The 72,089-nt window shown below is 41.6% G+C and overlaps 4 protein-coding genes across 5 annotated transcripts in view; all 4 read left to right on the top strand.

Annotated features, from left to right (window-relative positions):
• Window positions 1-15,700: 15,700 nt before the first annotated feature.
• On the top strand, window positions 15,701-19,703 carry LOC138950413 (uncharacterized). Its single transcript, XM_070322155.1, has 4 exons — window positions 15,701-15,941; window positions 16,802-16,954; window positions 18,084-18,358; window positions 18,768-19,703. The coding sequence occupies exons 1-4, from the start codon at window positions 15,701-15,703 to the stop codon at window positions 19,002-19,004; spliced, it is 906 nt and encodes a 301-aa protein (XP_070178256.1). The 3' UTR covers window positions 19,005-19,703.
• Window positions 19,704-21,493: 1,790 nt separating this feature from the next.
• LOC138967297 (uncharacterized) lies at window positions 21,494-32,132 on the top strand. The gene is made up of 5 exons (XM_070339831.1): window positions 21,494-21,929; window positions 25,900-26,145; window positions 26,815-26,946; window positions 27,704-27,927; window positions 30,418-32,132. Exons 1-5 carry the CDS (start codon window positions 21,851-21,853, stop codon window positions 31,249-31,251), a joined length of 1,515 nt encoding a protein of 504 aa, XP_070195932.1. The 5' UTR covers window positions 21,494-21,850; the 3' UTR covers window positions 31,252-32,132.
• Window positions 32,133-34,813: 2,681 nt separating this feature from the next.
• LOC138967306 (neuropilin and tolloid-like protein 1) lies at window positions 34,814-48,927 on the top strand. Its single transcript, XM_070339844.1, has 5 exons — window positions 34,814-35,126; window positions 42,542-42,793; window positions 43,702-43,839; window positions 45,303-45,523; window positions 48,794-48,927. The coding sequence occupies exons 1-5, from the start codon at window positions 35,036-35,038 to the stop codon at window positions 48,890-48,892; spliced, it is 801 nt and encodes a 266-aa protein (XP_070195945.1). The 5' UTR covers window positions 34,814-35,035; the 3' UTR covers window positions 48,893-48,927.
• An 8,113-nt stretch (window positions 48,928-57,040) lies between these two features.
• Window positions 57,041-72,089, top strand: part of LOC138967316 (uncharacterized) — a 17,630-nt gene continuing 2,581 nt past the window's right edge. The window contains exons 1-2 of one of the 2 annotated variants that reach the window (XM_070339852.1): window positions 57,043-57,310; window positions 69,491-72,089. The exon at window positions 69,491-72,089 is cut by the window's right edge and continues 378 nt beyond it. In XM_070339852.1, coding sequence (XP_070195953.1) covers window positions 57,177-57,310; window positions 69,491-70,304 — 948 coding nt within the window. In that variant the 5' untranslated portion in view covers window positions 57,043-57,176 and the 3' untranslated portion in view covers window positions 70,305-72,089. Of the gene's footprint in view, window positions 57,311-69,490 lie in introns of both variants that reach the window. The other variant, XM_070339858.1, reaches the window with a different exon arrangement.

The raw sequence follows: 72,089 nt of genomic DNA on the forward strand, positions 1-72,089 counted from the left end.
TTGTAATTGATTTTAAAAACAACTTTTAACAAACAAAAATGCTGATGTCTGTCTATTTACACACGCAATGATGACCCTAAACATCAGAAAAATCTATTACCTCTGTGTATTTGAACAAGTCTCAATGTGGTTCTCTTCCTGTCATGGTACAGTGGAACCCCTTTTTAAGACAACAACAAATGAAGATAATCAGGTCTTGAAAGGAGAGTCTTAAACTGGCTGTAAATAAACTGACTCTATGTACATAAGGTCTGAGAAAACAGGGTGGAATGAAAGTGGAGGAAGTCTTAAATCAAGGGTTTTCTTACAAACAAAAAAGGGGGTTCCACTGTCGCTCAGATTACGTTCATCTGAACCCAACCTAGTTTTCACTTTCCCCGACATAATTATGTGGCTGTGTTTGTATGTCAGAAATGTCAATTAGGCCACAAAAAAAAATATAGTCTGTTTACGGTAACCCGACCGATCCTATTTTTTTCGCGCGACCCTAGACTTTTTTTTGGCATTTGGGGGAAAAAATTTTGTTTTTTTGGGCAAAATAACGTACAAATGTGATTTGGGGGAAAAAAAAAAAGAAAAAAATATCACGACCTACCGACCCTATTTTTTTGGTCTATGTTACCGTAAACAGACTTTTTTTTTGTGGGCCTTATGACAATGCTATGCAGACTGATGTTGTAATCGAGGTCGCATTAATAATGCAGTGTCCTTCGCATGTTTCATGTTTTATGTAACCTCTCTTGTGTATCTTCTTCCGTCTGCTCGTGAAACTCCCAGTCCATGTATTCTTTCCACATGTCTGTGTGTTCATTCTTTGGTAATCACAGATTTGATTCACGTATTGCACGCAACATGTAGTCTCTCTCCAGACGAACCTCATTTTTACCTTTTTTCTGTTTTCAGTAGCAAGAAGGATAAGAAGAGATTATTCTAGACACCTGGAGAGAGGAAAGCGCCTGTCACCGCAGCGGACGATGTATTCCATCCTACACCACAGCACAATGCTACACTACCAGCACCTTGGATACGCACATAGGAGGCTAGCGACATCGACATCGCAGCTCACTCCATTGCTTGACCCGCCAGTCTTGACAAACTCTGTTGTGGTATTACAGTGCCTCTTGAGCAGTGAAGAGAGATTTTATTGTGCATGCGTGGTCGCTCTTGTGTACCTTCACCAAGTTATACTTGCCACCAATTGGGATCAAAGTTTTTTAAAGTCATCGTCACTTTTATGGTCATTCGCACATTTCAGAGATTGTAGGTTTAGCAAGGATTTTACTTTGAAAGGGTCATCTTCATGTCTTAATTTTCCCTCACACATATGAATTTTGTCTGATGATTTGGAGAGAATGTGCCCTTCAGTGCATCCTTTCATTTCTCTTTTAGTTATATTTTTTTCCTTTCTCTTTTAGACTTATTTGTGTGTGTGACTTTTGAGCTTGTTCATTTCATCTGTGGAAAGGGTGGAATCTACGCACAGACCTGGGAACCCATACGATTTCGCCGTATTTTGTACGCATGATTGTCGAGAATACGATCAGTACGGTCAGTGGACAAAAAATACGACGAAAAAAATTCCTAGACAACTTTTCTTCACACGCCCATCCCGAAGCCGATCCAGTATTTTGTCACATGATAACAGTTTTTGTCAGTAAACATTGAAAAAAACATTTGTTTTAAATGTATAGGTGAACTTAATCAACGGTGTGACGGACGCGCGTGAGGCATGTTTTAATCATGGATGTTCAAACGCTGTGTGGAGTACGCTAATTTTTCTGAAAATACACCAAGTTTGTTTGAGAATACTCGAAGTGCAAAACAGGGGTTCTCTGGTCTGTACGCAATAATGATGAGATGACAAGCAGCAAAGTTGTGCTGGTGAACATAGTATTATATTATTTAGCTTTGCATATGTTCCTGTTCTGTGTCACTCCAGGACATTGAAATGCAGCACTTTCATTTTAACAGTTGCCTTGTCAAATATCATGGTCACTTTTCTTCTTTGGCTTTTGTGTGTATAAAAACAATGACTGTCAACTTTGAAGGAGTTAAAACACTATTTATGCACCGAAGGATAGATACTGTACACTGTCAAAACACCAAAAAGCTGTGGATTTAAAAATAAATGGATGTTGCATTGTCAAACTGTCAAACTTTGAAGCAAATCACTGCCTCTGTTCTAACTATTCATGGTTACCTCCCTTCCCTCTAGGGACTCCAAACCAAAATAATGTTAACATTTTCCGGTGCAAGGAAAAGATCAAATCTGAACTGTCAGTTTCAGTCTTCCCACCTTTATTTTTTTATTTTTTTTAATTTACACTTTGGTGTGTCATTGTTTGTTCATTGTACGAGAAAGAAATATGATAACATGTCGTCTTTGAAATGTAGTAGGGAGACGCCTTTGTATTGTTGTTAATGTGATTTTATGTTTGGTAAGATGTTTTTGTATAATCTGTTTTATATTATTATTTCCTCTTGCATTTCATATGCCCGCACTCTAGAAAGTGACTAAGAGGCCGGGATACTGTGCCTTGGAAACTGCGCGGCTATTCCTGCTAAACGCATGAAACCTTATTGTGTACAATGATGCATATATTATTGCTGCAACCTGTAATCTATATTCCAGTGAAAGTTTCACTTTGTCATGTATTTGTGTTTTAGGGATTTTGTTTTCAATGTGGTGGAAAGAGCTAACAGTCACATGCTCACTTGAGAGAAATTCAAGTTTTACGCCCTGACGGTAAAGCCATTAGGGGCATGTTCTCAGGTTTTAATCCGACTTCAGATGAGATACACAAGTGTATGCGTGTTTAGGTGGTATCAGCCATCTGCACTTATGACAGAATGACCGAAGTTTTTTACGTGCCATTGTGGTGACACGGGGGTGGGAGATGAATACCGTCTGTGGGTCTGCACATAAGGTTGACCCGTGTCCGTCCCAGCCCGGATTCGAACCAGCGACCTTTCGATCACAAGTCCAGTGCTCTACCACCTGAGCTACCTGGGCCCCACATGCTCACTTTCATGAGAACAACAAGTTGTGCAAAGAGTGTGTTTGTTCTGTAGCTGGTGTAGTTTATTTCATAACCTCCAGGTCATATGTTTGTGTTCTAATGAGAAAAATAAACACTAATGAATATTGATTCAAACCATCAGTAAATCTTTTCATGACTTTGACAAAAGTCAACTCCTCACACCCAGTATGTAAGGTCGGTGTCCTAAAATGATACCTAGGTAATAACTGAAAATAGTGTTTTGCATTGTTTTTGTTGTTGTTGGTTTTTAAATATTTAAAACATGGAGGACTCTGATTTCCAATCATTTTGATGTAGGATATGAAATTACTGCGATAACTAAGATAACTTTAAATTTTGCTGGTGTCTAAATGACAAGTCGTTTGCAAACAAGCATGTAACAAACCACAAAAGGCATACATGCGTATGAATTGCTTTACTCAATATTATAAAGGGTTAAAGTTCCTCCAAGCATGCGCTGGCCCAGTATCGCTTGCCATGTTGCATTGCAGTGTAACATATCTCAGCTACCCCCTGCGGGTTAGGGGGAAGAATTTACCCGACGCTCCCCAGCATGTCGTAAGAGGCGACTAACGGATTCTGTTTCTCCATTTTCCCTTGTTAAGTGTTTCTTGTCTAGAATATAGTCAATGTTTGTAAAGATTTTAGTCAAGCAGTCTGTAAGAAATGTTAAGTCCTTTGTACTGGAAACTTGCATTCTCCCAGTAAGGTCATATATTGTACTACGTTGCAAGCCCCTGGAGCAATTTTTTGATAAGTGCTTTTGTGAACAAGAAACAATTAACAAGTGGCTCTATCCCATCTCCCCCCCCCCCCCCCCCCCCCCCCTTTCCCCGTCACGATATAACCTTCGTGGTTGAAAACGACGTTAAACACCAAGTAAAGAAAGAAAGATATCTCAGCTATTGTTTCTGCCCCCACCTGGTGGATTTGACTCCTTTCGACAAAGTGCAATGTGAGCTTTTGTTGTACAGTTTTGTAGATATTGTGCATCAGGTAGGAACATGTAGTGTGTGTAATATTGTGCACTATTTCTGGTGACTGCTGTATGCTGCGTAGCATTGCTGTGAGTGTCTGCTGCTGTAGTGTTGTCTACTCCTGCTGCTAGCTTTGACTGATTTGTAGACATTATAGGAGGCCTAGTGAATGTCTAGGCTTGTATATCTGTATGTCTTACTTGATTTTGAGCAGTCTTCTTTAAATTTGCTTACTTAGAAGAAACTTTTCTTGCTAGTGAGTTTTGTTTCCTGTTTGAAAAGGAAGTACATGTACTTAATTTGAAGAAGCTAATATCAAAAATGAACTCCAACTCGGTGCATTTCTTGCCCTCCCCTTTTATCTCCCTGTACACTACTGCCCTTGCCTTCGCCACCCAAGCAAAGAACTCACTCAGGAAAAAAACTAAACAATACATTTGTGCTGTGTAAGCAAGATGTGCTATGGAGACTTAGAAGAAAGGACGAAGCATACCCCACGTTCGTTTGCGCAATTGTCAGCAGTTTGTGCTCGTGGGTATTAGTTTATAGTAGGTTCTTTAGAAAATGCATCGATTCCAAGAATACAGTCTTCCTTGCTAAGCAACTTTTTATTCTTGTCTGTTTTGTGTCAAATTCTACCCACAGATGAAGTATGTTTTTGTAGATAATGTCTTTTTTACTGTCTGGAAACAGCGCTCCTCATGTGTTTTAGATCTAGTCAACCAATGGGAAAGGAAGATGACGTGTGGAACACATTTATCTTTTAACGTTCTCATTATTTGTTTTTATTTTGTGAGGAAGGTTAAAGGTGGTAATACAAATGAAAATGTCAAGAATTACACTAACTTTAGGAGGGTTCTTGAAGTGAGTTTACATTTGAATTCTCAAAGATGATTTGTAGAAGAATAATTTCACCATGATCATTGACTGTTTGGTAAAGAATTCTTTGTAAAATCTTGCCGTAAAGCTGACTGAGCTCTAAGAGGTTAAAATCTCAATGTGTTTTTGTTTCACAAGTTGCAATGTATATCTTGTGTATTTTCAGAGACATTGTTTATTTTCTCATAACTCCTAAGTATGTATAGTTTATGCGGTCAGCTTTTTTTTTATGTACATTGTAGGAAGGTCTAGAATTTTCATTGTTCGTTTTAAGACAGAACTTTCTAGAGCTCCATGACTAGCTTACCACCTGAAGATAAAACTAAGTCTCTGCTGCAGAGCTCTTTTTCTGATGAAATATGATTTCAACTTTGTGTTCTCTTTCTTAGCATTTGAGTAAGAAGGTCTGTTATGTATCTTTCTGTTGAAGATCAAGCTTACATTGAAAGAAAGACGTTCGTATGTGTGTGTTTGTATGCAAGTTGTGCTTATGTTGCATAGTTACTTTATTTTTAATTTTAAAGTATGCCTTTCTGAAATGAACACAGAATTAAAACGTAGTTGGGTATATTTTACGCTTAGCTGCACAAATGCTCTTCATATTTAATGTGATGTGGTCCACATTTTTTTCCTTGTGACTGGTCATTTGAAAAAGAAAAGTGTTCAAGATTGCTTATTTAAACTTTCCACAATATTTTGTTTTCCTATTAATTTAAAGTCACTGAAAGGACTTCAGATCTATTTGAAAAACATTCAGTCGATTTTCTAAGTATTTTAATTTATTTTTCATTTTCATTTTATCCAGCAATTGTTTGTCTTTTATATACTGTACACGATTCCATGTGACCATATTCCATGTATTTTTCCGTCATATCTTGTGTTGGTATGGTCCATACAATTTTTTTTAACAATTGGAATTTGATCATCATTCATCCTTGATACTGATAGCTGGATCTTGTCATCTGTGTATTCTATGTAAATGATTATGATTATTTGTCACATAATGTCATTCATGTACTATGTTGTGTGTGTATGTTTTGTAGTCAACATGTGATGTGCAGCTATATCTTTTGTAAAATTCATCCATTAAACTTTTTTTTTTAACGAGAGTTGAGGTTGTATTTTGTTGTGGATGCATGGTGATGGTGCAGAAGATGCTTGGTGTGTATGTGTCTGCATGGTTTGTCTGTGTCTGTGTCTGTGTGTCTGCATGGTTTGTCTGTGTCTGTGTGTATGTGTCTGCATGGTTTGTCTGTGTCTGTGTGTATGTGTCTGCATGGTTTGTCTGTGTGTATGTGTCTGCATGGTTTGTCTGTGTCTGTGTGTATGTGTCTGCATGGTTTGTCTGTGTGTATGTGTCTGCATGGTTTGTCTGTGTGTATGTGTCTGCATGGTTTGTCTGTGTCTGTGTGTATGTGTCTGCATGGTTTGTCTGTGTGTATGTGTCTGCATGGTTTGTCTGTGTCTGTGTGTCTGCATGGTGTGTCTGTGTCTGTGTGTATGTGTCTGCATGCTGTGTCTGTGTCTGTGTGTATGTGTCTGCATGGTTTGTCTGTGTCTGTGTGTATGTGTCTGCATGGTTTGTCTGTGTGTATGTGTCTGCATGGTTTGTCTGTGTGTATGTGTCTGCATGGTTTGTCTGTGTGTATGTGTCTGCATGGTTTGTCTGTGTCTGTGTGTATGTGTCTGCATGGTTTGTCTGTGTCTGTGTGTCTGCATGGTGTGTCTGTGTCTGTGTGTATGTGTCTGCATGGTTTGTCTGTGTCTGTGTGTATGTGTCTGCATGGTTTGTCTGTGTGTATGTGTCTGTATGGTTTGTGTGTATGTGTCTGCATGGTTTGTCTGTGTGTATGTGTCTGCATGGTTTGTCTGTGTCTGTGTGTCTGCATGGTTTGTCTGTGTCTGTGTGTATGTGTCTGCATGGTTTGTCTGTGTGTATGTGTCTGCATGGTTTGTCTGTGTCTGTGTGTCTGCATGGTGTGTCTGTGTGTATTACAGTGGAACCTCCCCTCTAAGACCACCACAAATATGTGAAAAGCAGGTCTTTAAAAGGAGGGAGTCTTCAAATTGGGGTCAATTATGAAGTTATGAACAGAAAGTTGAAGAAAACAGGGGGTTAAAATGGAGGAAGCTCTGAACACGGGGTCTTTAAAGGGGGGTTCCACTGAAGTGTGTTTGTTTGTGTGTGTGTGTTTGTTAGTGTGTGTGTGTGTTTGTTAGTGTGTGTGTGTTTGTAAGTGTGTGAGTGTGTTTGTTAGTGTGTGTGTGTGTTTGTTAGTGTGTGTGTGTTTGTTAGTGTGTCTGTGTGTGTTTGCTTGAGAGTGTGTGTGTATTCGTATTTACAATTGAGAGGGTGATAAACAGATGATAGATTTTCCCTACTTGGCTCTGCTTTGCCAGACCCTGTTCCATACTACGCACACACACACACACACAGCTATATCTGTGCCAAACTCCTTGTTCCTTAGTTAATAAAACCAAATGGCTGTCAGGCCGTACACACCAGTGGGTGAGCAATGCTGTGTTAGCAGGAAACTTGCTCGGGTTCCACGGAGGCCTGGCTAGGGCACGAGACAGAAACTGCCAAACTGCAAAAAGTGGACCATTTTTACGCTGGCGCGTGGGCAAGCCTGGGCGGGAAAGATGAAAAATTCGTTATGCACGTGCAGGGAGGATGTGTTGAGAGTGAACTGTTGTCACCAGTTAGGCTTTATAGCCCCGCGATTTTCCGCTAGCCACCATCTTGTCACTTTGCCTCCCAGACGAAAGGTGACCACCTTCAACAAAGCCCGGGCCATCGCATGGCTGCAAGACGGCGTAAGCAAGCGAGAAGTGGGCAGACGACTTGGAGTGTCCCATTCTGTCGTGGTCAGGCTGCGTCGAACGCTGAAGAAGAAGTGGTCAGGCTGCATCAGAAGTTCCAGGCCACCAACAGCGTTCTGGAGAGGCTCAGGTCAGGACGGCCTAAGAAGACAACACAGCGTGAAGATCGCTTCATCAGAAGACAAGCTCTGCAGCAGCGAGGCACCACTGCAAACATCATCAGGGGCCAGCTGAGGGTGGCAAAAAACACCAACGTTAGCACGAAAACCATCCGCTAACGCCTGCACGAAGTTGGCCTGCGATCACGTCGTCCAGCTGTACGGCCACGACTGACAGCAGCTCATCGCCAGGCTCGTTTGGCGTTCTGTCACAACCATGCCAGGTGGACACGCCAGCAATGGGCCGATGTGCTGTTCAGCAATGAGTCCCGCTTTAATCTGCTCCATCATGACGGTCGGGCTTGTGTTTGGAGGCGTCAGGGTGAGCGGTACAACAACGGTCTGGTGCAGGAGAGAGTGGCCTTCGGCGGGGGCTCCATCATGGTGTGGGGGGCCTTCAATTTTCGACACAGAACCCCCCCTCTACCACATTGTTGGCAACCTGACGGGCCAGCGCTACAGAGATGAGATTGTCGCCCCTTTGGTTCTTCCCGCTCTACACCAGATTGGTGTGCAGGCTGTGTTCCAGGACAATTATAACGCGACACCTCACAGAGCGAGGCTGGTCAACAACTTCATCCAGCAGGCTGGTGTCACCAGGATGAACTGGCCGGCCTGCAGCCCTGATTTCAACCCCATCGAGCACCTGTGGGATGAGCTGGACAGGCGAGTGAGGAACAACCACCCACCCCCAATGAACCTGCAGCAACTGCTTCAGTTCATGCAAATCGAATGGAAGGCCATTCCTCAGGTCTTCTGCAGGAAGCTGGTAAACTCGATGCGGAACATGACTGCAGAAGGCATCGCAGAACGCGGCGGACACACCCATTACTGAAGGCTGTTCGGAACTTGCAAATTTTATTTTCGACCCCCATGTGTTGTTTCAGAGCTTGTTGACACGTAATGCGTGAATGAAATGTCACCATATTTTGGAAAAGGATCGCAGAAATAATGAATTAAACATGTTACAAATTTGATTCAATTTTGTTTGGTGGTTTGGAAGCTGTGTTTGTTTGCGTAAGTGGTCCCTAACTTTTTCCTATGAGTATATATCTACACACAAACACACAGAGAAACTATATTTACCTGAACATTTGGTTAAAGTAAGAGATTGGGGTGCAGCAATCAGACATGAAAAAAAATATGGTGAAAAAACAATGTACAACGAAACGAGAAAGGGGGAGGGGGAATGCGAGAAGGGTTCATGCCGAGAGAAGATATAACGTCACGCTCATAAGAAAAATACACATCTCAATGTTAGGCATTTCTGTAGTGAAACTACAGGGGAAGCTAGTGGAAGGGTATTTATCGTGTGTTAGAGAGTACAAACTCTCAGACCATCGGAAACCATTGCCACGGTAACGTAAGCAAAACTGCCGATCTCGTTTCTTGAGTTAGGCACTTTTTCTTTATGATACAGAAAGACTTGTTTTGAGAATGTGAAAGTATGCACAAGCTCTTTGTGGGTTGTTATGCAATTTTGCTGATTGAAAATGTTGCTGTCAGCTCTTTCTGTCACGTTTATCCAGCTGTCACAGCTAGAGATAGGCAGTTTGCAACTTATAACTGAAAGGAGATAGGCAGATTGTTCAGAAACCAAAGAATTTTTTTGGTGTTTTTCTCATGACGATATTATAGTGTGAACGACCTGCAAGCAAGACGACTGATAAGTAAATAAACTCAGCAATAGTTACCTTTGATTCAATGACCCGTAGTCGGCGGTAAAATAGTTAAACCTCCCCCGGAGTATACGAGTCCTATCTCTCAATCGACTTTGTTTCTCCTCTCCTCTCTTTCTCTGTACCTATACCCCAAACACCCCGAAGCCACCACATTACGGGGGAGTGCGCCTGTACAGTAGAACCTCCCTGTTACGACACGCCACATAGGGCAGGGCGTAGTGTGTGAGAGGGAGGGGCTCCCCAACTATGGCAGGGGCACAGGCTTTGCCCCCCTCCCCCCCCCCCTCCCTAGGTGCTGTTGAACATTTTAGCATTTGAAACGGGTAGTTTGGGTCTTTCCTTCTGAAAAAAGGTACATATTTGCCGGGTTGGGGGGGGGGATTCCGGAACCCAGAGACCCCCCCCCCCCCTCTAGATCCAGAATGTTTTGAGAATGTGAAAGTCCTGCCACCCCGCCCACCCGATGTAACACTTTCCCCATTTTTTCAGTAAAACCGAGCTTTTTCAGATTTTGTGTGTGCTTGAATTTACCTGAATTTTAAGACTCCGTCTATGTTGGGATATGATTTTCTCACATGTTTGGGTTTTTTTTTAAAGGGAGGTACCACTGTATACTTTTACGTTTAAGGCGTAAGGGTCACCCAGATTGTCGGACCAAAACTGTAGTCCACCCGTCTACCCCTTTCACCGAGCATTGACACCCTTAAGCACTTTACTGTCAGCAACCTAGCTTGACCCAGTTTGGAAGAAACATGGCCTAGTTACGACTGGAGGTACACTGAAAGACTGCTAAAACGGGGGTAGTTCTAATTCACCAAATATGTAGGTTGCCCTATTTAGAGTTGGGTTTTGGGGTGTACTGACCACACAGTAAGTACATCCCTGTGGCGGGGATATAGCTCAGTTGGTAGCGCGCTGGATTTGTATTCAGTTGGCCGCTGTCAGCGTGAGTTTGATCCCAGGTTCGGCGGAAATTTATTTCAGAGTCAACTTTGTGTGCAGACTCTCTTCGGTGTCCGAACCCTCCCCCCGTGTACACTACATTGGGTGTGCACGTTAAAGATCCCACGATTGACAAAAGGGTCTTTCCTGGCAAAATTGCTTGGGCACAGTTAATAATTGTCTACCTATACCCGTGTGACTTGGAATAATAGGCCGTGAAAGGTAAATATGCGCCGAAATGGCTGCAATCTACTGGCCGTATAAAATTTCATCTCACACGGCATCACTGCAGAGCGCCTAGAACTGTACCCACGGAATATGCGCGATATAAGCGTCATTGATTGATTGATTGATTGAGTAAGTCGACATTTTTGACAGTGCCGAGCAAGGAATCTGACGTTTTTTTGGGTGCTCCCGCATCTAGAGTCCTTGAAAAGGTAAGAAGAATTATGTGTCTTTTTTATATTTAGTCAAGTTTTGACTAAATATTTTAACATCGAGGGGGAATCGAAACGAGGGTCGTGGTGTATGTGTGTGTGTATGTGTGTGTGTGTGTGTGCGTGCGTGCGTGCGTGCGTGTAGAGCGATTCAGACCAAACTACTGGACCGATCTTTATGAAATTTGACATGAGAGTTCCTGGGATTGATATCCCCATACGTTTTTTTCATTTTTTTGATAAATGTCTTTGATGACGTCATATCCGGCTTTTCGTGAAAGTTGAGGCGGCACTGTCACGCTCTCATTTTTCAACCAAATTGGTTGAAATTTTGGTCAAGTAATCTTCGACGAAGCCCGGGGTTCGGTATTGCATTTCAGCTTGGTGGCTTAAAAATTAATTAATGACTTTGGTCATTAAAAATCTGAAAATTGTAAAAAAAAATAAAAATTTATAAAACGATCCAAATTTACGTTTATCTTATTCTCCATCATTTGCTGATTCCAAAAACATATAAATATGTTATATTTGGATTAAAAACAAGCTCTGAAAATTAAATCTATAAAAATTATTATCAAAATTAAATTGTCGAAATCAATTTAAAAACACTTTCATCTTATTCCTTGTCGGTTCCTGATTCCAAAAACATATAGATATGATATGTTTGGATTAAAAACACGCTCAGAAAGTTAAAACAAAGAGAGGTACAGAAAAGCGTGCTATCCTTCTTAGCGCAACTACTACCCCGCTCTTCTTGTCAATTTCACTGCCTTTGCCATGAGCGGTGGCCTGACGATGCTACGAGTAAAATGGCATTGCGTTTCATTCTGTGAGTTCGACAGCTACTTGACTAAATATTGTATTTTCGCCTTACGCGACTTGTTTAGTTTTGTGTATATTTTTTGTATTATTGTATATTCGGATCATTACTTGAAAAAAAATCGGATTTAACATTCGTAATCATTTGTCGAAGTACGTCATTATATTTAGTCAAGTTTTGACTAAATATTTTAACATCGAGGGGGAATCGAAACGAGGGTCGTGGTGTATGTGCGTGTGTGTGTGCGTGTGTGCGTGTGTGCGTGTGTGTGTGTGTGTCTGTGTGTGTGTGTAGAGCGATTCAGACTAAACTACTGGACCGATCTTTATGAAATTTGACATGAGAGTTCCTGGGTATGAAATCCCCGAACGTTTTTTTCATTTTTTTGATAAATGTCTTTGATGACGTCATATCCGGCTTTTCGTGAAAGTTGAGGCGGCACTGTCACGCCCTCATTTTTCAACCAAATTGGTTGAAATTTTGGTCAAGTAATCTTCGACGAAGCCCGGGGTTCGGTATTGCATTTCAGCTTGGTGGCTTAAAAATTAATTAATGACTTTGGTCATTAAAAATCTGAAAATTGTAAAAAAAAAAGAAAAATTTATAAAACGATCCAAATTTACGTTTATCTTATTCTCCATCATTTGCTGATTCCAAAAACATATAAATATGTTATATTTGGATTAAAAACAAGCTTTGAAAATTAAATATATAAAAATTATTATCAAAATTAAATTGTCGAAATCAATTTAAAAACACTTTCATCTTATTCCTTGTCGGTTCCTGATTCCAAAAATATATAGATATGATATGTTTGGATTAAAAACACGCTCAGAAAGTTAAAACAAAGAGAGGTACAGAAAAGCGTGCTATCCTTCTTAGCGCAACTACTACCCCGCTCTTCTTGTCAATTTCACTGCCTATGCCGTGAGCGGTGGACTACGAGTATACGGTCTTGCTGCGTTGCATTGCGTTCAGTTTCATTCTGTGAGTTCGACAGCTACTTGACTAAATATTGTATTTTCGCCTTACGCGACTTGTTTTGTTTCTTATTGTAGGCGTTCACTCATCAAATTGGCTCTGCACTTTCCCTTCATGCGCGGGCATACTCTTTCTTCTTCTTCTTCTTCTTCTTCTACTTCTGCGTTCGTGGGCTGAAACTCCCACGTACACTACGTGTTTTTTGCACGAGTGGAATTTTACGTGTATGACCGTTTTTACCCCGCCATTTAGGCAGCCATACGCCGCTTTCGGGGGAAGCATGCTGGGTATTTTTGTGTTTCTATAACCCACCGAACTCTGACATGGATTACAGGATCTTTTTCGTGCGCACTTGGTCTTGTGCTTGCGTGTACACACGGGGGTGTTCGGACACCGAGGAGAGTCTGCACACAAAGTTGACTCTGAGAAATAAATCTCTCGCCGAACGTGGGGACGAACTCACGCTGACAGCGGCCAACTGGATACAAATCCAGCGCACTACCGACTGAGCTATATCCCCGCCCGCATACTCTTTCAACAGTCTTTCCCCCAACCGTGTTCAGTGGCGAAAAGTTCAAATTAAATCCCCCCCCCCCCCCCGAATAACCCCCCCCCCCCCAAAAAAAAAACCCTCAAAACTCACGACCAAGACACCCACAAGTAGTTAAACCTTGACGTATCAGAGAACCATCAAGGTTTAATTGACAATCTATCAAAGACTTAGATCACATTAATTTGCTAGCACTGTGTACCCGACTTAAATTCACACCAGAGAGAGAGAGAGACTGGAGAGAGAGAGAGCAAGCACTGGCACACAGACAGGAACACTGATACACGGACCCTCCCCCCTTCCCCCTCCCCCCCGCCCTCCATCCAAACCCACCGTCAACCTCACCCCACCTCAGTCACAAAACGTTCAAACCCATTTTTAACCACAAGCCAGCTTCTGTTCTCTTCTTTCCCAGGTCGATACATTAAAGAAAGTGACATGACCGCAAGTTCAAAGTCATTTAAGTTTTGGTAACTTTCTTCATTCAAGACAGGCGCGATGCAGAGTGCATGCGGTGTGACAGACCGGGCCGAGGCTGTTTTCAGTGTGGTCCAGGAATCTCACAATGTTTGTTAGTGTTCTACACGTCCTCGCTCTCTGCTATCCTGCTGTGACAGCGCTTCAGTCTACTAGTTGTGAGTAGATTTATTTGTTGTGTGTGAGTGTGTGTGTGTGTGTGTTTGTGTTTGTGTGTGTGTGTGTGTGTTTGTTTGTTTTAGGGCGTGTGTGTGTGTGTGTGTGTGTGTGTGTGTGTGTGTGTGTGTGTGTGTGTGTTTAATTTAGGACGACATAGTTTTGATGCACTAATAAAGGCAGGTTATTTTCCCTCAACTGTGTTTTTTTAAATTTTTGTTAATTTCCTTTTTTTTCCAACTAGTAATTTTTCTTTTCTTCTTTTCTTTACTGGTGCATTGACGCAGGCAGGCATTTTACCTTGAACTTTCATTATGCACAGACGTCCCTACAGGAAGAGACTCCTGTCGGTCGCGGGAAATATACATGTATACATCAGACGCACTCAGCTCACAGACGCAAAAAGCCAACAGTCATGTCGTGTAGACTCACATTTGCAGAAAACGGGGACGGGGGTAAGGAGTTAAAGGCACAGTAAGCCTCCCATAAACCATCACAGAGCTCCCCGAGCGTCTACATACAGTACAAGCATACTTCCATTTGAACGCTCACCGAACGGGAACATCCTGGCTGCTTTCTGTCGAGCGTGAGAAATTTTCAAAGAATTTATTTTCGTGGACTTGGTCTTCTACAACAATGGCGCCTCGTTTTGGTGCTGGACGGCTGTCATGATACCGGAAATCACGCCCGGACAGTAAGCCTCCCGTAAACCATCACAGATACTGTCAGGCTTTTACACACAGTACAAACACCCTTCCATTTGAACGCTCACCAAACGGGAACATCCTTGGTGCCCTACGTAAAGAGCGAGCAATTTTTAAAGAATTAATTTTGCAGATTGTCTCGGCGAACACTTTTTTGGACCCATCCTGAACTCAGGTCAAACATGAGTTACTTCCCTTCGGGTCTCATTCTATCGATGTAAACTGGCGTTAGCAGTGAATCGATGATTATCAACTTGAAATGTTTTTGGACCGTGGTGCGTTTTTGCGCTAGACCTAACTTTTAAAATCTAAATAATAAATTGACAGCTTGTTACACAAACATTTTTTAATCATAAAAGAATTCTTTTTTCATCAAGACAAGATCAGTACAATTCGAAGTTGTGAAAGTTTGAAAAAAGAAAAGCCCGGAAGCAGGGTCACGCAAGGGTCGTAGCAGACGACGGTTTATCAGTGCATATCGCCGTTCCTCTCAACAGTCAAAAGCCATCGCTAGAGTTCTTGTGAACCACAGCCGTTTGTTTCGTGCATAAAAACGTGCTATTGTAAATAAGCTCACATTGAGTCGCATTCAAATGACTAACTGACGACTACATTGTGAAAAAGGGAAACTGGATCACACGGGTTCACGATGGCTCATTGGTAAGATAAACCACGCAAAAATAAATTCTTTGAAAATTGTTCGCTCTTTACGGAGGGCTCCTAGGATGTTCTCAATCGGTGAGTGTTTAAATGAAAGGGTGTTTGTACTGTGTGTAAAAAAAGGCTGTTCGTATCTGTGATGGTTTACGGGAGGCTTACTGTGCCTTTAAGTCTAGACGTTGACACTGAGATAATGCTGTCCAAGAGGTGTCTTTATACAAGATCGTCCTTGATTTTGCGGAGCCTTTTTTTCCGAAAATTCAGTGCCAAACTGCCAGTGAGCTTCGTGGAGCTATAGTTAGCGTCTGGAAGTGGACTTTGCCCAATTAATGAGAGGCTTTACAATATAATATTTTTGGTTTTTGCTTGTGAAACAATATCACAAACCAGACTTCATATGTATTTCAGACTACATGGATAAACACTGTGGAGAGCATCTGTCCCTCAGTGCTGAACCCGGCAAGTCCCTTTCGCTCAAACTGACGTCGGCGGAGGAGTATGGAGCAAACATGAACTGTTACGTTACGGTCACCGGTGACGTAGGCAGTCGGATGATGACGTCATTTGTGTGGATCAACATCAACAGCTTTCTCCATTGTCCTGGAGACTTTGTGCAAATTATGAACACCGAGGATGTGAACAACCACACGCACGGTAGGTGTGACTTTGGTTTCTGTCTTGTATTGGCGTGATGCTAGTAGCTTATTATTTGAATCGACAATGTAAGCCGTTGTGTAATTTGTGTTGTTGATACTTTCCTGTGTTTTTAATGTCTTTCTAATACCAGTTTATAATTGATGCCGCGTTATGTAACACCTTCGTTTCATGTTTTGGGTTCCTCTGCCTTCTACTTTTTCTTGTGCGATGATGCCTTTTCCCTTGTTTACCTTCCATACGAAAAAGCGAGTGACGTCTTTTTCGAAAAAGTACAGAAAGCAATGATATAAGCTTTCAATATAAAACAAAAACCAAAAAGCAACAAAAGCAAAACACAAAAACACGAAGGCAACCCACCAACCAGTGGATCCCCACCCTTTTTATGTCCAAGACCCACCAACCAGTGGATCCCCACCCTTTTTATGTCCAAGACCCACCAACCAGTGGATCCCCACCCTTTTTATGTCCAAGACCCACCAATCAGTGGATCCCCACCCTTTTTATGTCCAAGACCCACCAACCAGTGGATCCCCACCCTTTTTATGTCCAAGACCCACCAATCAGTGGATCCCCACCCTTTTTATGTCCAAGACCCACCAACCAGTGGATCCCCACCCTTTTTATGTCCAAGACCCACCAATTCAATTCAATTCTCTTTTAAAACCCTATTTTTTTCTCCTCAAAATTTCTGTTTCTAACCTCAAAATGTACCCCCAATTTAAGACTCCCTCCTTTTTCAGACCTGATTTTCTCACATTTGTGGATGTCTTTAATTCAACAGGGGGTTCCACTGTACCACCATCTACGCCGCCACCAAGTGCGACAGTAAAGCTGTATTTCTTTACTTTTACCCCCAGGTACAACTCCGCGGTCAAGGTGTGGCAGCCGTGACACGCCTGACGCAGCTATGTCTATGACGTCACGCGGAAACAGCGTCACAATCAGATTTGTCAGTGACGGGGAATTCTTCGGTGAAGGATTCCACATCATGCTGACACAGTTTCATACAGGTAAGCAGCTGTCCGGTTTTGTTTTTTCTCAGTTAGTGGTTATTTATCTGATGATCACTGATGGAATTGTCGTTTAGTTTTATTAGTTTCTCATCTATTTTGTTTTGTGGTATGGGGAATAACTGTGTGTGTGTGTGTGTGTGTGTGTGTGTGTGTGTGTGTGTGTGTGTGTGTGTGTGTGTGTGTGTGTGTGTGTGCGTGTGCGTGAATAAACTCAGCGTTCACCTAAATCACTCTCAAAAGTGCTTTTGTGTTTTGTTTTTGTGGTATTGGTAGCCTAGTCTGTGGTTTGTGCATTTTTGAGATCGGAGGCCGATATTTTAGTCAACTTTTGTGTGCGCGAAGTGATGATTCAACCTGCCCGGCACTCAGTTTAGTTAGTTTCTGTATCGATCATTGTTAGTTCACAGTCTCACTTTAATGTCCACTTTTTTATTCAGCATATATTTCTGCCAGGAGGTCTTCCAGTTTGCTGCTTCGGTTCAATCCGGCCAGCAGTTTTGCTTAATAATATACGATACCGATAAATGCATTGCCTGGCTGTGACCGCATACGTAATTTTTTACTGCTGATGCGACGAAGTCACCGAAACAAAATTTGATCTCGAAAATTCTGTTTAGGTCCTCCGGAGACATGCAGAAGTGACAGAATTTTAACGTGACACCATAATTTGCATCATGACCTTTTCCCGCAGCTTCTTTTTTTTATTGTGACGTCAGATAATTCTCTTTGGAAGAAAGGGTCAAGAAGAGACGTCTTGGCTTGTTTAGTCGATGTATATTCTCATTAAAGAGACACGATACCTTTACATGCACAGCCTGGCGTTGACCTTACGAGTATTTTTCCACTGCTCATGATATGACGAAGTCACCTGCACAAACTTTATTCTCGACATTGTCATTTCCTCGGAAGACTTAGATAAGAAGTAAGGAATTCTGGCGTGACGCCATTATTCGCATTTATGCCGACTTCAATTTGTTTTCAATTGGTTTTTTTTTCTCGCTTTGGACGTCATAGATTTCCTTGTAGATGGGAGGGTCAAAAAGAAACGTCTTGGTTTATTTGGTCGGTATCGTATCTCATTAACAGAGGCAGAGCAGACTGACTTATTGTGGCTATGTGTTTTCAGGTCCAAGCACAGACAGCGAGTTCAGCTGTGACAACGGTCACTGCATCCACCCAGACCTTTCCTATGACGACGACGTGTTTGACCACTGCGGCGACTTCTCTGACCAGTGCCGTCTGTCCGTGCAAGTCGTGGTGTGCGTGGCTATCGCTGTGGTTGTGCTGGTGGTGGTGATGATGTGGGTGTCGGTGTCGGTGTTGGTGTGGCACAGAGTGAGGAGGGGCAACTCCAGGGACGAGGGAGACGATGAACTGTGCAGTGATGACAGCTGGAGAACGGTGAGTTTTTTTGTGCTGGATAATTTATACAAATACAAAAAAATACTGTACTCGCGTGTTTAACGAAGACGATATGTATCATAGATAGAGAATAATACATGGCTTGCTGTGTCGTACAAGATTTACACGAGTTGTTTTTTTAAATACATGTATTGAACTGCGAGCTGGAAACAAACAGTTTTTCTCCAGCATTTCTGTTTTTCTGCAGAATAACTGAATAAAGAGAACCCGCTAAGGATAGTTAGGTTAGGAGGGAGGATAACGCTGAGGTAGCAGTTCCCTTTCTCAGTCTTATACCAAGAGAATAAGCTTTCAAAACATTATAATTTCACTACTTCCCGACATTTTCTGCTGTTGTTTCATGTTTGTTCTTTCTCCCCGAATGCCTTTCTCTTTGTGCTGGGTACAGGACACCACGGGATACGTAACCATACAACCCAACCCAGCGTCCATCTATATTCTGCCTAGTGTCGCTGACCTGTTGACGTCAATCAACATTACTTACACCATTCCTTCAACTGACAGGCAAACGTCACGCAACACCCCGGCCACTATGACGTCAGGTCGCCGGCAACTGCCAGCTCCACCAAAAAGGAACGCAGCTGCTGTAGACGTTCAAGAGAATGATAGGGAACACACGCGATAGAGAGGCCTTGTTTGTTGGGTTTTAATGGTTCTTAGACCAGCTTGACCAGTTGAAAAATGCACATAAGCGAAGGGAGCGGGGGGAGAGAGAGAGAGAGACTCGAGAGAGAGAGAGAGAGAGAGAGAGAGAGAGTGTGTATTTGTGTGTGTGTGTGTGTGTGTGTGTGTGTGTGTGTGTGTGTGTGTGTGTGTGTGTGTGTGTGTGTTATTTCTTTAAGTGGTCGTCTGCAATTAGATCGTCTGCAACGCGGTGCAGTTTCAGGTGTAGTGAATCTGGACCAAGTTTTTAGTACATGTATACGGGTGACCTCACAGTACACGTACAGGTACTCATCTTTGGTACTGGTCAGTCTAGACGTTTGTATTATCAGTGTATGACGAGTAGCGTGAGCTTGTTTTAATGTATAGAATGTACTTTGACGTTTTGATTAATGTATATTATATTGTTAATTAATATTGTTAAAATTTTAGTTGTGTTAACATTGCTTTCAATACACGATAGAAAGCGTTAGCTTTTGGTTTCTGTGACAGTCCTCTATCTGTGTTAAAATCATTCGAGTTAACGTTTCGATTATTATGTGCCATTTTGTGCAACATTCAAACGGCTTTAACACGCCTCATACTTGCACACTACACCAAATTTCACGTTGTTTATGTCCTCACTCATTTACTATTTATTTCACAGAATATTCCTATCACTGAGATGTCTGAGATGCAGATTGTCCTTCTTGAAATATCTGAGTTTGCTCAAAGTCCAAACTTCAGGACTACAGAAAACTTCAACTGATTCCGAAGGTGCTAAAATTGTATATAGACATAAAACGTGTATTGTAATGGTTGGGTAATTCTTTTTTTCGCTTTCATTATGTTAACTTTCTTTTGTAATATAAGGAAGATGCTGACCAAATATACCTTTACCCCTGAGGTTAATGTTGCAGATACGATTCAGACAGTCGTTTCTATGTCACTCTTTGAGCCGGCCTAGTATAAGGTATCTAAATACTGTACATTAAAACAACAACACACGTTTCATTCAACAATCACTGGTCTTTATTTCTTTACGAATTAAACTTTGTGATAAACTTTGTTCGTGGTTCTTTACATCCCTCCAGCGTGTACCTCCCAAGGAATAGTCATTCCTGTTATTGTGATGGGTTTATTAAACCAACATGGAAGGCAACTATCCAATCTTCGCGGCGATCGTCAGTGACGTCACGAGTTGCTTAGCGCCCCCTGTCGGTCGATCAGTCACAAGGCGCGGCAGGGGACAGAACTCCTGTCCCTCCCATCATGAGAGTGATGAGATCCGTGTCACGTCTCTATCAATTACTGTTCAACACAACCCACAAGGCTCACAAGATACTATAATAATAATAATAATAAATGAGCATTTATATAGCGCAACATCATAACTTTACAATTATGCTCTTTGCGCTTGACACATTTAAAATTAAAACACAGTTATACAAGCATTTACATCTACATTCATAGTCAGCAACGCTTAATTAAAAGCATACACCATCAAACATACATTACAAAAGATGATGCAACGATAGGAACGCAATTGCATTGAAATATGATTGTGTACGCTCAAATATTTTCAAGGAAAGCCACGCCTACTAGCGTGGACATGCATTTTGATAGCTGAAGTTTAAAATTTTAATTTTTGCCGATAATGGTGAAGCTACTGCGTCAAGTCATTCTCATCAACGACCACGAAGAAGAAGAAGAAGAAGAAGAAGAAGATGATGATAATGATGATGAAGATGATGATGATGATGATGATGATGGTGGTGGAGATGATGATGATAATGATGATGATGATGATGATGACGCCGCCGACTACGACTTCATCAACTATAATGACGACGATGACACTGACAACAGGGGAAATAATGGCCGTGTTGACCGAAGCTGACGGAACCTCATTTTAGACAATGGTCAATGTGATAAGAAGACACTATGATAAGAAGAATGACTATGGTTAGATAGAAAGGAAAAATCGTGTTTGCAATGTTTGAAGTGTGTCTATCATCTTGTTCGTTTGCGTTTTTTTGGGTATGATTTTGATTATTTTTGTTTTTCTCTGTTCTCATGTTTATGAATGTCTTAACTATCAGCTTAACGTGAACAGGTTCGGTTTATGCTTGGAGGATAGGCTATCATTAGGTCCCCTATCTTCCCACGAGTGCATTGAACACAACAACAAACCAGTAAACTGCGACACGGAGACCTGACGAACAAGTCTGTCTAGGTCGCCCAACCGACCATGATGCATTTTTGTCCCCTCGCACCGTCATTGCCTAGATGCAGTCATGCAGCAAGCGACTGCTAAGAGGCGTGACCGCCGATCATTAAAACCTCAACTCATCATCAATTCCTCCCCCCCCCCCCCCCCCCACCCCTCCTTCTCCTGTCGCACCATCCGTCAAATGCTGGTCGCTGGATTGAAACTGATTTGAAAGTCTCAGTTTCGGTCTGCTTGCTGATAGAGAAAGTTATGTTCTACGACGTCCAGTAGACAAACGTTAGTTTTCGTGCGTTAAATTCAATAAAAAAAAAGTATTGTGACTTAGAGATAGGAGGAAAAAGTGCAAAACATTAACAGGCCTAAGCAAGTACTACATTGTTTTTTGAACTTGAATCTTCTCAGCAACGGTCTTTTACCCGATGATCTGTGCTCGAGTGATGCAGATGTTCTCCGAAAGCGAACATTTGTGTTTCAGCAGGGAAGAAGTCATGAGAGCGACTTAGAAAAAGCAACTGCATCTTTTCTATAGTGTTATTGAGAAAGAAAGTGTACTTGCTGTCCACAGTTCGTGTTTCTTGAAGAAGCTAAGCATAGAAATGGAGATCTCTCGGCTACAGTTTCTGGTCACTATTTTGTTTACTCTGATGACAACGGTCAGTGCATACCTGCCAACGTGTGAGTATATTGTTTTTGTGTGTGTGTGTTTGTATAAGTGTGTATACACATCAAATTATCACGTTAGATTCAAACAAACAAACAAACAAACAAACTACACATAACTGACTAACTAACTAACTCACTCACTCACTCACTCACTCACTCACTCACTGACTAGCTAACAAACACAATCACATACGAACGGACATGAGATGAACCAACACACAAATCAACGAAACAATAAGGACTAAAAAATTCGAGTGATATCCACCGCGAAAGTTAGTTTTATCTTGCAGGCAATTATTGGATATGTCCCAAATGCTCCACAGCAAAAAGATAGCGCACAGAGTGTTTCTTTCGCTTCCATTGTTTAATTCACGAATTAATCATAACACAAAGATAATCAGCAGATACCTTGTTTATTTTGTTCAAGCGATTACAAAACTAAAAACAAGCTTTTTTGCGTAAGAACTTCAACATCTTTTTCATGGTTCAATTCTGAAATGAGTTTTTATGATTCATGAGATCTGGAAGCAGGTAGGCTACATTGGATGTAGGTCGCTGGAATTAAGTGAAACTGAGTTTGACACCCCTCCCCGCTTTCAAAAAAGATAAACCCAACAATAACAACAAATAAAACAAAAACAAACACACACACAAACAAAAAAGACCCAACTCTCTTATGTATGCAACTACAAAGATTGCCTTTTGAAGGTTTTACTCCACAAGGGCATATCGTCAACTTGATGTGCATGCAAAGTGGGATAAAAACAAAGCAAGCACCCAAGCAATTAACCAACCAAGGTACAGCGAAAGGGGTCGTCCTAGTCTGAATTACGGTAGAATGCGGTCAGAAGATTAAGGGGGATTATGGTAATTAGTCTGCCCTCTGAGTGGTCATCAGTAATGAGTAATTCTAAGCAGACGACCTTAAATCCGTCGTAACTTCTCAGACGACAGACAGTATGGTTAATCGTAGATGAATATAACCAACGCCAGAGAATTATTTATGTTAAAGTAAAGTGCTCCGTGAAAGAGGAGTAGACTGAGATTATGTAGCCGGCAATACTGACAAAACCAGAGCAGGAGTAACAATTATTGAGGATAACAATCCGCACGGAATTAACTGAGCAGTTGCAGTGAACATCTCTGGAATTCACTTATAATTAATCCAACAAATAGATATCAAGGATACAGAAACGAGAGGTGTTTTCTCACGCAAAAGCTCTTTATGGAAATAGGCGGCTACGTGAGATATATCATTATATTTGTGTCATGCTTGATATGTGAAATTGCTTAATGAAAAATAAAATTAATCAAATTCGCAAAGTGCCGCCAAAGTTCTTGAATAAGCAGCATTTTTCTAACAAGTTACATAACCTTTCAAGTCAAGTTTTGACTAAATGTTTTAACATGGGAATCGAGACGAGGGTCGTGGTGTATGTGTGTGTGTGTGTGTGTGTGTGTGTGTGTGGTAGATCGTGCCCCTTATGTATATGTACGTATTAATTACTCATTAACGCCTATTTTAACACGTAATCCTAAAGAAATGTGAAAGTAGAGTAGAGTCCAGTTGAACTGAGACCCTCTGCGAACCCACGCCTCGCCAAGCACGTCGCTCATTATCTAAACATTAATGGATGTGATGGGCAAGAAGAAGGGACAGGCTGATGAAGGGGTCCAAGCCACGCCTGTCATCCGTAATATTTCACGATACTTTGCACTCGCATACTGAAACTAAAGAGTGATCAGATCGTCCCACACACAAAGGGTCATTGTAACTTACTCAAAGTCCACACGGACTTATTATTATTTTTATTTTTTTTTAACTTGTTTTTACCTTCGACATAATTATGTCAAGCAAAATGAAACATAGGCTACACACACACACACACACACACACACACACACACACACACACACACACACACACACACACACACACACACACACACACACACACACACGCACAAACACCACAAAAAAACCCTACCCTTTCAATGAGCATCTTTTGCTGAATTGTTTACATGGCTTTGAGCAGGTAAACATGCTTGATTGTGTAAGTTTAAAACCTTTAATTACTTTTATTGGTGTTTTCTTTAGTCTGTTTGGAACTGTTACCTAAACGTTCTCATAAAGTGGTTTAAGGATCTGTTCCAAGCAAGAAGACGATTCAAGCACACAGTTGAATTCGAAAATATGCAAATTTTCTGCTTCATCCCATTATTTAATTTAGGTGAGAACATTCAAAGATAAGTCACAGAATCATTAAATCACTGTTTGACTGTTAAAAATCCGAGAAAATTAAACCTTTAAAAGGAGGGAGTCTTATAAAGGAAAAAATGTACAGACATTGTGAAGAGAAAATCTGAAACAATAAGATTTTTTATTATCTCTTATTAATAATAATAATAATAATAATAATAATGGACATTTACTAATCGCCCCTTCTCACAAGAGCTCACGGCGATTTACATATTAATTTCTGCCGTGTGAGATGGAATTTTTTACACAATACATCACGCATTCACATCGGCCAGTAAATCTCAAGCCATTACGGCGAATATTTACTTTTTACGGCCTGTTATTCCAAGTCACACGGGTATTTTGGTGGACAATTTTTATTTATGCCTATACAATTTTGCCAGGAAAGACCCTTTTGTCAATCGTGGGATCTTTAACGTGCACACCCCAATGTAGCTCTGCCTCATTCTGTTTAAGATTCTGAAACATGAAGGCCTGAAAAGGGTCCGGGAGGAGGTCTTAAACGGAGGGGTCTTAAATCAGAGTCTTAAATCAGAGGGGTCTTAAGACTGAGGGATTTTCAAATGGCGTTTTCATCCTATAATATGCACAGCTGCTACTGTCACAGGCCCTCAAAGCCCAAAAGACAGGAATGATCCGTGCTTTTTACAAGTATGTTTCATCTGAACCATACCTCCAGACAAGTGAGTAAAAATAGAATCCTCACAGCTTCAGCAAGACGCCATTCCAAAGCTCACCCTTTGATGTCTTCATCGTCATCTGTCAAAGATGACGTCGATGAAATAAAATGACGTAACACAAACAGGTGTTGCCCAGGTGCAGACGGTGTGACCTCTAATGACTGTTTAATATTACGTTAGCAGACTGACTGCAGCCATAACTAATTAATCAATGTGGGCGGAGGTAATTATGAAGGGGAAGTTGAATTATTATGAAGCAAAGAATAAGACATGTTGTAAAGTCTCCCTTGCGATTAAATCCGAAGAAGTTCATCCATGAACACATTTGTGGATGATAACAAACAAACATAGAACAACATAAAAAATACACGGAATAAAAACAGAATACATATAGGCCATTTCAATACATTGACAATTACAGACCAACGATCTTAACCCGCTAACAAACGAAACCCAGAAATGTTGGCGGTAGCAGTGATCTTCCTTTAAACTTAAACTAATAACTAATAATGACACAAACACTCAAATGACTAGTTATAAGTGACCGTGCAATAAGCGGTTGAACGGTCCTGTTATTTCTATGTATTCAGTTTTTCTATAATAACCTGATATTCAGCCAATCAACTAATGATCGAACAAGCTTAAAACCAGAAGAATTAAACAAACATGCTGTCTCTTATGGTAATAAGTCTTTGGTTTTCGAAATGTAAACTGAAATTGTAGGTCTATGCATGCTCTATCGCCACAACCTTACCCCTTTAAACCGCTATGCACAGCCCTTTCTCGAGTTGTTGGGGACGCGCTATACAAATGTTCCATTATCAGTACAGTCGAACTAGGTCCGGCGACCGCCTCTCGGTGACGACCACCTTCGCACAACGACCGCCCAAATGATCGCCGATGAAGTTGTTCTGTATAATTAACCTTCCGATAGCGAGCACCTGTCAATAAAGACGACTTCTGGACAGCCCCTTAGATGGTCGTTATACACAGGTTCGACTGTGTTACCATTGTAACCGTTCTTTTCTTTCAAACCGACACAGTTTTCATGGATGAGTGGTGCTCCACGACACTGGACCTGAGTATCCAGAGCATTGAAGGGGGACGTCTGTTGCTGAGGCCGCCACAGAGAGGCATGAGGTACCTGACCTGCTTCGTCTCCCTCAAGGCTCCCCAGGGCAAGAGGCTCAGCCTTCGCTTCAGGGAGTTCGACATCCAGAGTCCCTTCGACTGCAACCAGGACCACCTGCAGATCTTTGATGACAAAATGATGAGGAGTGAACTTACGGGTAAGATGCTGTAGACATTTTTCCTGCTTACTCATAAGACATTGTTCTATGGCGTAAGGTTCATAATAGGGTGATTTCTGTGACTGGGAGTTCGATATCCAAAGTCCCTTTGACTGTAACCAGGACCACCTGCAGATCTTTGATGACAAGACGATGAGGAGTGAACTTACCGGTAAAATCTTCTTGTAGGTTGTCATTGCTTCAGGGCTGGATCTGACAGGTGTTCCTGGGTTCTGGAGCACCCCTCCCCCCACCCCCGCTCCCTCTTACCTGACAAATGTTGCTTTTTTTCTCACGGAGAGACTCAAACTATCCCTTCAAATGCTAACTTTCAACAGCTAGCCCTTGTACCACTGCCTCATTTAGATAGTCCATCACTCTCATACCCTTGGTCCAGCCATGAGTTTGACTGATTAGAATAGAGCTCACTGGTTTTGGAGTAAAAATTTTTAAAGTACGATGCTCTCTATTGCTGTAACCAAACCACATGCATCATAATCTTATGATGAGGCGGCGAACTTACGTTAAGACGCTGTCGAAGTTTATCTTGAAAGATAGTGTTGTATATTGTTTTGAAAGGGGCTGTGTAACCCACAAAAATGCTATCTACTGGCAAGACAGTGTTGCTTGCTGTACAAGCACATTAACCCAGTATTTGTACTGTTTCAGGACGCATGTGTAACACCGGTCAGACGCCGTCCGGAGTGTACACCACCACGGGCCAAGACGGCACCGTCAGACTCTTCAAGAAGAACTACCTGAGTGACCAGATAGAAATCATCTTCACCTCCTTCCACCTGGGTAGGTATTCATTTCCTTGCTATTTTTCTGTGAGGATCAAATTCGCTTGTTCATTTCAATGCTTCTTATTCTCTCAGGTGCCAGGAGACTGGTTCCGCGTAACTCTCATCTTGTGTTTCACACGTCGTATGCATTTAGAGTGATTACATCCCTTTGTTCCTCAGATCATTATCACCATCCGTCAAGTTCTCAAACAGCCTTACATTGCTACTTTCCTGCATGACTTGCTGTTTTTTTGTTTTTTTAACATATGAAAAGGTTATGCGTCATTTTGCTTAGGATATTTTTGAGGAAGAAAGAGGGAAAGTGCACTCGATTAACCCACTGTGGGATGGGGAGCGGTGGGTGTCTTTTCTAATGAAACCGTACATCATTTCCGTTCTCTTGATAAAGAACAATTGATTTCCTGGTTGAAAAAAATTGGACACGTACATACATTTTGCAAATAGTTACGAACACTAATATACTTCATAAGACATTCTTCTAGCATATCTTTGGACAAATGACAGGGGCAACATGGACTTAATTATATCAAAACGATTTTTGATAGAAGGTGCAATTTAAAATGAAGTTGATCAAAGATACTATTTGAAATGATTTATATTTAAAATTAAAGCAGTTTGAAATGATTTTGATAGAAGGTGCAATTTGAAATGATTTTAATAGACGATGCAAATTGAAAAAACGAATGGCAGTACCTAGCAGTTGCACATCTGCTGATTTATCAACGTCTAATCAAGATGTTTGGCCTTTACAGCACCGTGTCAGGGCGGGGAATTCCAGTGCAAAAACTCTCACTGCATCGCCGACGATCTTTACTGCAACGGTTACGACAACTGTGGCGACGAGTCGGACCTCTGTTTCCTCAACGCTGCTGGCATCGCTGGGGTCGTCATCGCCGCCATCGTCATCATCATTATCATCGCTGCCATCGTCGCCTTCATCTGGTATCGTCGGCAGCAGCGGCGTCGCATGGAGAAGGTATCCGGCTGATGACGTACTTCCGCTTCCGGGTTATAGTACCGGAAGTTGCATTTACTCTGCATGACTTTCTTGAAAGATTTCCACGATACGTTATTCGAAGAAGCTACATAAGCAAGCCTCAGTAATTCAGCAACGTAATGGTGTAACCTTAATCAACAATTACTTATTAAATACCATTTTGAGTAGTGCGAGCTGATGTAGTCCCGAACAAAAGACGGTGCTTCAGATTGGTTCTTTTAAACGGGTTCTTAGCATTCGTAAATTATAAATATATTTCATTCCTGGCAGAAACATTATGTGTATTCTGTTAACGACTCGTTAAAGAGCTATGCCTATCAAGTTTAGATTTGAAATATAAAAGTTAACGACTGTCAAAAATAATTCTGGCTGGGTTTAGATAATAACTGGGGCCTGTTTTACGTTACTAACTATCTGTCTTCTTGAAGAAAAAGTGCCATTTCTCAGAAGCAACTTTTCTTCTATCCGAGAATTAGAGGCGCAATCTGATTCACTGCTTTTAACCAAGAATGTCTATAGTGGTTCCTGATGCATGAGCAAATCTTGTACAAATAGCTGCACGTACTTGTATCGTGTGTGTGTGTGTGTGTTGTCCATGTACGCTTTCGGTGTATGCTTTCTGTGTTCGCTTTTTGTGTGTGGCTGATGCAGCTGTTTAATGACGTGTGTGTCCGTTGTTTCTTTTGTAGGTGGACGGACGCAAAATGGGCATTTTGAGGACGTTTATAAACATTTAAGCTGCGTGCCAAGAACTGTTGCTGTTCGCTCTTTTAGTGTACATACATTCATCCATGCGTTTGTCAAAGTGTTGCGCTGTCTTGTTGTGTCAGTTTTGAAATGTTGAACGTATCCGCTTGTACATAGACATCGTGGCTTTTATTTGGTCTTAATTCATACATTTATTTTGTATCCTTTGGTCTATCTGGCTGTGTTCAAATATGCACCTATGTTGTTTGCTGTGTGTCTTGCTTGCTGTAATAGTTACGTCCAGATGATCTCTCGACTATAAAGTTTGTTTACCCAAAAGCTAAATGTCGGCTACGATCTAGACAACAAAGTAATCCTGTTAAAATGGTTTCTACTTCCCCACCGCCACGCCTTCAACACGCTGTTACTAAAAGTGTAAAGCGTAGAGGACAATCGATATGTGTTTTTAACAGATTCATCGAAGATTTAGGATTAAGAACTTTTCCAGATTGATTGTACTTCCATAAAGAGAAGACATAACACTGTCTGCTGATCTTCACCTAGTGTTTTCAACAGATTCATCGAAGACTTAGGATTCAGAACTTTTCCCGATTGATTGTACTTCCATAAAAAGAAGACCTAACAATTTCTTCTGATCTTCACCTAGTGTTTTCAACAGATTCATCGAAAACTTAGTATTCAGAACTTTCCCGATTGAACTTCTACAAAGAGAAGACCTAACAATTTCTGCTGATCTTCACCCAGTCTTTATACCCACAGAAAAGCCAGTAGACGTTCAGGTCTGTCGTATCCTTGGTAGGTTGTGGTTCTTTCTCCAAAGTAAGCTACGCAAAACCAGCCATGGGCAAGGCAGAAAGAATATTTTTCCTTTAATTTTGTCCTTGTTTGAGCTCTCTGTGGCAGAAACAGGTTCACTATGCTCCTTGAAAATGTTGTGACTGTGACAGAAATGATTAACACATGGTACACTGCAATATATTAAGGAAGAATACCTGCATAGTTATTCTGCCCGTCGCGATATAACCCTTCGTGGTTGAAAACGACGTTAAACACCAAATAAATAAAGAAAGAAAGAATTATTCTGCATGCAGAGACAGCGGTTTTGTACGAAGGACGGATGTCTACGTTATAGTTTTAATTCTTTTTCTGTGTCTTTAGTTTAAAATACAAAAACCTCTATGTGTTGTTTGAAAGTAGTTTGGCTTGCTTGCATGCTGTTAATGTATGTTTTGTTTGCATGAACATTATTACTCAAGAAAGGAATGCTGCATACGTCTTGTGTATTCTTGTGCATGATTGCCTGCCTGCCTGCCTGCTTGTCTGTCTGTTCCGACGCCTGTCTGTCTATCTGTCGACATGTTTCTGTCTGCTCATTTGCTGTCTGTAGTCTGGGTCATCTCTATGGTTTAAGATTCATGTTGCACAACGGTGCACGCTCTGGAACTCTCTCTCTCTCTCTCTCTTAGTGATTTGGAAAATGGAAAGGGCGCGCGCTTCTGGGATCTATCGTCTGTACCGCAATGGAAATGCACGAAAATAATAATCTCTGAGCTTGTGGGAAAACGAGTACCAGCTCATTGTCCTCACATCTGATCTGCTTACAGAACTGCTTGTGAAAAAAAAACCTGCACGTAAAAGAAATACGCATGAATAGACTGCATGAAAAGAGAATGCCTGCATGAATGTAACCTGACTCGCAGCACAAGCTGTCCTTGAACTTGCCCGGGAAGTCTGACCCAGCCTCGTTGTGTGTGTGGGCAGTTGCGCGAGCGCCAGGGAGTGGTCGTGCACGACGCCAACGGGACACCCTTCGTCCTGCAAGACGAACACCTGCACTACGTGGACGCCTGGGAAAAGAAGTCCGGTCTCTCAGACTCCCGCTCCACCGTGTCCTCGCGACTCTCCCACGAGAAGAACGTCAATCACTCCACCGCGGCTGACAACTCCACCTACGAAGACACGTTCACCAAGAAGCCTCTCGACTTCAGCCACAACGATGACACGCTGCCCAAAAAGCGCGATACATCCAGCTCCTTCAAGTCGGACAAGAAGCACGGGGGATCCAGGATCCACTTCGGCCCGCTGACTACGTCTACGCTGAAGAAGAGCCGCTCGGAGAACAGCCTGCAGGACATCTACTCCGTGCCCAAGAAGCCAAAGAAGAAGTGGGGACTGAAGAGGAAGACCTCCAGCGTCAAGTACCTCAACGACCCTGACCTTTACCACCAGAACTTCACCAACATGGCTTCCCCCTATAACGGCTCCTCCTCCTCCTCCCCCCAGATGTTCGGGAGGAACCCCAGCTTCAGGGAAGGAATGAAGGGGGAGGGGGTGAGCAGGATCCCCATTCACACCCTCGATCCCTACTCCCTCCCCGGCGCCGACCAACATCTCCAGTCCCCGGATGTGTACGATCACGTGATCAGCTTCAGGAGTTATCCCTCCCCTCAGCAGTCCCGGAAGGAGAAGGTAGTGTACCTGTACCCTGGACATCCGGGTTACCACCGCCTGCATCACCATGGTAACCAGGACGACGCCCTGCATGGAGACCGCGCGTCTCTTCACAGCAGTCGCTCCAGTCTCGTCAAACTATAAAGGTCTCATGGCGATGAACGAGAGCAAGAAAGCCTGTGTAAAAAACACCGGACGAAGACAACCGTCAAACAGACACAGGCAAACGAGCAAGCGAGCCAGTCAGCAAGCAAGCGCTGAAACAAACTTAAGCCGCAATTTGTTTCATGAAACACAAATAAAAAAAATGGTTAAGTTGTACTCTAACAAGTTTATGCTTCATTATATCGATCACAGGCTCAGGAAGAAAAGACGGCAGGTGATGGGCGTAAGAAAAAAGAGTAAGTATAAAAAATAAAAATAAATATACCCACTACACAACAAATTGTATTCGGTCATTCTCAAGCATCAAGGGTCCTTTAACAAGCTGTAGCCTGTAAACAATTATTCTTCAACTCCTAATTCTACAACTCATTGTTAACAGCTAGTGGAGCGAGAAAGACAGGGAGAGAGAAAGATAGATATATATATAGATAGAGAGATAGAGAGAGAGAGAGAGAGACGGAGAGAAAGAGAGAGAGAGAGAGAGAGGGTGCAGAGAGAGAGAGAGAGAGAGAGAGAGAGAGGGAGAGAGAGAGAGAGAGAGAGAGAGAGAGATAAAGAGAGAGATAAAGAGAAAGAGAGAGAGAGAGAGAATGTGTATGTAATGTCAGCTACTCTTTCAAGAATGTTAATGATCATTTATCCATTCAAATCCGGACGGTATGAAACTTGTGTTTGTCAGTGGTAAATAAAAGAAAGCATCCTATAACGTGGTGGTCTGGAAATATATTTATACACTGCTAGTAATTATTTCTTCAACCCGTCATTGCATTATCTGCCACCAATAGTTGGAATGAGTTGTGTATGTGCTGGTTTGCTGTGTCCACCAATAGTTGGAATGAGTTGTGTATGTGCTGGTTTGCTGTGTCCACCAATAGTTGGAATGAGTTGTGTATGTGCTGGTTTGCTGTGTCCACCAATAGTTGGAATGAGTTGTGTATGTGCTGGTTTGCTGTGTCCACCAATAGTTGGAATGAGTTGTGTATGTGCTGGTTTGCTGTGTCCACCAATAGTTGGAATGAGTTGTGTATGTGCTGGTTTGCTGTGTCCACCAATAGTTGGAATGAGTTGTGTATGTGCTGGTTTGCTGTGTCTACCAATAGTTGGAATGAGTTGTGTATGTGCTGGTTTGCTGTGTCCACCAATAGTTGGAATGAGTTGTGTATGTGCTGGTTTGCTGTGTCCACCAATAGTTGGAATGAGTTGTGTATGTGCTGGTTTGCTGTGTCCACCAATAGTTGGAATGAGTTGTGTATGTGCTGGTTTGCTGTGTCCACCAATAGTTGGAATGAGTTGTGTATGTGCTGGTTTGCTGTGTCCACCAATAGTTGGAATGAGTTGTGTATGTGCTGGTTTGCTGTGTCCACCAATAGTTGGAATGAGTTGTGTATGTGCTGGTTTGCTGTGTCCACCAATAGTTGGAATGAGTTGTGTATGTGCTGGTTTGCTGTGTCCACCAATAGTTGGAATGAGTTGTGTATGTGCTGGTTTGCTGTGTCCACCAATAGTTGGAATGAGTTGTGTATGTGCTGGTTTGCTGTGTCCACCAATAGTTGGAATGAGTTGTGTATGTGCTGGTTTGCTGTGTCCACCAATAGTTGGAATGAGTTGTGTATGTGCTGGTTTGCTGTGTCCACCAATAGTTGGAATGAGTTGTGTATGTGCTGGTTTGCTGTGTCCACCAATAGTTGGAATGAGTTGTGTATGTGCTGGTTTGCTGTGTCCACCAATAGTTGGAATGAGTTGTGTATGTGCTGGTTTGCTGTGTCCACCAATAGTTGGAATGAGTTGTGTATGTGCTGGTTTGCTGTGTCCACCAATAGTTGGAATGAGTTGTGTATGTGCTGGTTTGCTGTGTCTACCAATAGTTGGAATGAGTTGTGTATGTGCTGGTTTGCTGTGTCCACCAATAGTTGGAATGAGTTGTGTATGTGCTGGTTTGCTGTGTCCACCAATAGTTGGAATGAGTTGTGTATGTGCTGGTTTGCTGTGTCCACCAATAGTTGGAATGAGTTGTGTATGTGCTGGTTTGCTGTGTCCACCAATAGTTGGAATGAGTTGTGTATGTGCTGGTTTGCTGTGTCCACCAATAGTTGGAATGAGTTCTGTTGTGTATGTGCTGGCAGTTTTCTGTGTCTACCAATAGTTGGAATGAGTTGTGTATGTGCTGGTTTGCTGTGTCCACCAATAGTTGGAATGAGTTGTGTATGTGCTGGTTTGCTGTGTCCACCAATAGTTGGAATGAGTTGTGTATGTGCTGGTTTGCTGTGTCCAAATAAACGAATTCCGGAAATAAGTCGGGTTTTAATGGGTTGTTTTCCCATGTTTTTACGTTTGTTTCCATAGAAACACGGAGGCAAGGCACACGTGACATTGTAGGCTTACCTCAGTGTTTCAATGAAAACAAGTGAAAGCAACTCTACCACTGCCCATAAACACTCTGGACCGAGTTATTTCTGATCATCCTCTATTTACAGTGCCTCACACGCACACTGCAAACACACACACTCACTCACGTGACACACACACACACACACACTCACACTCTCTCACTGACACACACACACACACTCACTCACGTGACACACACACACACACACTCACACACACTCTCTCACACAAATGTCACTGTACCCTACAACCCCCCCCCCCCCCCCCCATGCCCACATACACACGCAAAACTGCACCTCCCTCTGTCGACCTGCCACGCCCACTTCTGGTTCAGTAAAGGGGAAATTGGTCTGCGCAGAGTCAGCGGCGCTGCATGCTGCGATAGGGATTATGACGAGTCACTGTACTTGGCATGTTTTCTTTTCACGCAACGTGTAGCCTATATAGCGGACGGGCTGGGGAAAAAAAGAAGATTTACCTCTATAATCTGCAGTGCGTGTGCTGTCCTGCTGAAGTTACATAGGTGAGCGCCGGGCCTTACATCTGCGCCGTCTGGGGTGATTGTTTTCGGTAAGTTTTACCCAAATATCAAACATTCTTTTTCCAAAACGTACATAAATTACAAAAACTGCTCACGAATGACTTGCATTTAACACTCGAGTCGAGTTATCTTCTCACAAACATAAAAGAATACGTTTTACTGTGTGTGAGTCCTACCAGGGACCTATATTTAGAATAATATAGGTCTATGGTTCTACCAACCAGAGGCAGTGACCAAAGTGAACTTGGATTTGCTGCTGCAGTGGAGCAACACACACACAGCACCTTTCGCTCAACACAGCACATCACAGCGATGCTAATAACTCTTGGCTTCATGCACGCTCGTAAACTCTTGGAAATACAGGCACATGCATTGCAAATGCAATTTTTCATAATTCTGTACGTGAAATGCCAAACTTTTTTAAAAAACTTAACAAAATCATCCTCGTTCACCCGCAAAAAACAACAACAACAGAACTCCCCACACACAACAAAACCAACAACAAAATACTCTTTCAGCAACTTTCTTGGAATGCTTACGCATCGCTGAGCAGTCAAATATTTTTAGCAACAGTTTTTGAGATTTACAGTTACAATATAGAGAGTAACTGATTTCATTCGCCTGTCCCTTCGTGGCACATTTTCCTCCCAAAATCGCACCGCCGACAGCGACTGTGTTCGGAAGTTAGCAAGACCCGAATCGCACCGGCAGCCGGCACAAAGTTGTGTGCAAGTTTTCTTCTTTTTCTGGCTTCTCATGTCTTCATTACCATCATAATAATTACCACTTGGCAACGAAGAAGAAAGAGTAAGGTCATCGCACCTCGCAGCAACAATGTGGTCCAGCCGGCCTTTCATGTGGGAATTATGTGTTTTCCTACTGTCGTCCATGCTACTGCGGCTGGCAACAGCCTACTCCAAATCGTGTAAGTATGTAAGTTCATTGTTTTTGGTGCAAGTCGCACATCTGGTAGCATAGCCGTGCAAAAGAAGACGAGTTTTCCCGCATCTGTGTACTGAAAGATAAACGAAACGTCACTCTAACGAAAACAAGTATTACACTTGTAGAAACAACGTTACAAGCGAGATTGGGGTGTGTGTAAATTCGATGCCGCTTCCCATCTGCTCAGTTTCAAAAAAACGTGTGTGGGGGAGTTTCCTTCCTCACACACATTCCGGGCAGGTACGTTTTGCTGGCAGAGTGGAAACTATAAGAACAGGGAGAGAGACCGATATCGGCTACATGTGAAACTGAGCAGTCAGTCAGGTTCTCTCGGCACGGGATGATTAACTGTGCTGACTTTGAGAATACATTGCCTTGCATCCCAGGTGCATATAAGTGCAAGAAGCTTAATGTTTGTTTTTTTACAAACTTCTTCTTCTTCTTCTGCGTTCGATGTTTTTTACAAACAAAACATGCAGTTTCTAAGCTGTATCATCAACTTAAGGTGCATCTTTCTGATATACATGATCTGATCAGCAGTGTACGCGTACTGTATAGTCGGCTGCATTATTTTGTAAGAGTACTATGGCATTGCCAGGTTTCAGGTAAGGTACTAAAAATGCCTGATTCTCGGCAGGGAACCAAATCGACTTGGGTAAATGGCATCGGCAGGCATCTCAGTCAGTGTTGTAATGTGTGGTATAGTAGTGTGGTATGTGTGTGTGTGTGTGTGTGTGTGTGTGTGTGTGTGTGTGTGTGTGTCAGAGTAAGTGTGTGTGTGTGTGTGTGTGTGTGTGTGTGTGTGTGTGTATGCGTGTGTTTTGTGTGTGTGTATATGTATGTGTGTGTGTTTGAGAGAGAGAGAGAGAGAGAGAGAGAGAGAGAGAGGGAGAGGAGAGAGAGAGGGAGAGAGAGAGAGGGGAGAGAGAGAGAGAGAGAGGGGGAGAGAGACGCAACACTGACGTGGTAACAACGACACAGAGCAGGGTTGACCATGCTCTTTGTGAAAATAAAATCACAGCAACAACTGACAAAAAACATTACAATCAACAACGACTGTCACACTAGATAATACTGCCTTACCAGAAAAAATCATCGTACAAATACATAGCTACTGAATCGTATCCTCCAGCCCCCCCCCTCCCCCTCCCCGACAGTTTTCCAGCCCCTCCCGACCAAATACACATATTCACACATACCCTAACGTAACAACTCGGTCACTGGTACCATATATGTTGCAACCCAACAAGTACCCAACAAACACACGATGACAGTCACACAAACAATGACATACATTCTTACGTGTAAGCTGAGAACACAGAAGGGTGTGACTGACTTTCGTCTCAGTTGTGCATTTTACGGTAACACGTTTTAACTCAAGACGGGCACAAGAACCTTACCAATGACGTCGGCTGGTTCGACGCGTCATCCGCTGTCCCTTCCTAAACAAAGCCTTTTTTTAAAAAATTCTTTAATTATTGTTTACACACATATATATATATATATATATATATATATAAAACATCAGAAATTGTGAAAGAAACAATTGAAAGTTATATATATATATATATAAATATAAAATAAGACCTTTAATCAACGCCTTGGGCCTAATTACTAACCTTCATTTGCATTACGCCATTGAGCTTGGCCGAGAAACGGTAACGTACAAAAGTGCCAGCGTTGTGACGGCACTGCGAAGGTCGACAACCCTCCTCTCTGTGTAGGCATCTTTGTCACTTATAGCACTAATATAAAGGTTGTTTTTAAAAAGGGCAAAGTGGTAAAATCAGTGGTTTAAAGAAAAGAAACTGTGACTAGCTGAGTCAGCACCTTTAGTCACCTGATCAGCAGACAGACAGGAATTCAGGAACACAGGCACATAATCACAAACGCGCACGCGCGCATAATCGCTATACACACCGACACAAACATTGTACATCTATTTGCACCGAGGTTCTCTGACGTTATACGTTTCTAGGTTTAGGTTGCCATCATGAATTGAAGACTCTACTGTAAAAGCATCTGTCTGGGTGGCAACACAAAATGCAACTAGTGCTTACAATACATAAATAGCTGGTGCATTCCTCGTGTCAACATTGATGCCATGTCACCAAAGGCGTCACAACAGACGGTGTTACAGATGATGATTTGTGTCACGTGTAACACACTGAAACTCGGCGATTTAGAAACGCCATGCCAGATAGTACAGAATACACTCAGTGTTCGAGAATATTTAGTGAAACGCTGAAGTGATGAATATCGGACAACGATAGAGAACCATCACTGACTGACTGCTGTCTCAGAGACAAATAGCAATAATATTACACTGAGTCTTTGGCGCGTTCGTTTCTTGGTTTTGTTTTTCTCTGTCTGTTTGTCGGTTGTTGACACACGGTGTAGTGAATGTACATAATATCATATCGGTATGGCTGCAGTAACACTGAAGAGAGAGAGAGAGAGAGAGAGAGAGAGAGAGAGAGAGAGAGAGAGAGAGAGAGAGAGAGAGAGAGAGAGAGAGAGAGAGATTTGATTGATTGATTGATTAAACTTTATTACAGAAGGATGGAGATTTTAGGCATTGCCTAGTCTTACAATCTGTCCTTGCAAATGTAACCGTGTGCCAATCTACTTTCCTCTTTCGTACTGAACTCAAACACTAAAGCAGACGACACAAGTTATATTACCCAGGTTCTTTTATTCCATACGATGAAATGGGGAAAATGTGGGATAACGGGGATTTATCTTCAAATACAACTTTCACTGTATAGGACTAAACAACTTCAAAAAAAAACAATATTCTCACTCTTCATTCTAAAACTACATTCTTTCCCTAAAGATACCCTTTAAAACACACCAAATCCTTTCCCCAAACTACACTCTACTCTAAATCCTCACTCTCAACTTTAATCCAAAAAAACCCACAATGAGACTCTAATTTAAAACAAACGAAATCTAAAAAAACAACCTAAAAAACAATTCTTTAAAAAAAACCAAATCTACAAAAACTCTAACAAAATCTGACCAAAATCTCTCCACTAAATCTAATTACTCTTCACTAACAAAACCTAGTCTATAAAAACAAATCTACGACCCACTAAAAAAAGAAAAAGACCTAACTAAACCCAGACCTAACTAAAAAGAACCCCTCTAGAAAGAAAGACCTAACTAAACCCCGTCGCACACTCGGCCATCCTGCAAAGCACAGAATGCACGCCGTAAGCATACGTAAACAAATCAACAATTTCAACTACCACAAGCTAACTCATTAAACAACAAAACACATCATTCCTACCAAATAACATGCCTACAATACATATACCGTTCTCTCAAACAACGGTCTTCTAAAGCATTCACACACAAAAATCTTCCCCACCATTCCAATCTACTTAAACATTCAAATAAATCCTCCCCCCAAGCAGCATACTATTCTTTTCACCGCCTACCCATTTACAGAAAGAAAATTGTTTTAACCTACCAGCAAAAGAATCCTCACATTCCGGAAAGATTTCCGGCCGTGACAGACATGTCACAACGGCATTGAAAACACGCGGCACCAAATACACGTCTTTTTCCCTCAAAGATTCCAAGCAAAAGCACAGTTTTAGCGTTCACATCCTGTGCACCGGTGTCACAAGATTAACCCATTCAACTCGAGGGGTGTCAGGCAGCCCCACTTTCTTTAGTTAATGCCTAACGTCACCTTCAACTATTCAACTTTACATCGCGGCGGAGGGAAAAAGGGAGATGGAACAAAGCCACCTGTCAATTGTTTCTTGTTCACAAAAACATTAATCACAAAATTTACTCCAGAGGCTTGTACCAAAAAAACAATCGTTTTACCTATGCAAATTTTAGAATCGGCTATTCCGCGAGACCAATTCAATAGAAATAAAACTCAGTCTCGGAAACCTTAATGGATCCCCGATAGTATAGAGGTACCACGAGTTCACACGGATGCACCAGAGTGCATGTGTACCGTAACTGTCGTTCCCAAGCTCACACAAACAAAGACGAGAACAAAACAACAATGAAAAGAGTATATGGACACTACGAATTTGACGAAACTTACATATGGTAATAAGTAACATTCAAAAGCAAATCAAAAGTTATAGATTAACTAAATAAAAACTATGAAGTATAAAGATAGCAAAAGTAACAATGATAATAGCAATGAAGGCAATGATGATGATTTCATGATAATAAGATTAATAACAATAAAATAATAATAATGATAATGATAACACTAATAATAATAATGAGTGCAAAGTTACGTTCAATAAGAACATGAGGCCCTGAATAAAAACAACAACAGCAAGCAAACAAATAGCAAGTCAAGTGTAGAAAAACAACAATCATAAAAAGAGAATCGTATCCCGTATCTTTTTCCATGCATAAATTGCATACACGCATGCTAATATACATGTAAAGCTAGAGAGAGAGAGAGAGAGAGAGAGAGAGAGAGAGAGAGAGAGAGAGAGAGAGAGAGAGAGAGAGAGAGAGAGAGAGACAGACAGACAGGCAGACAGACAGACAGACAGACAGACAGACAGGCAGGCAGACAGGACAGGCAGACAGCCTCACAGAGACAGAGATTGCGCGCACGTGCACATGACCATATGCCACAAAACTGAGCAAGCCGGCACACAATCCAACAGCACAATTATTAGAGAGTGATGACTGATGATGCAAAGCCCCTGCAGTGAGGCGTGACAAAGCAGAAGCGCTACACCAAGCATGTGTCAAAAGTACACGGAGGGCGGGTGCACGTGCAGCATGCCTCACATGTGTGTCGTTACACAATGTGCTGCCACATTTTTCTCACATTGGTGTGTCCTAGTTCTCTCAATCGTTGCTACAAATATGCTCAGTGACGAATTCTCAGCACCTCAGGCACTACACGTTTTTGCTTTTCAAAGCCTTATCAGTCATGATTGCTCATCCTTCACCGAGAAACTTATAATCATTCTGTCACACATGCATGCTTCCAAGTATTAAGCAACGGAACTGAGAGATATCTAGGGATTTCTCACTTTACGAAAAGAATTAGCTGATTTTTCTCAATAGCGCAATACTGCTATACGACGGCCGGTCAGCCGCTAAATCCGTAGCCGACGGAATACTTCTCAATGCCGAATTTCATTTTCCTGGTGAAAATCGTGGTCCGACGACTTTGAAACGGTGGTCCCGCCTTTGCCTGATGTGGTCAAACATTGACGCAATAGTCTTGTCATATCAATAGAATTAACTGCGCGTTAATAGTGGTAGATATTTTTATCTTGTGTGTGTGGCTAGCAAAAATGTCAAGTTACCCACTGAGTCTTTCCCCCTCCTGTCCAATGATATTTTTCATTTTGCCTCTTCAACAAAGATGTAGGACTTCTTACGCTCAGACACACTGGGAAGACACATGGATGTGGACATTTTGTGGACTAGTGTGACATGACAGTTCACTCAGTCAGTTGACGATCATAGTCTTGTGTGTGTGTGTGTGTGTGCAAGGTGTGTGTGTTCAAGGTGTGTGTGTGTGTGTGTGTGAGGAGTGTGTGTGTGTGTGTGCTAGCAGAGTGTATGTGTGTGTGCCACGGTGTGTGTGTGTGTCAGTGTATGTGCTAGTGTGTGTGTGTGTACGTGTGTGTGTGTGTGTGTGTGTGTACGTGTGTGTGTGTGTGCTAGTGTGTGTGTCAGTGTAACAGTGTGTGTGTGCTGTGTGTCAGTGTGTGTGTGTGTGCTGGTATGTGTGCGTCACAGTGTGTGTGTGTGTGTGTGTGTGTGTGTGTGTGTGTGTGTGTGTGTGTGTGTGCACTGCTTCATGCTACGGCAATCATAAATTCACACCATGGTCCTGAATGCGCGAAACACTCGCTTTCGTATAAAGCCTTAGCAGCCCAGCCTAGCCCCGTGTGTCTACGGAGCGTGTAGAATAAACCATGACCAGACAAGAGTAAAAGAAAGTTTCTCGTCTTTTATTTCCGCAAAGTCACCATGGATCTTCAAGTTTAATTCTCAAAGGTATACCAATGTACTTTATACAGCCCCATTGTTTGTCTTGATGATTTTGTCCACACATATATCATGGGGCAGTATTGTGGTGACCTCATAATTATAGGTCTACATGGGCTTGTTTTATGGGCCAGCAACGCAGTCGGTCTTGAGGGCCCCAAAGGGGGGGGGGGGGGGGTGGGGGTATCATCACGATCACGGGAAGGGAAATTTTAGCTTTCACGATCACAGTTACCTTGATTTTTGTTTTCACGATCACAAACACCTTGACGAATAGAGGATCATAGAGTGATACAGCTGTGAAAAATGTACGTTGAAAATAAAATGCTTTGCAATAATGCCCATCACGATCACGAAAACAAATGACGATCACGATCACGAGACTTGATTTTTTTGTCATCACGGATCACGGGAAAAGTCCCATCACGATCACAGAAATGGAAATTTCGGCAATCACGGTCACAGAAAGGTAAAAAAACGCCAATCACGATCACGATTTTAAACCCTTTGGGGCCCTCGGTCTTGAGACTGCAGTTCAACTAATGAAATGCAGTAATCCGACGAAATCGGGTTACACGAAAAAGATTTTAGTCGGCCGATTGTGCCTCTTTGCGTCGCAAGGAGAGTTGCCCGATTACAGTGCTACCCTCCCCCAGCACAGCGTTCGAACAACCGTAGTCGGGAGGTCGGACCGTCAGTTTGCCCACCGCGAGTCAGTCCATGAAAACGGCTCCAGGGTCTCAGCATGGTTCATGTTTGTTTGACGGAGTACTAACGTACGGACATGAATCTTGAGTTGTGCACACGAGCTGTTAGCACAAGAACTGAATCAACAAATGTCTTTTATAATTTCTCTTTACGCAGATATAATGGAGGAGTACTGCGGTGACCTGATAGACCTAGAATACAAGGGACTCAGTATGGTTCACGTCCGTCTGACGGAATTTGGGATATATACCGACTTTACATGACCAGTAATATTGTTACTTGTTTTTGTTTATTAGTTTAATATATTTTCCCACAGTTTGTTTCATACAGATACTGGAGGAGTATTTCGGTGACCTAATAGAACACAAAGGGCTCAGTAAGGTTCACGTCCGTCTGACGGAACTGGGGATATACCGACCTTAAGTTACATGACCAGTTATAGCAAGATATTGTTACATATGTTTTTGTTTATTAGTTTAATATATTTTGTCACAATTTGTTTCTTACAGATACCGGAGAAGTATTACGGTGACCTCAGTAATAAAATACAAGGGGCTTAGTATGGTTCACGTACGTCTCAGTGACGGAACTGGGAATTTAGTATACGGTACATGACCAGTTATAACAAGATATCGTTACTTAGTTTTTGTATATTAGTTTAATACATTTCCCCAATTTTTTTCCATACAGATGTCATGGAGGACTACTGCGATGACCTGATAGACCTTGAATACAACGGACTCAGTATGGTTCACGTCCGTCTGACGGAATTGGGGATATACCGACCTCACATGAGCTGCACGTTCGCCGTGAGAGCGCCCCCTATGCACCGACTGACGCTGGTGATGGAGTGGATCGACATCGCTGAGGGACGCTTTGGGTACTGCTCGGATTACCTGGCTGTGCTGGAAGGAGACCTCAACAAGACTTATTACACTGACAGTGAGTGGTTGAGGGCAGTTATAGGATATAGACTTCTTCTTCTTCTTCTTGGCGTTCGCAGAGGTTACACAATCAGTCCAGCACTGGTGATAATATAGGATATAGACCATATAGAAGACTTTATTATCTCAACAGAGAAATTTGTTTGTGGTGTGTATGTGACAACACGTATAAAACATGACATAGAACAAAATTAAACAAGTTAGTTTGGCATGGCGGTGTCAGAAAGAAGACGGTGAAGTGAGTGGAAGAATATGTGGTTGTACCAAAACAATCTGGGTGGACATTACCAGTATTACCATTGTTGTGCACTGTTCACTGCATCCATCTATTTAACGATCGAATGAATGAACGAATAAAGAATAAAAAACAAAACAAAACAAACACACTAAACAACCAACTGTCTATAATCCCTTCATCACTCAGTCTCTCATTAACTTACTCACTCATTTTCTTTGTCTATTTTCCCGTCTGTGTCTTTGTCTGACGAATTGAAAAGCGTATGGCTGCCTAAATGGCGTGGAAAAAAAGGGTAATACACGTAAAAACCCACTAATGCAAAAAAACACCCCACGAGTGTACGAGGGAGTTTCAGCCCATGAACGAAGAAGAAGAAGAAGAAGAAGAAGACGACGAAAAGTGATTAGTTTTTGTGGAAAAAAAATCACAGCAACAACATGCATTACAATCATCAACGACTGTCGCACTAACTAATAGCTGTACCTTGTTCGTGTTTTACGTTAACCTGTTTCTGTTCTGATGAGCAAAATCGGTAGATCAGACAATTATTAACTTTTGCAAAAAAAGAAAGTGGATTAAGTCATAATAAAAAATAAAAAAAATAAAAAAACCAGTTTTAAACAGGGATTAAATTAAAAAAAATCTGTGAAACAAAATGGCGGTTTCAGATATGGACGCGAAGCTGTGCGGCCAAAAGAAGCCTGCAGCCATCACGTCATCACGGCGAGGTCTGACGCTACACTTTGACAGCAACCAGATCGAGGAGGGCGCCGGCTTCTCTGCTGTCTTCACTTCATTCCATGAAGGTTGGTCTTTATACGATACATGTGTGTGTGTGTGTGTTGTTCGTCCGTCGATTCGACGAGGACCACTCTAGTCATCCGGGGGTTGCTGGGGCTGGCTATTTCTGTGTGTGCGTAGATGGCTGACAAGGCCGATCCTGGCACGGAAGGTTCGGACACAAAAGGGACAAGGGACGAGTGGGACGTCTCCAGGAGGGTTGATGGCACGGGCTTTTCGGGTCTGTCTCATCAATTCAGCGGCGGTGGTTCTGCTGGCCTCGCACATCTTGGCGCCTTTGTGGATGGAGGAGCGCCAGGTGGCACGATCCAGTGCAGATTTCTCCCACGTGTCGGGGTTGATGGAAAACGCTTTCAGTGAGGCTTTGAGAGTGTCTTTGAAGCGTTTCTTCTGTCCTCCGTGGGACCGCTGGCCCTGTTGCATGTCTAACCCACCACTGAACACAAATATGACGTGACATTCAAGAACGGTGTTCAAATTAACTCTCCGTTTCCTTTGAACATGAAAATAAAGCTGAAGATCAAGCAGAACAAAAACAAGAACAAGAACAAGAATTCATTATGCCATATATACTCCTAGCATACAGCCAATGGTAATTTTTCTATAGCTTACAGAATCAATCAGTTTCAACACCCTTCCACGGTTGGGTATCTTGCAAGAACTTCCTTGAATTTGGGATACCATTACCAAAAAATAAAAATAAACAAGAAATTCCTCCGAGGTAGGAAAAACACCCCCGTCCTTACCATTCTCACTGCCACCAACTGAGAAGGTTATTTCCCTTTGACCATTAATATGTCCCTCTATAAGTCCTTGTAGAATCTTAATCCACCAATAACTCCCTAACCGTGTGTTTGACTGGTCCCAATTTTTGTAAGGACCGTCTCAGGAATGTATAGAACCTGTTCACCAAGTTTGGTGACGATCGGTCCGTTCATTCTTGAGATCTATATGCGAACACAAACACACAAACAAACAAACAAACACATCGACCGAATCCTATACACACCCCTATACTGGGGGTGTAATAAAAGGGTGAGTGTTGGGGTACCTGGGCGACATAAAGAAACGGGGAAGCTTTTGGTTCATAAACCTCTCACAATGCCCAAAATGTTGAACAACCTCAGACATCTAAACAAAAAAACCTGAAACAACAACAACAACAACAACAACAACAACAACAACAACAACAACAACAACAACAACAACAACAACGGACAAACATCACTATTTCAAAAACAAAATCAAAGATTACTCAAGGTAACTGAAACTTCCTCAAAATGTGTCTAAGTAGGTTGTGATTTCTTGATCCAGTTGTTATCTTCTGGAAAATAATGTGTCGGTCTCTGCATTCAACATGAGTGTTTGAATTTGAATTTTTCTGTTAGTATGAAAACTTGTATTGCTGCACCGCAAATGTTATATTAGTAATATCATATTTGTAACGTTATCAACATATGTTACACAGGTTCTTGCCAGACTGGAGAATTTAGCTGTGAGAACGGTCGCTGTATTGACCAGCGGTTGAAGTGCGACAAATACGACAACTGCGGCGACTTTTCCGACGACTGTCTCTTGACCGTGGGTGATGTCGTCGCCGCTGTCATCATCACTAGCATCGTCTTCTTGCTCATTGTCGGCGGAGCAGTGTTGTACTGCTACAGGGATAAAATTAAATTCCGTAAAAAGGTGAGTAGTCGGGAAGGTAGAAGGTTGATCACGGTTGACTTGTGTTTTGCTCCAACTGGTTGTTTTTACATTTAGTCAAGTTTTGACTAAATGTTTTAACGTAGAGGGGGGAATCGAGACGAGGGTCGTGGTGTGTGTGTGTGTGTGTGTGTGTGTGTGTGTGTGTGTGTGTGTGTGTGTGTGTGTGTGTGTGTAGAGCGATTCAGACTAAACTACTGGACCGATCTTTATGAAATTTGACATGAGAGTTCCTGGGTATGAAATCCCCGAATGTTTTTTTCATTTTTTTGATAAATGTCTTTGATGACGTCATATCCGGCTTTTCGTGAAAGTTGAGGCAGCACTGTCACGCCCTCATTTTTCAATCAATCAATGAGTCTTATATCGCGCATATTCCGTGGGTACAGTTCTAGGCGCTCTGCAGTGATGCCGTGTGAGATGAAATTTTATACGGCCAGTAATTGCAGCCATGTCGGCGCATATTTACCTTTCACGGCCTTATTCCAAGTCACACGGGTATGGTAGACAATTATTAACTGTGCCTAAGCAATTTTGCCAGGAAAGACCCTTTTGTCAATCGTGGGATCTTTAACGTGCACACCCAATGTAGTATACACGGGGGGTGGTTCGGACACCGAAGAGAGTCTGCACACAAAGTTGACTCTGTGAAATAAATTTCCGCCGAACCTGGGATCGAACTCGCGCTGACAGCGGCCAACTGAATACAAATCCAGCGCGCTACCAACTGAGCTATATCCCCGCCCCAAATTGATTGAAATTTTGGTCAAGCAATCTTCGACGAAGCCCGGACTTCGGTATTGCATTTCAGCTTGGTGGCTTAAAAATTAATTAATGACTTTGGTCATTAAAAATCTGAAAATTGTAAAACAAAATAAAAATGTATAAAACGATCCAAATTTACGTTCATCTTATTCTCCATCATTTTCTCATTCCAAAAACATATAAATATGTTATATTTGGATTAAAAACAAGCTCTGAAAATTAAAAATATAAAAATTATTAAAATTATTATCAAAATTAAATTGTCGAAATCAATTTAAAAACACATTCATCTTATTCCTTGTCGGTTCCTGATTCCAAAAACATATAGATATGATATGTTTGGATTAAAAACACGCTCAGAAAGTTAAAACAAAGAGAGGTACAGAAAAGCGTGCTATCCTTCTTAGCGCAACTGCTACCCCGCTCTTCTTGTCAATTTCACTGCCTTTGCCATGAGCGGTGGACTGACGATGCTACGAGTATACGGTCTTGCTGAAAAATGGCATTGCGTTCAGTTTCATTCTGTGAGTTCGACAGCTACTTGACTAAATGTTGTATTTTCGCCTTACGCGACTTGATTCTGTCTCCGATCTATTCTTCTTCTCCTCTTCCTCTTGTATTTTCTTCCTTTCCTCTTCCTTCTTTTTTTTAGCATTTTTTTCTCTTCTATCTATTCTTCTTCTCCTCTTCCTCTTCTATTCTCTTTCTCTTCTTACTGTCTTCTACCTTCTCTTGTCATCCTCCTCCTCCAATGAATTATTCTTCATGGCTATATTCTTCTCCTCCTCTCCTTTCTATTCTTCTTTCAGTCTTCCTGTTCCTCTTCTTCTCATCATCTCCTCCTACTCAAGTTCTTCTTTTCGACCGCCTGTCCCCTTCTTCTTCTCCCACTCCTCTGCTCAGGCCTTCTTGTCCTGTCTTCGTCATCCTTTTTTCTCCTCTTGCTCCTCCTCCTTCCCCCCCCCCCCCCTCTTGTACTCCCCCTTCGAGTCTCTTTCTGCTACTCCTCTGCACTCCTCCTGTCTCCTTGTCATGTTTTCGTCATCCTTTTCCCCATCCTTCTCATTTTTACATTTAGTCAAGTTTTGACAAAATGTTTTAACATAGAGGGGGAATCGAGACGAGGGTCGTGGTGTGTGTGTGTGTGTGTGTGTGTGTGTGTGTGTGTGTGCGTGTGTGTGTGTGTGTAGAGCGATTCAGACCAAACTACTGGACCGATCTTTATGAAATTTGACATGAGAGTTCCTGGGAATGATATCCCCGGACGTGGTTTTTTTCGATAAATACTTTTGATGACGTCATATCCGGCTTTTTGTAAAAGTTGAGGCGGCACTGTCACACCCTCATTTTTCAATCAAATTGATTGAACTTTTTGTAAAGCAATCTTCGACGAAGGCCGGACTTCGGTATTGCATTTCAGCTTGGTGGCTTAAAAATTAATTAATGACTTTGGTCATTAAAAATCTGAAAATTGTAATACATTTTTTTTTATATAAAACGATTCAAATTTACATTCATCTTATTTTACATCATTTCCTGATTCCAAAAACATATAAATATGTTATATTTGAATTAAAAACAAGCTCTGAAAATTAAAAATATAAAAATTATGATCAAAATTAAATTTCCGAAATCGATTTAAAAACAATTTCATCTTATTCCTCGTCGATTCCTGATTCCAAAAACATATGCTGTAGATATGATATGTTTGGATTAAAATCACGCTCAGAAAATTAAAACGAAGAGAGGTACAGAAAAGCGTGCTATGCAGCACAGCGAAACCACTACCGCGCTGAACAGGCTCATCAGTTTCACTCCGTTATGCACAAGCGGCGCACTACGGTCATTGTGAAAAAATGCAGTGCGTTCAGTTTCATTCTGTGAGTTCCACAGCTTGACTAAATGTAGTAATTTCGCCTTACGCGACTTGTTTCTTCTTCTGCTCTCTCTTTTCCTTCCGCTGCACCTCTTCTCCTTTCCTCCGCACGGTTAAGCACGCTGTAAAAATCTGAATGAGGTAAGTTGACATCAGATGAAATACAGCTGAACGTACCATGGCGACCACTTCTTACTAATTACCACGTGACTATTACGACCACCCCATCGGATCCCGGACAAGGTTATTTCCTCAGTATAGAAATTCCCTTTCCAAAACGACTACCTCTCTGTTAGGGCCATGTTTGGCTGGTCCCTTGGGTGGTCGTTACAGACAGGATTGAATGTAGGGGGCCTAGTAAGACGAAATGCAGGATTTGACGAAATACCAGAGAAATTTGAAAGGAATAGACGGGAATGTTAAGTGAAAGGAAGCTCACAAGAGCACACACCGCAATCAGAGATTTCTGTTTGTCATGGCTGTTGAAATAGAAAAAGGGGGCCAAACTTCTGTAGAATCTAGCGAACACTAGTCTCTCTTCTCTCTTTGAAAAAAAAGCACATTGAAAGCCATGCTTTATTTTTGATAAAATAATCTAATCTATGTTGCAGTGTCCCGTGATCGGAGCAAACCCAGACGGCGTGTACCACCCAACTACAGAACCTGCTGGCAAGGATGATGGCGCCACCGAACAACTCACTGCTGTATAGTCCCTGTTCTCTTTGCAGTTCTTTCCCTTGCTCTGTCTCCCCATCCCATCCCCCCACCCCCACTCCTCCGCCCCAACACAGCCACCACCATAAAGCTATACATTCTGTGAATTGTCATCAAACGAAGTTCAGCATGATTATCATCAAATAAAATCATTATGACTATGTCCACACAGCCCATTGTGACTTTCTTGGAGAGGCCTACACTGTGGAGGAGAACTCAGGATTTAGGGACGAGGTGGCATCCGAAAAGAACAGCGTATATATTACAATGCAGAATATGCTGAATCAATGACAAAAGAATGAAACCAACACTCAACACAAAAAGAAACCTTACATTTTGTGCATACCAACAACAGGCTGCAACAGGACGTTTCAGAACGCAAACAGTTTTGCATGAAGAAAGAATTGTAACATTTTGATACAGAGTGGACAGCAAAACTAAGCAACTTATTTTGTGTGGTAATATTACAAAATGAATTGATACGAGGTGTGTATGTTCCTTTGAACACACTTTGTTTATTTAGATCGGAATGAAAACACACCTTCGGGAAAAATGACAACGTTCTAAATCACCACATTAAGACAAGTTTAGAACACGTTCATCCCCAAACGACCAAGTGGGTTGCAAAGAAATGAGTTATATTTATTTAATCTAGTTGCTACTGTTCGCGCTCTGTGTCATTTTATATCGCAGGAGAGAATTAAAGACGTCAGAAAAAATGTCCTGCTACCGACTGGACGTGTTATCTTATGAGCCCAGATGAATAGTTAAAGTGGCAAGGCTGTAAGAGATCTAGGGCAAAATTGTATTTAATACATGCCCTTTTCTCTCTCCAAATCATCCCGATGTATCAAGCTTTCATTTTCTCAGTGACTCAGGTTTCTTACACTGTACTGTTACCTTTTTCTTGATGTGTCTTATTTGGAGGACGGGAGGTTGGCTCCTTCTTTTTAAAGATTTATTTGCCATATATTATGCGGTTATAGCAAACATTACTCATTAAGTGCTTATTTAGCATTCTGATGTTACCTCGTTTTCACTAAGTACAATTAATTCAACAGTATTTATCTAGCAGCTTGTCCCAAAAAAGTATGTGACTGCTCTGTTTTGCGCTAGTAGATTTATAATGCTGCAATTTAGGCTACTGTCACCCAAAATATTAATGAATGCAGAAGTGAATGATGGACAGAGTACGATTTACCTTGTGGTCAAAGTGGTACTGCGAGGTCCCTCGAACGCTCTGTTGTTCCTTTGTAAAATAACTTTACCAAAATACTGTGAAAAGATACCTGCAATGTATAGGTACAGTTTTGGTTGGTCCAAAGGGTGTCCGTTTACGACAGGTATTACTGTACTATATATATACAACTCTGCAACTTTCAGAAATGTAGTGAACTTGCATTGTCCTTGTTACAGAATACAGAATACAGAATCTTTAATTGCCCAAGGTTGGGATGACATTGCGGTTAAAAAACATTTCAATCCAGCCATATACACCAACACACGCATCATTTATACAAACTGATCAACAACATTAATTTAAAAACAACATTGGACAGCAATGATTGTATAATCCCGCGCATTATCAGATTTGCTGTATTCAAAATATTATGACCTCACCAGGGCCAGACTAGGCTAAGAGGAGGGGAGGGGGGGGGGGGTTGCCAGTGGTGGTCCAGGGGGATGTTCCCCCTGGCGGGGTCAAGGGGCAGAGCCCCTTGTGGGGGTCAGGGGGCAGAGCTCCCTGAAGCCGATGGGTAGGTCATATTCTGAGATAGGAAAATGGTCGCTCCTTGCATGAAACGGCATAAAATAAACAATAATAAAAAATGTTTCAAATAAGTGAGGTACATGTTTGGGCTAGGGGGGGGGGGGTTGCGCAACCCCCATAACCCCCCCCCCCCCCCCCCCCCCCAGTAGTCCGGCCCTGCTCACTATGAGTACAAATGGAATAGTATCAATACAGTACATGCCTTTTTTTATATTACTTTCTTTCTTGTACGGTGCTATAACTCCAACTGTGATTTTCATATATATTTTATTTTTATTACTCCCAGCTCTGTAGTGATAACTTCTTTTTACCATTTTTTCATTTTACATGATCTCATACATTTTCTTTGCCATTGATTTTATAGTTCTTTTTAGTGAACCTGTACTCTCCCCAGTTTGTTTTTGCTTTTAGAACTTTATTTACATGTACATGGTGTGTGTGTGTTCTGTTACCATTGAAGTTTTGTTATATTTTTGTAATTGTTTTTCCTTTTTGTTGTCATCTTCTAAGTTACCAGTAAGATGGAGAGTACAGAAAACTGTTTTAATGTTTTAGAGTTGATATGTAAAACCACTCTGAGATTTTGTTTTGTTTTTGTAAAATTTTAGATTTCTGCTTTTGACGTATAGGAGAGGAATATAAGCCTACATATTAAAATAATTCAGGTGCATATTTATGACAATGTACTACGGTTAACATGTCATAAAGCTCAACAGCATAGTAGGCCTATTGTATATGTGTAAGTGTCCTTAAAAACAAAATATCTATAAATGTATATTTGTTTGAATGATGTTTTGTGAATTTACTGAGGTTGATTATATTTCTCATTGTGTGAATAACTGCATGCATTTTAATGAAGTGTATAATGCGTCTGTGTGCATGTTTGCTATATTTTGCTGATGTTTTACGTGTGTATCTCATGCAGTGAATATTTTTACATATTGTTTGCATGCATATATTTATCAAGATATACCCTGGACATCCACCAATCAATGAGATTGTAGAAGAATTATGAACATTCTGGGCAGTGTGAGCCAAGGCTGATTTGTGGAGATATGATGTCACTGTCATTGCTCTATGGAAATGATGCAACTCCCTGAGGCTTCATTGAATATATGCCTCGTGAGATTACTCTTACTATTCCTGGTATAGATAGGGAACAAAGAAAATATCTGCTACTTTTATATGAACATTTTGGCAGAAATATAAAGGAAGGAATATTCTTATCAGTTCGATATAATCGTACAGGTTGACTGGCATTAGAAGAAAAGAAAAGAAGAATAAAACAATCACAAAACAAATCAAAACAGTTGTAAACTCATAAAATAAACGTGCATCAAATTCGTAGTTTCACTAATGGTATGAACTACATGAATCTCATTTGGACAGTTATAAACATGTATTAAATGCATTTGAAATTGCCCTCACATTGTAAGCTTAAATAAAGTCAACAAGTGTTGAACATGGACTAAGTTTTCATCCTCATTATACGCAATTGCAGGGGAAGTAAGCAGTGCTATGGTTGTCCATCCTTTCTGATTCATTGTCAAAGGTGGTTGTCAGTGTGAATATTTTGTAACCAGTGTTCCTCGTTGTAGAAACAGTCCAGACATTTTGAAGAGGTTATAATTAACTTGTCACAGTGCCCGTTTGTCTAGTCCATGGACCATTTCGAAGCTGGGCTGGGAGAGGAAGAGATAGCAGACTCTCTGTTTCAGCGCACCGCTAGACGCGTGAAGATTTTCTAAATGGTCGCTAGGCTATGTCCTTATGTTTTAAATTGCACACTGCCTTCCTTTTGATATTATCATTATTCTTACTTCAAATTAATTCAAAAGTAAATACAGTCTGTCGCACAATTTTGTATACACTCGTCTTGGAGTACAGAGTGAAATGAGGACAATTTAATAATTGAAAAACAAATCACACTGAGAACTCGTCACTCTCAGTGTCATGTCCCTGAAATCAGGATTTCCATAGTAACTCATCAATCATGAGTCAAATCAGAAATAAATTCGATTGGTTTCAGTTAAAAAGAGTAATAATATGTTAATAAGGCACATGCAAATATGAGGTGCCAGTTGAGCCATCGGGGATACTTCGTAGGTGTAGCTACTTTTAAAAACAAGTCGCGTAAGGCGAAATTACTACATTTAGTCAAGCTGTGGAACTTACAGAATGAAACTGAACGTAGTCCGCCGCTAGTGAAAGTGACGAGCCTGTTTGGCGCTGTAGCAGTTGCGCTGTGCTTCATAGCACGCTTTACTGTACCTCTCTTCGTTTTAACTTTCTGAGCGTGTTTTTAATCCAAACATATCATATCTATATGTTTTTGGAATCAGGAACCGACAAGGAATAAGATGAAATAGTTTTTAAAACGATTTCGGAAATTTAATTTATGTTTTTAATTTTCAGAGCTTGTTTTTAATCCAAATATAACATATTTATATGTTTTTGGAATCAGAAAATGATGAAGAATAAGATGAACGTAAATGTGGATCGTTTTATAAAAAAAATTTGTTTTTTACAATTTTCAGATTTTTAATGACCAAAGTCATTAATTAATTTTTAAGCCACCATGCTGAAATGCAATACCGAAGTCCGGCCTTCGTCGAAGGTTGCTTGGCCAAAATTTCAATCAATTTGATTGAAAAATGAGGGTGTGACAGTGCCGCCTCAACTTTTACAAAAAGCCGGATATGACGTCATTAAAGACATTTATCGAAAAAAAGACAAAAACGTCCGGGGATATCATTCCCAGGAACTCTCAAGTCAAATTTCATAAATATCGGTCCAGTACATTAGTCTGAATCGCTCTACATACACACACACACGCACACACACACACACACACACCACGACCCTCGTCTCGATTCCCCCCTCTATGTTAAAACATTTAGTCAAAACTTGACTAAATGTAATGAAACAAAGTGCACTGTGAATGTGATGTTCGTTATTTCCCTCAAAATTCTCTTGGTATGGATTTAGAGTGTGTTTGATATGCATGCAAAGTATTTTGTACATGTACGTAATAGCTGGTAATGCTGAAGTTAATGAACAACTGTGCCTTTGACGCTGCAGACCCACACTACTAACTAATCCCTGAGTGTTCCCAAGAATAAGGCGGCCTGGAACCATCTTTAGTCTGAATGGTGTCCCCTGATTTCTGTGTGGGTGCGTGTGTGTGGGTGAGAAAGAGAGAGAGAGAGAGAAAGAGAGAGAGAGAGAGAGAGAGAGAGAGAGAAAGAGAGAGAGAGAGAGAGAATTCTGTCAGAAGTGGATTTGAATACTATGCCAAATATGCTTATTAACTCATCAGTATTTAGGATTTCCAAATGTAAGGCAAAATAAAATTTCTGTTAATCTCAGTTTGAGTGGACTTGTGTTTCGTCAGTGATTCAATAACTATAATTGCAGCTATTTGTGTCAGTGGAATCGAGATTTTCCCTCTTACACACACACACACACACACACACACACACACACACAGACACAGACACACACACACACACACACACAGACAACCACACACACACACACACACACACACACACACACACACAGACAACCACAGACACACCGACAAAGACACACATATACAGACAGACACACAGACAGACAGACAAACACACAGACACACACACACACACAAAAGAAGATACATATATATAAATCCTTGTGATCACATGCACCCGAAACCACTGAAACGCGGAGTAATGAACTCGTACAACTGCCACCTGTAGTCAATTGGATCATGGATTATAAATGCAAAATTGTCTTTTGTAGTATCGCAGTGCAAACGAAAAGACATACTTTTTGTTCAAACTTTGTTTGATTCCTAATCAGTCCTTTGTAAAGTGACAATCACTGATGAAGTTCACAATGAAAACAATAAGCCATGTTAATCAGTGTTTTTGTCAGGTTACTTGACACTATAAACATCATTTCAGCGGCTCAGTCACGCATGTTGTTCTACCTTTTTCTCTCTCATGAAGATATGAATAAATAATTAACTTGTTTCTGGTGCCTGTCATTCCGGCATACACAACAACACTGAACAGCAACAACTGAGAACAACGTATAAGTACATGGGGGCTGGGCCGCTATTGCGCGGGGCCGCTATTGCGCGAATCTAACCCTAACCCTAACCCTAACCCTAAAGATTCGCGCAATAGCCCGCGCAATAGCGGGCCGACCCCCGAGTACATGTTACCACAGTGACGTAGCACAGCTCCTAAAAGTGGTCCGGCCATAAAAAAAATAAAAAGGTACTTTTCCCGGGAAACGAAAAACGTGAACTAAGGTAGATAACTCAGATGTCTCTTCAGTGCAAAACGTCATTGTGCGATCTAAGTCACGACCCCTCCTTCCTCCTAACACAGCGCTGAAGCTTATGAAGACGATTTTTTTTTTTTAACAAAAAACTGGTCCGGCCATGGCCGGAGTGGCCGGTAGGGCTGCTACGGCCCTGTACCATGTAGGCTACTCTCCATACGCAATACTATCACCGTTATCTAGTATCATGGAAGTCGTTTGACGATTCAAATGACATCGGTGTTGATAGACTATGTTGGATTTAAATGAACAACTTGACACACACAACTGAAAAAGAAAAAGAAAAAGAAATTCCAGAAAGCTTCAACAAAGCCATGACAGGTACAGAAATTGCGGGCGGGCGGCATAAAAGCACCATGATGAGAATCTTTGCACCCATCGTCGTCAGTGAAGTTACAAGCTCAGAAAACAATACACTTTGCATTGGAGACTTGAACGTTGATCAAGCATGATGCGTTAACAAGCAGCATTCAGTGTATGCGAGTCGTAGTTCAGCCTTGCTTATAGCTGGCTCAGTCACCAAATGTTAATGGAAAAAGTGGTACAATTCGACATAATCAACTTAACTGATGCAAGTGACACACATGACACACACGCACTCACACACACACACGTGACACACACATAGAGAAGCGCACGTTTTCCCCCTTCTCTCTCACACATAACCAGGGCCGGACTACCGGGGGGGTTATGGGGGTTGCGCAACCCCCCCCCTAGCCTAAACATGTACCTTACTTATTTAATTTTTTTTTTATTATTGCTTATTTTATGCCGTTTCATGCAAGGAGCGACCATTTTCCTATCTCAGAATATGACCTACCCATCAGCTTCAGGGGGCTTCGCCCCCTGACCCCCACAACGAGGGGGGGTTCTAGGGTTTCCGGACCCCCCCCAGCCAAAAAATAAAAATATTGAATGAGGTATGCATTTCTTTATTTTACATTGAGTTTCAATTTTTGGGGTATTAATCAGTGACAAAATCTGCTGCCTGAAACTGGTAATGGTCATCCTCAGAATGCACCAGATTGCACCATTTTGCATCCTTTTTTTCAAAATTTTCCGGGGGGGCATGCCCCCGGACCCCCCTAGCAAGCTAGGCGCTTTGCGCCGTCGGCTCGGCGCTTCGCGCCGTCGGCTCGGCGCTTCGCGCCTTCACACCCATATCTTCACAATATACTTTTGAAAAAAAACCACCCATAAAATGAACTGATCCGCCCCTGCCGCCAGGGGGGACATCCCCCTGGGCCACCACTGGCAACCCCCCCCCTCCTCTTCGCCTAGTCCGGCCCTGATAACCACAAACATTCGAGTCACCCAAACCCCCTCCCCCTAACCAAAAATATCCGGCTTTTGCCGCCGCGTACCGGAGCAAGTTCCCACGGTCTTGAAGTCATCAAACACTAAACACAATGTCCGTGTGTCGGTTCTGTTTCCTCCCTGGCCAGAGGGCAATACAAGCTCATCTCAGTCGCACCAGTGAGTTATCAGTGCTGACCGCATCAAATGACCTAGTTCCGACTGAGGTGGGTGCGATTGTGGCAATGGTGGGGGTGGTTGGGGCAGAGAGTGAGAGACCTTTAGTGTTCATGTTGTTTTTCTCTGATATTTGTGACATGCAGTTGCCATGCTTCTGTGCTAGTGTGATAGACCGTCTTGTTCTTGAAATCTCTAATGCATTCATTGCTCGGATAAGCTGTTTGTGCGTATTTGTGATTCAAAATAAAATGTCTTGTGGACTCACGAGAAACTTGTACGCCATTCTCATGAATATGTATCCGTCTCTAAATCACGTGCTATCCGCGGGAAACTTTGGTCAAGCCTACTTGTGAGTAAAGGGGATGAAGGGCTTGCTCCATACCACTTCATAATTAAACACTTTGTTCAATTTAATGCCATTATCGTGTATTTTTCTACCTGAGCCTTTTCTCTTGTGGAATATTGAACTTTTCACTTTAAATGTGTCCCGGTTTCCCAACGACTGGTGTGTGTGTGCTGTCATTCGTCCCCCCAAAGTGGACTCGCCCATGATTTGCAACTCTCAGAAAACCGCGAAAATCTGCTGACGTCTGCTAAGCTTAGTCCCAGCAAAGCGGCAGAAGAAGCTTATTCTACAAACCAAACGTGGCGATTATCTGCATTTGTCTCAGCTACAGTTGTTCCGAAGACTAAGGGCAATGGACGCAAAACCAAAGAAAGCGACCAGAGCCGCCACATCTGCCAAAAATCTGAAAAGGAAGAAAGAAGAAACTCCTGCCAGTGACATTAGTGACATGGCTGCTGCCGGAGGTGACAACGCCAACGCAAAAAAGTGAGTAGGCCTACTTCGTTAATTTATTTCATTTTTTAGTGACCCGAGTGCTCCAGAATCGCGACTTGCAGAGAAGTAGGTGCAAGAAAAAAATGCAGAATATCAAGACTGCAAGGGTGGCATGGGTGTGCAAGTAGTGGGCGCATGGGAAATTAGGGGATGTTTGGGGTGGGGTGGGTGAAAAAATGGGGAACTCGTGGTCACTTGGGAAAGGGAGATGGGGCAGTCGGTAAGGGCATTTCTGTTCGTGGACTGACCATTACACCTCAATTCACTTTGCACTAAAATGACTATCAACACTGATTGATCCTACTCCTAGCTGAAGCCGCAGCCTCTGCATGCAGTCTACTGCTATCACCAAAGTGTGTGTGCGTGCGCGTGTGTGTGTGTAATGAAAGAATTTGTTGGGTCATTTTCCTCATTAAAGCATCACTCCGCCTCAAATAAGGTTTACAGAACGATGGAAACTTTAACGAAACAAGCAAATCTAATCTTATGGAACACGCTTGCACTAGCATTTAACATCATTTAAATTTTAATGACACGGTTCGTTTGAATGGCTGTTTAGCATGCTTAAACCACACACCAGTTCCGTAAACCACACACCAGTTCTCGTGGTTTAATCACCGTCTGAGCTATCGTGGACCTGTGTGACACGCTTTCCCTTTTTCACATACACGTGTTTATGTGATGAATTAAGTCGTCAGTTTGTGCTTTCAATCAATCAATGCGACTCGCTGTATATATTATACTAGATGAATACCCGCTTCGCCGGGTACCCGGCTTCGCTGGACCCGCACCTATACCCGGCTTCGCCGGGCGCACCGTACGCGATTGACGCCACACGAAGGAAGGGAGATAAACGCGCAAAACACTGGAGAAGATAAGGAAGAGTTACTGGGAATGGATGTACAGAAAAACCAAAATCGGTTCAGGGCTGCGCACTGAGAGCACGTGTTGAAAATTTTCATCGAGCAGATTGTGTCCGGGGTCTACCTGAATATGCCCACCAAATTTGAAGCAGATCCATCGAGAACTTTGGCCGTGCATCGCGAAGAAAGACAGACAGACACACACACAAGCCGGATATAGATATAGATATAGGCCTATGTAATACTCGCACACTATTGTGTACCTCTGAATCTAAAATGCAACAAAGGACTACGTGTGGCACAAACTGAGCGGTGGCGGTTGACCATTCAAAGAACCTGGTGTCATGCTTCCGGGCTCCCTTTTTCAAACTTTCAAAACTTCGAATTATACTGATCTTGTCTTGATGAAAAAAAAGAATTCTTTTATGATTTAAGAATATTTGTCTCACTTGCTGTCAATTTATTATTTAGGCCCAAAAAAATAGGTGTGGTTAAGGTAACATAGCCCCCAAAAAATAGGGTAGGAAGGCAGACAATCACTTTTTTTTTTTAAACTTTTTTTTTTTATTGTGTACAAATTAAACCTACTTGACAGGGAAATAAGTGTGCTACTCAAGCACTTTCGCTTTCATTGCGTTTTCTGCACTTTTTTATTTTTTTATTTTTATTTTTTTTGACAAATGTAATAAAAAGTTATAGGGTCGGCCCCTAAAGATAGGGTAGGTCGGGTTACCGTAACCACACCTATTTTTTTTTTAGGCCTTAGTCTAAATAGATTTTATAAGATAGTTCTAGCGCCAAAACGAGGCTTTCGATTTGGTTTGAAGTAAATCCGGCTGGCCACACAAAAATAAATTCTTTGAAAAATGCTCGCTCTTTAGGGACAGGGATGGCCAAATCGTCCGCACGGTCGCCAGGGTTGAGTAAAAAATCTGCCGGCTAGTAGAAACCGTCTGGCAGCTCACCCGGCTGGCAGGTGAAAATTCTGGTCAAGTGCAAAACTGTTGGTTGCACTATCGGGTTTTAAAGTCATATGAACACTGCAGATGAGCAACTTGCATGAATATCAATTTTCATAGAAAAATAGCAAAACTAGGCCTGGGGAAGCCTATTCATCGCTGACCATATTTTAGTTGTTTGTCATACCCACCTCCGGGACAACCTGTGTCTGGCCTGTCTGAAAACACCTCCGCGTGAGGGATTTTGCAGCCAGCGCAGTGAAAATAAAGAGGGAAGAAAGTTTCTCTGCTCACGTGGCAGCAAGCAGGATGTCTCTGAACTGATACCACCACTATTTTAATTATGCAAAGAAATCGAACTGTCATAATTTTTGTGATTTGGTATATACCGGGCCAGTGGGCTAGTGACTTTCATGAAGTTACTCACCTGGCTGGCGAGTTATTGTTTTTAGATTTGGCCATCCCTGCTCTTTATGGAGGGCACCTAGGATGTTCTCTAGCGGTAAGTGTTTAAACGAAAGGGTGTTTGTAGTGTGTGTAAAAGCCTGACAGTGTCTGAGAGTGAGGCCAGAAATTAGTTAAATGTGCCAATGGAAGAGAAGTGAACTCAGCATACCTGTAGTTTATACATCCAGGTGTGGACTTATACTGAGACTGAAAAGTATGCACACTAAATGAGACATTGTCTCAATAGCACTGACATATATTGGGAACTAGGTAAATTCAAAACAGTAAGTGTTCTGTAATAACTGGTGCTATCACAAGTCCAAATGTTACTTAGTTATTCACTGTCCATAGCAGTAGCACATGTAACTTTAACAATTTGGCGTACTTTAGGCACACACAAAAAAAGTCTGTTTACGGTAACATGGGCCAAAAAAAAGGGTCGGTAGGTCGGAATTTTTTTTTCTCTTCTCCAAAAAACATATTTTTAAGCTATTTTGCCAAAAAACAGACTTTTTTATTTTTTTTTTCTCTCCAAGTCCAAAAAAACATTTTTGACTCACATGCGAAGCAAAAGTGAGTCTATGTACTCACCCGAGTCGTCCGTCCGGACGTCCGGAAAACTTAACGTTGGATATTTCTTGGACACTATTCAGTCTATCAGTACCAAATTTGGCAAGATGGTGTATGATAAGGCCCCAAAAAACATACATAGCATCTTGACCTTGCTTCAAGGTCAAGGTCGCAGGGGCCATAAATGTTGCCTAAAAAACAGCTATTTTTCACATTTTTCCCATTTTCTCTGAAGTTTTTGAGATTCAATACCTCACCTATATATGATATATAGGGCAAAGTAAGCCCCATCTTTTGATACCAGTTTGGTTTACCTTGCTTCAAGGTCAAGGTCACAGGAGCTCTTCAAAGTTGGATTGTATACATATTTTGAAGTGACCTTGACCCTGAACTATGGAAGATAACTGTTTCAAACTTAAAAATTATGTGGGGCACATGTTATGCTTTCATCATGAGACACATTTGGTCACATATGATCAAGGTCAAGGTCACTTTGACCATTATGAAATGTGACCAAAATAAGGTAGTGAACCACTAAAAGTGACCATATCTCATGGTAGAAAGAGCCAATAAGCACCATTGTACTTCCTATGTCTTGAATTAACAGCTTTGTGTTGCATGACCTTGGATGACCTTGACCTTGGGTCAAGGTCACATGTATTTTGGTAGGAAAAATGTGTAAAGCATGTGAGTCGTATGGGCTTTGCCCTTCTTGTCAAAGTTATTTTGCTAAAAAAAGACTCTTTTTTTTTTTCTCCCCCAAATGCCAAAAAAAGTGTAGGGTCGCGCGAAAAAATAGGGTCGGTCGGGATACCGTAAACAGACTATTTTTTTTTTTTTGGCCTTACATCGATTGATCTGCCACTATCTGTTTTTGCATGAATTATTAGTATGATGATATTATATATATCATTACATGTATTAAATTACAAGCATGTCTTATAAATGCAAACAATATGTACCTGTAATCTGTATGTAAATTGTAATATTATTACGTACAGATAACATTTTTGCACAAGCCCCGCTTTTCACATTGTCAATATTTTGCTGCACGGCTGTGTAATGACTGAAAATGGTGTGTGTATTTTAAAGGCCCACTCTGCCTCACGTAAACCATCTGTTTCTGATCACAGAGCTCCCCGAGCTTTTACATACAGTGCAAACATACTTCCATTTGCATGCTCACCGCTCAGGAACATTCTGGGTGCTTTCTACTGCGAGTGAGACATTTTTCAAAGAATTTATTTTGTATCGATATTTGCCATGTTTACTGTGAAAATCTACTCATAATTGAAGAAAATAGGATAATTAGGCACTACATTCATGTGCTTCATGGTGACGAGCTGGACCCGTCTCTCAGTCTTCGGGATTAGGCTAGCGAAGCCTTGATTAGTACATGTAGTCTTGGTGTTTGCTGTTTTTTTAGTGTTGATCTTCTAGTTTCACTTGCAGGCCGACAGATTGACTAAATGTTTTTACATTGCTTCACGGGACTTTTGTGTCACTTGAGAGACCTTAGTGCGCTGGACAGAGTGGAGCTTTGATAGTTTAACTCTAAGTTTGCCCTGTACAATTTACAGTGAATAACCCTGTTTGAACTTGTAGTTGTACATATATATTTTAAACGAGATGATTACCGGCTTCACCGGGTACCGGCTTCGCCGGGATACCCGGCCTCGTCGGGAAGAAGTAGAGCCGAATGAGTCATACCATAGAAATTCATCAAAGATTCAGGCATAACTCTTCCACATCTAAAGCTTTAACACAGAGGACTTCCATATAATTACAATTTATTAAAAAGAAAAAGAACAAAATCTGCCACTTCTGTAATCAGACATGAAAATTCTCCGTATTTTCCGTATTTTTGAAAAAAATAAACCGTATTTTGTTTTATTTTCAGTAGTTTTCCTTTTTTTTATTTTTTTTTATTTATATATATTTTTTTTTTTTTTTTTTTTTTTTTTCCTAGTCATTGTTATAGTAAAATAGTTTTGGGGCCATGTTTGAATCCAATTTTAAGGCTCAGATAGCCCCAGATTGCACCAAATTGCACCCTTGAACAAAAAAATTTCCGGGGGGGGATGCCCCCGGACCCCCCTAGAAGTCTTGGCGCTTCGCGCCTGCGAAACTTGGCGCTACGCGCCTGCGAAACTTGGCGCTACGCGCCTTCGAATTTTGTTTTCAGTATTTTTTGTTTGTTCAGTTTTCATGCCTGGTAATAAATGTAATCACAACACAATAAAACTCTGCTCACCCATACTTAAAAATTTAAACTTACATTTACATTTTACAGCTTCCTTATGTTTCATCAATCTTCTATCTATCTATCTATATCCGGCTTGCGTGTGTGTGTCTTTCTGTCTGTTCGCACCGTACGCGATTGACGCCACACGAAGGGAGATAAACGCGCAAAACACTGGAGAAGATAAGGAAGAGTTACTGGGAATGGATGTACAGAAAAACCATAAAAACCAAAATCGGTTCAGCGCTGCGCGCTGAGAGTACGTGTTGAACATTTTCATCGACCAGATTGTGTCCGGTTTCTACCTGAATATGCCCACCAAATTTGAAGCAGATCCATCGAGAACTTTGGCCGTGCATAGCGAACAGACAGACATACACACACAAGCCGGATATAGATAGATATATGAAGATTGATGAAACATAAGGAAGCTGTAAAATGTAAATGTAAGTTTAATTTTTTAAGTATGGGTGAGCAGAGTTTTATTGTGTTGTGATTACATTTATTACAGAAGTGGCAGATTTTGTTCTTTTTCTTTTTAATAAATTGTAATTATATGGAAGTCCTCTGTGTTAAAGCTTTAGATGTGGAAGAGTTATGCCTGAATCTTTGATGAATTTCTATGGTATGACTATGACTCATTCAGTCATTGTATGGTTGCAGTTGTTAAAATGAGGTATTTATGCTTGGCAGTAAAATAATGGAGATAAGGGTGATTTTTTTTCTCAGGAATTTATTTACCCTTTTGTACTGTTTTATTTGAATACATGTATAAACTTGAAAACAAAATCATGGTTTGTCTGTTTGCAATTCATACACACGATAATAAGTTCTTTTCTTATCTTCCTCAAGTGGTGCAAGCTAAGCAGTGGTAGTTGTCTAACAACTTAAATAACAGAGGAAAGCTGTACAGTAAGGGAAGTAATGGCTCAGCAGCCTCCATGTAGCCTGATGATCAAGCTGTCCCTCTTTAGTTGAACCCTCACATGCGCGCACACACTTATCTGCAGCATGGAGCCATGCACTTATTTCCAAAAACGTGCGTGCGAATGCACACACATATGAACATTTAATATTATACATTCTCTGAATTAGAACGCATATATACAGGGCACTAAAGCCACCAGCTGCTGATCTTCTAATTTTGCTTTTGGAATCCTTTTGTCGAAGAGAAAAAGATTTCTGGGTTCAAGTTTCAGCATGACTGCTTCTGGGTTCCACACTTGAAAAAGGACAATGGGGAAGGAATGTTTTCAGTTGTGGAAGAGAAACAGCATTTAATCTGTGGCGATAGTGAATGAAAACTACAAGTTGATATCACTGTTCATTATCTCTGTCGACGCCCATTTTTAACTGCTTGCTTCCCTTTATACAATAAACCGTCCATAGTCCATCGTCCTCCCCAACAAAATCTGTTGTATTTTATGGAGAATTGTACATGTAGGATTCTGGGTAGGGAAATCCTTTCATGTCGTGACGTCGGCGCCTTTCGGTCATTGGTCAATGCATTTTGGAGCCAGACAACAACATAATGGCCGTCACGCTTGAAATTAACGCTATTTGATTTTGCTTTCCAATCTTATATGAAGTGAACGGGAGCATATAAGGGTCAGTTATTAACTTAACTTGCCTCGAACAGATAATTAAAGAGAACAGTACACAAATACGAACGGACAGAGACTCGAAAACTCAAGTCGAGTTAAAACTGGTCCCCACGCTTGAGAAAAGTGTCATATTTGAAGTTAAAATCTCCCTCAGTAACCGTGCGACAGAATAGCTCTGTTGGTAAAGTGCCCGATCGCTTTTCCTTACATTGGTGATCAGGGTTTGATCCTCTTTGACGACATTTTTCTTTTTAAAAACTTTTAAATCAAATTCTTATTTTATTCATTTTCTTCATTCCAAACGTTTTGGATGATCTAATGAATCAAAATATCTAAAAGTTGCATAATTATTGAGTACTTCCAGCCGACAATTTCCCCAGAATATCCCATTCTATTTTTTAAGTAACATTATAAGATGTTTGGTGGCTTGTTGACAGACCAGCTTTTTTGTTGGTCCAAGGGGACCATATCGTCTTTTGTTTTATCTTTATCGACCAAGGCCGAAGGCCGCGGTTGATAAATATGAGACAAAAGGCGATATGCTCCCCGAGGACCAACAACAAAATGCTGGTCTGATGACAAGCCACCAAACATCGTTTTTGTCATCGTTTTGGTTGTGCAACAAAATGCACAATAACCCACAGGGAGACGAATTTTTAGAATCTAACTCCGGGCCACAAAGCATCGTCACAGTAGCTCGAGATAACACGTCAACCTTGTATGTGACGTCAAACGTAGCTTGTTGACGCTTTTCTTCCAGTCTGAAAATGTACAGAGCTGCGATCATACGTGTGAGTTCAGTTAGTGTTGAGCATATTTCTTTTCTTTTTAAGTGTTTATGACTTTTCGTTGTGGATTTTGCGATTACAGAGATAAGTTGCAAATTGAACATGAGTCGCCGTGGTAATTATCAACATTGATTGGGTCTTTCAGAGTGAATGCTTACAATCGTTGTCCTCGGAAACACAAATCCAAAGCCGCGATGGTTCCACTTCCACACATCAAACAATCAGCCTGATTGGCTTTTACTTTGACAATCCACGTTTCACCTGAAAGCTCAAACCCATTCACCACCTCGATTTATTGCATGGGGAACATGAGATTTATTTCCCAGGTGTTTGTGAATGAAAACTCGTGAAAATGATGACAATATAAGTTGTCATCATTTTCACGAGTTTTCATTCACAAGCACCTGGGAAATAAATCTCATGTTCCCCAGGCAATAAATCCCCGGTTACCATAGTTGCAGGAAGCAGGTTATACATGGAAAATCAAAAGCAAACCCAATAGAAATGCTCGGGGATTCTTCGTCCCTTTTCATTGGTGTTTCCCCAGATCTAAACAGACAACACGACACTGCTTTGCAAAGTTCCAAAAACGAACTGGCAAACTGGCAAAAGTAAACAAAAAACAAAACTACTTCATGAAAGGTCATACATTAATCAAAAACAAATGAAACCTAGCGATGTGTTTTGTCTTCTTACAGAGTCATGGAGTGCGTGTATCTGTGTTTCGATACACAGACGTTCGGAGAAACACGAACGTCAAGTTCAAGTAAAACGACCCCTGACACACATTTTGACCCGTGCACAAGACGTATCGATAAACGAAGCACAAATAAGAAACAATAATAAAAGCAAAGAAAATGGCAACAAGATATGCAAACATCTAACAAAGCCGAGCAAGCAGAATGACAGGTGTAATGAAAAACAAAGAGGTACTGAGTCAGAAACAAGATGCGATTCTTTCCTTCTCTGCACGACGCAAATCTTCTGTGACCTTTGACCAAACGTAGCTTTCATATTCGATCACTCAGCTTATTATTTACAACAGAAAGCCGAGGGGGTGGAATACCGAGATGAACCTACAGAACTGTGCATCCTCAAACCTGACATATTCATCCCAACATTTAATGAACTCAAAAACACAGAAAGTTGCATTCACACGCCAGCTTTGATTGCCAGTGGTTATCAAACTGGGACTCGTGTGGTTATCAACACGGAACCCGTGATTCAAAGCATGGCTCCCTGGGTTGATTGTGCACTTATTTTCTCACTACCAAAATGATGACAAAAACGATGTTTGGTGGTTTGTTGACAGACCAGCTTTTTTGTCGGTCCTTGGGGGTCATATCGACTTTTGTTTCATATTTATTGACCGCGGCCTTCCCTTGGTCAATTAATATTAAACAAAAGACGATATGCTCCCCCTCGGACCGACAAAAAGGCTGGTCTGTCAACAACCCATCAAACATCTTAAGATAATGTTTGATGGGTTGTTGACAGACCAGCTTTTTTGTCGGTCCGAGGGGGAGCATATAATCGTCTTTTGTTTCATATTTATTGAACAAGGCTGAAGTCGATATGCCCCCCGAGCGTTTCTATTGGGTTTGCTTATGATTATCCGTGTATAACCTGCTTCCTGCAATTACGGGAACCGGAGATTTATTGCATGGGGAACATGAGATTTATTTCCATGCTGGATGTGAATGAAAACTCGTGAAAATGATAACAGCTTTTGTGAAATGCCCTATGGGCAACACCCCGACAACATGTAATAATGAGATCAAGAAAACGTTCAAAACACAAATTTTTATACATACTGACGTGGAACGCGGTAGACTTTATGTGGTGAAGGGGAAACCTCTTCTGCTTCCAGCCCTCTTTAGCGCTAGGGGGCACTTACCACAGGAACGTTAAAGGCACAGTAAGCCTCCCGTAAACCATCACAGAGCTCCCCGAGCGTCTACATACAGTACAAGCATACTTCCATTTGAACGCTCACCGAACGGGAACATCCTGGCTGCTTTCTGTCGAGCGTGAGAAATTTTCAAAGAATTTATTTTCGTGGACTTGGTCCTCTACAACAATGGCGCCTCGTTTTGGTGCTGGACGGCTGTTGTGAATATTCAATACCGGAAATCACACCCGGACAGTAAGCCTCCCGTAAACCATCACAGATACTGTCAGGCTTTTACACACAGTACAAACACCCTTCCATTTGAACGCTCAACAAACGGGAACATCCTAGGTGCCCTACGTAAAGAGCGAGCAATTTTTAAAGAATTAATTTTGCAGATTGTCTCGAACACTTTTTGGACCCATCCTGAACTCAGGTCAAACGTGAGTTACTTCCCTTCGGGTCTCATTCTATTGATGTAAACTGGCGATAGCCGTGAATCGATGATTATCAAAATGTTTTTGGACCGTGGTGCGTTTTTGCGCTAGACCTAACTTTTAAAATCTAAATAATAAATTGACAGCTTGTTACACAAACATTCTTTAATCATAAAAGAATTCTTTTTTCATCAAGACAAGATCAGTACAATTCGAAGTTGTGAAAGTTTGAAAAAAGAAAAGCCCGGAAGCAGGGTCACGCAAGGGTAGGAGCAGACGACGGTTTATGCATATCGCCGTTCCTCTCAACAGTCAAATGCCATCGCTAGAGTTCTTGTGAACCACAGCCGTTTGTTTCGTGCATAACAGTAAATAAGCTCACATCGAGTCGCATTCAAATGACTAACTGACAACTACATTGTGAAAAAGGGAAACTGGATCACACGGGTTCACGATGGCTCAGGGGTAAGATAAACCACACAAAAATAAATTCTTTGAAAATTGTTCGCTCTTTACGGAGGGCACCTAGGATGCTCTCAATCGGTGAGTGTTTAAATGAAAGGGTGTTTGTACTGTGTGTAAAAGCCTGACCGTATCTGTGATGGTTTACGGGCGGCTTACTGTGCCTTTAAGTAGACCAATCAGTGACCGCTCAGCTGTCTGAGATAGCGTCATTTACCATTCCTTTGTTTAACGAGAATGATCGTATCTACATGCATGGTTTTGCTTTAATGAATTTGACATGAAAATAATGTTTGGATGGGAACAATTTTCATGAAATTAATTTTAATAAACATTTGTCACACCTGTGGCCAGATACACCAACTTTTGTTATGACTTTTTTTATGTTGTCTGAATCCTTGTTGTGTCAGTGTGTTGTCCTTAGCCTGCATAAATACAAATGGGGAAACTCAAAAACCGACGAGTCGACACGTGCTTGAGAACTCGCGTGTAAGGTATGTTTGCAGTTTAACTTCCAATTTTGACGCCTGGGTGTCGTGTGCTTGGTTGGCAAGGTGGTAGTACGTTTGCCCTCAGTACCGGCAGTCTCGAGTTCAAGTCCCGTAAATTGCAAGACTTTGGTAACACTTTTTCTCTCAATTTTTCAACTTTGTTTTCTTCTTTTCTGAACTCTATATTCTTGTATTTTATTCTTTTTGATTTATTCCAAGCATTTTGAGTCGTGTATTGAAAATTGAATATAGTGCATAAGTGCCCTTGAACAGCTTACATAGCTGCCAACCCTCCCGAATTTTTCGGGAATCTCCCGATTTTTTAAATCTGTCACGAAATCCCGAAATGTGTTCGATTTTCCCGAAAATCGAAATTTCTAAAATACTTTGTGTAAGCGGCCTCTTTTTGGGGGAACAAACCGGTGAAAAGACGCTCTGGTTAACCGAGACCAGCCACGTTGGTGTGCGCATGTGCGGAAAATAAGTTGTGCCTCGATCTTTCCGGTTTTGCCTTCCAACATGCCGCCAAAAACAACACCAAAAGACAAAAAAACAAAGGCTAAAGTGAGGTTTTTACCACAGTACAAGGCGAACTATGACTTTATCGACAAGTCAGATAAGGGGGAACACTACGCATTCTGTAAACCTTGTCGATGTGACATCAGCATCGGACATGGTGGGAAAAAGGACATCGAGCTCCATGCTGCCTCCGCCAAGCATTGCGGCAATGTGAAGCAGTCGACTGCTACTGCTGTGAAACAGACGCCAAAGATCACGTCTCTGTGTTATTTCATTTGTTAAATGAATGTCAATTTTGATCATAATATACCAGAAAAAAAGCAATTTTGGCACCTTCATTTACAAAACATCTTCAGCTTCAGGGGCCGTTGCCCCCTGACCCCCACCAGGGGCATCGCCCGTGGACCCCACCAGGGGACTACCTCGGCCCCCGGACCCCCACAGGAATTTCATTGTCAGAAAGTTGGCAGCTATGAGCTTATCCAGAATCCCGTATTCTACATAGTTGTTTCAGATTTGCATTAAAAATAATGAAAATGACAAATTGACATGTGTTTTCACTCCATTGTGAATGAGTGATTGTGTGTGTGTGTTGGAGAGAGAGAAAGGCTGTATGTATCAGTCCATCGATCCGTACAGGTAAATTACTTTGATAAATCAGAAAATTTACCAAGTGCAGGTGCTTGTGTGAATCTTATCGTGTGTGTGGTAGAGAAATCCTTTTGTAAACAGTCGCGGGTGGTATTCTCAGATTAATGTTTTAGTTGATCTCAGAATGAGGAAGCTAGCCTGGTCTTTATTTCATTATCCGGAAGTGTGATTATTTTTACAAGTGGGACAAAGACGGATGGAAAGATATGGGAGCATCCCTGATGTCCGTGAACTTGTCTGTTTTCAGAATTTGTGAAACCATATCGGAGGAGCAGAGGGTTAAATTTGAGTCGGTGCTGACCCAGCCAGATCTGGAGGAACTGGCAGCATCTGAGAGAGGCAAGAACGCTACAGCACTGTCCATTGGCACTGAGGCAGAATATGAGGACGACGACCCACCTGCCATTGATTTTGGTGCTGTATCCTTTCCCAACCTGGAGTCCCTTGCGGTCTACTTTCAGGCTGTCAAGGCCTTCAACTTCCAGGCCAAGGACTACCCCAAGCTGAAACACCTCTACATGAACAACATGATTGGCAATATTGAGGGCTTTGACTTTGACTTGCCCCTTCTGGAGACCATCAACTTCCAGCATGTCGGTGCAGATGACCCGAGGGGTTTTGGCAAGTCTGTCAGTCGCTCGACCAAGCTGAGCAACTTCACCTCCTACAAGCTGTGGGGGCTGCACATGCGCAACAAGTATCTCACACTGGTATTGCCCAACTGTGAGTCAGTGGATTTTTACCGTTCCGATACCTTGGTGCGAGTCAAATTGTGGGCCCCCAAGCTAAGGCGTTTGAACCTGCAGGCCTGCTTTGACCTTGCTGAAGTGATCATCCTTGACGACAAACCGCATGGCTACAAACGGAAAGAGTACGAGTTCCTCGGAGAGCCCAGCAAGTACGCTGTCAACGTAATGAACATGGTTGATCCGCCTGGAGGTAACGTTTTGACCCACCCAAGATGTGCTCGTGTCTTTGGCAAGACTTGTGGTGAATTCTTAGCGAAGGGGGTACATCAAGATAAACCTGAAGACGACTTGGTGCAATTTGCTGATTTTTGAGCTGTTGTGAATTCTGTCCAGTTTTTTGAATCTCCAGAGAATTGCTCAAATACATTTAGACTGATTTGATGTTGTGTTTTCATTCTGGTTTCACAGGATTTTATGGAAAAGCGGTGCTGGGGGTAGTTTAATTTGCTGTTTGTTCCCTCTTGTTCTGTTTATTCCCTTGAGTTGTGTGCTGTGTAGCAGATAGAAATAATAAACACAGTAACGGTGTTGATGATATCCAGTGCAGGCCAGTGTTCTAGAGAGAGAGAGACGCCAGCAATGACTGTTTTAATACTTAAATTTTGCTTTTAGCACACCAGTTTTTTGACTCACATGCGAAGCAAAAGTGAGTCTATGTACTCACCCGAGTCGTCCGTCCGTCCGTCCGGAAAACTTTAACGTTGGATATTTCTTGGACACTATTCAGTCTATCAGTACCAAATTTGGCAAGATGGTGTATGATGACAAGGCCCCAAAAAACATACATAGCATCTTGACCTTGCTTCAAGGTCAAGGTCGCAGGGGCCATAAATGTTGCCTAAAAAACAGCTATTTTTCACATTTTTCACATTTTCTCTGAAGTTTTTGAGATTGAATACCTCACCTACATATGATATATAGGGCAAAGTAAGCCCCATCTTTTGATACCAGTTTGGTTTACCTTGCTTCAAGGTCAAGGTCACAGGAGCTCTTCAAAGTTGGATTGTATACATATTTTGAAGTGACCTTGACCCTGAACTATGGAAGATAACTGTTTCAAACTTAAAAATTATGTGGGGCACATGTTATGCTTTCATCATGAGACACATTTGGTCACATATGATCAAGGTCAAGGTCACTTTGACCCTTATGAAATGTGACCAAAATAAGGTAGTGAACCACTAAAAGTGACCATATCTCATGGTAGAAAGAGCCAATAAGCACCATTGTACTTCCTATGTCTTGAATTAACAGCTTTGTGTTGCATGACCTTGGATGACCTTGACCTTGGGTCAAGGTCACATGTATTTTGGTAGGAAAAATGTGTAAAGCAGTTCTTAGTGTATGATGTCATTGCTAGGTTTAGTTACCCTAAAGGTCGAGGTCAAGCATGTGAGTCGTATGGGCTTTGCCCTTCTTGTTTTAACTGACGGTCAAGTCATACTTTTGGTTTTACATTTTAGGTGAAAAACATCTTTGTTGAAGAAAAAAATATGTCCCCGTGAGGATATAATAATTATGCAGATTTAAACTGATTTTAGGTTGTGTATTAAATATGATTCGTTCCCATGATTGTATGGCACGGCTGTGCTGAGGGTAGTTTATTTTAGCTGTTTGTTCCCTCTAGTTGTGCTGTGTAGCATCAATGAAGAAAGAAATGATAAATACAGTTTGAGTTACACTATAGTGTAGATAATGTCCAGTGCAAGCCGTGGGGTGTTGTAGAGGTATGCCACAGAGGAGCAATGACTGTGTTGTGTTATGATTTTATCACACCAGGGTTTTTAAACAGACAAAGAAGTCGTATACTTTTGAATTTACAGTTGATGTGGAAAAAAAATTTTCAAGGAAAAAACTCCGAAGAGTGGATATGGATAGGCGTTTGAGCACAGTTAGACCTACATTTATTGAAAAATGAAAATGTTCATTCTTACCTCTTCAATATCAGCATTGAGGTTGAGGTCTTCATCCCCAATTCATGCAGTTGAAATGTATGTATTGGATAATTTTTTCTTTGTTTTTCTTTCTTCTGTAGACTGCTACAGTTTCTTTTCTGTTATGGTGTAATTTTTATTTTATTTTAAATTATGTTCCTTG

The sequence above is a fragment of the Littorina saxatilis genome, linkage group LG1, assembly GCF_037325665.1.
Source record: "Littorina saxatilis isolate snail1 linkage group LG1, US_GU_Lsax_2.0, whole genome shotgun sequence".
NCBI classification, from domain to species: Eukaryota; Metazoa; Mollusca; class Gastropoda; order Littorinimorpha; family Littorinidae; genus Littorina; species Littorina saxatilis.

Bases quoted from the DNA above. Each gene is read 5' to 3' on its own strand.
- LOC138967297 (XM_070339831.1), top strand. From the start codon at position 21,851: ATGGAGATCTCTCGGCTACAGTTTCTGGTCACTATTTTGTTTACTCTG. The intron at 21,930-25,899 runs GTGAGTATATTG...AAACCGACACAG, and splicing joins CAGTGCATACCTGCCAACGT to TTTTCATGGATGAGTGGTGC. The intron at 26,146-26,814 runs GTAAGATGCTGT...GTACTGTTTCAG, and splicing joins GATGAGGAGTGAACTTACGG to GACGCATGTGTAACACCGGT.
- LOC138950413 (XM_070322155.1), top strand. From the start codon at position 15,701: ATGGATAAACACTGTGGAGAGCATCTGTCCCTCAGTGCTGAACCCGGC. The intron at 16,955-18,083 runs GTAAGCAGCTGT...ATGTGTTTTCAG, and splicing joins GCTGACACAGTTTCATACAG to GTCCAAGCACAGACAGCGAG. The intron at 18,359-18,767 runs GTGAGTTTTTTT...TGCTGGGTACAG, and splicing joins GTGATGACAGCTGGAGAACG to GACACCACGGGATACGTAAC.
- LOC138967306 (XM_070339844.1), top strand. From the start codon at position 35,036: ATGTGGTCCAGCCGGCCTTTCATGTGGGAATTATGTGTTTTCCTACTG. The intron at 35,127-42,541 runs GTAAGTATGTAA...TTTTCCATACAG, and splicing joins AACAGCCTACTCCAAATCGT to ATGTCATGGAGGACTACTGC. The intron at 42,794-43,701 runs GTGAGTGGTTGA...TGGCGGTTTCAG, and splicing joins CAAGACTTATTACACTGACA to ATATGGACGCGAAGCTGTGC.